The sequence below is a fragment of the Setaria viridis genome, chromosome 1 (genome assembly GCF_005286985.2).
Source record: "Setaria viridis chromosome 1, Setaria_viridis_v4.0, whole genome shotgun sequence".
Lineage (NCBI taxonomy): Eukaryota > Viridiplantae > Streptophyta > Magnoliopsida > Poales > Poaceae > Setaria > Setaria viridis.
This window is the reverse complement of record NC_048263.2, coordinates 11,696,647-11,768,495: the sequence shown is the minus strand read 5'-3', so window position 1 is coordinate 11,768,495 and position 71,849 is coordinate 11,696,647. Positions and strand designations below refer to the sequence as shown.

The 71,849-nt window shown below is 44.3% G+C and overlaps 4 protein-coding genes across 5 annotated transcripts; 2 read left to right on the top strand and 2 right to left on the bottom strand.

Annotated features, from left to right (window-relative positions):
• Positions 1 to 17,949: 17,949 nt before the first annotated feature.
• LOC117845719 (pectinesterase) lies at positions 17,950 to 20,738 on the top strand. Its single transcript, XM_034726787.2, has 2 exons — positions 17,950 to 19,272; positions 19,858 to 20,738. The coding sequence occupies exons 1-2, from the start codon at positions 18,288 to 18,290 to the stop codon at positions 20,607 to 20,609; spliced, it is 1,737 nt and encodes a 578-aa protein (XP_034582678.1). The 5' UTR covers positions 17,950 to 18,287; the 3' UTR covers positions 20,610 to 20,738.
• A 1,170-nt stretch (positions 20,739 to 21,908) lies between these two features.
• Positions 21,909 to 24,365, bottom strand: LOC140221598 (uncharacterized). Its single transcript, XM_072291348.1, has 3 exons — positions 23,557 to 24,365; positions 22,871 to 23,466; positions 21,909 to 22,738 (listed from the first exon to the last, which is right to left on the bottom strand). The coding sequence occupies exons 1-3, from the start codon at positions 24,363 to 24,365 to the stop codon at positions 21,909 to 21,911; spliced, it is 2,235 nt and encodes a 744-aa protein (XP_072147449.1).
• Positions 24,366 to 31,491: 7,126 nt separating this feature from the next.
• Positions 31,492 to 37,173, top strand: LOC117846811 (uncharacterized). Its single transcript, XM_034727904.2, has 3 exons — positions 31,492 to 31,982; positions 34,075 to 34,276; positions 36,746 to 37,173. Exons 1-3 carry the CDS (start codon positions 31,532 to 31,534, stop codon positions 36,906 to 36,908), a joined length of 816 nt encoding a protein of 271 aa, XP_034583795.1. The 5' UTR covers positions 31,492 to 31,531; the 3' UTR covers positions 36,909 to 37,173.
• Positions 37,174 to 38,083: 910 nt separating this feature from the next.
• LOC117846788 (protein MRG1) lies at positions 38,084 to 45,656 on the bottom strand. 2 transcript variants are annotated; one of them, XM_034727886.2, is made up of 11 exons: positions 45,369 to 45,656; positions 45,041 to 45,094; positions 44,868 to 44,881; positions 44,387 to 44,532; positions 43,774 to 43,812; positions 43,607 to 43,644; positions 42,714 to 42,818; positions 42,072 to 42,151; positions 39,894 to 40,063; positions 38,491 to 38,575; positions 38,084 to 38,408 (listed from the first exon to the last, which is right to left on the bottom strand). In XM_034727886.2, exons 1-11 carry the CDS (start codon positions 45,522 to 45,524, stop codon positions 38,327 to 38,329), a joined length of 969 nt encoding a protein of 322 aa, XP_034583777.1. In that variant the 5' UTR covers positions 45,525 to 45,656; the 3' UTR covers positions 38,084 to 38,326. The 2 variants fall into 2 exon arrangements, with proteins under 2 accessions (XP_034583777.1, XP_034583782.1); XM_034727891.2 differs by having other exon boundaries at positions 43,774 to 43,809; positions 45,369 to 45,655.
• Between the last annotated feature and the right edge of the window lie 26,193 nt (positions 45,657 to 71,849).

The window sequence follows — 71,849 nt, the reverse complement described above, 5'->3', positions numbered from 1 at the left end:
AAAGCAAATGAAGAATAACCCCTAGCGTAGACACCATGTCTACGCTATTGATTACTACTGCAGTCTAACTATGTTTGATGTCCCGTAGCAAACTACAGCACTCTGTATAAATTCAGAGTGATGAACCCACAAGTAAGAGAATTGATCTCACTTAGATATAAGTACTACTAGTGTATACTGTATCAAGGTCTAAGGGCATACATGAGAGCATATAAGCCTATACTATGATAGCAAGGATTTATGACTAGCATACGAGCATATAAGCCAAGCAAATCAACATAGCAAGGATATATGACTAATCATGCATAGAAAAACCAAGTATAACACTATAAGAAGGAACCATGAATACTAACTTACTTTACTCCGAAGGAAGCCAGCATCCATCAAGGTACAAGCTAGGAGGAGAGTACCGACACCCCGGCACTCCTCCCGAACACCCCTCACTCTATCCCTATTCTTCACCTTTGGTATATCTAGGCAGCGCTTCACCTTTGGAATGTAGCTCTAAGCTCTTCTTGTGTGGTGTGTCGACAAAGGGGGTAGGGGGTCCTATTTATAGTGTGGAGGTGCCTTGGGATAGTGGAGTTGCTCCTAGCATCCCAAGGGAATATTCCCCTCAAACTCCTCTCCTTGTGCCATCTAGCGTTGTCTGAGGCGGTAACTTCATGGCGAAGCGGTCATAACCGCCTTTGGGATGCCACGAGGAGCCAACATGTGGAAGATGGGCACGAGGGGCCACCAGATGGGCACGAGACCCCTGGTTGGCTCCCCTCGCACCACCTTTCATCCAGGACACTGCCAGGTGGGTCCCCAAGTTGGTACATGGTGATTGGTGGTAAGTTTAGGCGGTTTTCCCCCTAATGTGGGCCCATGAATCTGTGTGCTCACCCTTGATTGGCTAGAGTTGTGTTTCTTTGCCTCTTGGGTGAGTTTTCTCCTCCTTTCTAAGGATAAGTTACTTGCATACAAATATACACCAACACTTGTGGAAATGATTAGTAATAAAGCCATACGACTAGGTTTGGTGATTGATCTTGATAACTTTTATGCAAGATTTGACGGTCAAATGTTGTACTTAAGGACCATCAACAGCAGCATTTCACCCGGAGTATTTTAGAGTGTCGTAGTCTTCTTTAAGGAAGCAATGGTTAAAGCTAAGGATGTATCTGCTAATTATAATACCAGCTAAATTGAAGTGAGGGTGAACTATATGATAGGAGTTATACACAAAGGAGAGAATCTGAGATAAATATTAAAATATAGGAGTGAGGTCTATGTAGTTGGTAGGACAATGAGACAATATTGGGTTTCTATATACTTCCTATTACTTCAAGTATAATCTAGTGGAGAACTACCACAACTCCACCATGGCATAACTACACAGGGAGGCCATGGCGGCTAGGGTTTGACCTAAGCTATATTCTAGACATCTCTGAAGACTTGCGGTGGCCTTGAGCTCCATAGCTATGGTGTGTTTGTCCCTCTATTTTGTTGAGTTCTAGTGAATGGATTGTGCATGCCAATGGAGAATGGGGTTTGTATAGCCTGGGGTGCTATGGCACAAAAGGCACATCAAACAGGGCAAAGAAGTCCCATGTTGATCAACCCAGGTGGGTCAAATCTGATCAGCTTGGAGTCTTCCTGACCTCAGATGCCCAAATCTTCCATATGATCTTGTAGATGTTTTCGAGCCATGCAGTTTTGACACCAAATTTGCCCTAATTGGAGTTCGAACGAGGGAGAAATGGCATGTACAAGATCTGCTACTTCTGCAAGACTTCTGACCTTCCAATCTTAAGCTTCCTTTTTGCTTTACCATGAGACTAACTTGCCAAATCATCACATGCTTTGCCCCTAAGTCATTTAGAATGACGGCTCATCAAATATGGACATATATAGGGGGCCAGATTGGGCCAGGCCGATCAGCCTATGGGTAGTATCCATTGGCCTACCCTCTTTTGGAGCCCACTGGTGCTCATCTTCCTCTTGTATGCTCATTGCATTGTCCAAGGTCCACGCCCAAATCAAGCTTGTGCCGAAATCGCTATTTATGTTGTATTTCCTTCCATTTTGCAATACAGTAAAAATACAACACATATGCAAATATGAGATTATTTTAGGTTCCATCTGTCCGGTTAGTATAAGAATCTGTCTAATAATACCAATAAACAGCACTGAAAAAGGTGTCATTAATGAGCTCCAACAATGAACATGATCAATAATGATCATATTAATTGCATGTCATTATTGAAGATAAATAGGGGTAAAAATATCTCATTAACAAACACCAACACACACACACCAAGGAGGATCTCTCTACTTCACTTAGTTAGGCTAGTTTAGTTCGGGAGTTAGAGTCGAGTCAAGCTTAGCCTCGGATTCTGGAGTCATCTTCAGAAGTTCTAGTATAAACTCTTGTATCTTTTACTTTCCTCTTATAATACTTGAGTTATCAATAAAGAATTATCTTCTATCTATCTTGAGTCATTTATTCAGTACTATTTTGCTCTAGTACTAAATATCTAGTTTAGAGTATAGTGGTTAAAGTGCAAGCATGGGTGCTTTTACTATAATTTGTTTACCGGTTACTTGTTCTACCAATTCCCGATAGAGTGCTTGCTCTTTGAATTTGGGAGTGAATATAAGGATATTTCTAGAAGTGTTGTGCTTAGAGTTATAGCCTGGCTTAAATTAAACCTATCCCCACGGACTGCTTGTGGTAGCCGTAAGGTAGTGACATCCCTGTCCGACCTATGTAATCAACCATGTGAGAGTGACTAGTTCTTGTAAGCAACCATAAGAGCGGTGTATGTGACGGCTCCCTTCTCATCACTTTTCATAGCCGAAGTGTGCATCCCCCAATGTAAACAAAAATCACTAGGATAGATTATCTCTTGGTTTATACTTTCATTCTCTGTTACTCTACTCTAGAGGTGATTGAAGAACATAGAAGTACTTACAAGTTTATCTCAGACTCGTTGTCCTCCCGACTAGCTACGTCATAGTTATCTTTTATCATAGAGTTCTCGTTTGTCACGGTTATCACTCCTATCTATCATTACCCCCCACTGAGTTATAGTTCGTTAAGTTGTGGTACATTCAAAGGATTTATTTACTGATTGTCTACTCCACTAAGTGCTTCTTCGTGGAAATATAAATATGATACTCTAGAATACTCCCGAGTGAAATGCTATGATAGTGATTCATTGCACTTGTAGAATTAATCTTAAAGTAATCTTAGGAGCATAAGAAATACCAACAAGCATTTCTTGCATTGTTACTGGGGAAGCAATTGGCAATAGACGTTGTTAAATAACTCTTATCAAATTTATCATAACTTAGCGTACCACTACTCAATGGGCTTACCCATGCTTTGTCGTTTCCTTATGGCAAAGCATAGCTGTGCATGACTGGTTTTGACCTTTCGAGAAACTTTCATGACAATCTAGAGTCACTTGTGAGGAGAGTTCAACCCCATATCATACCTCCATAGAAGATTTTTCTCATCTATGGACCCTGTCGACCCAATGGACAGCACACCCTCAACCTCAGACCAAATGGTCGGCAAGACCATCCATGAGTTCTCTACTCCCTCTAGCTCAAACATTCCCATTGGACCAAACCCATCCATAGGAGACACAAACTTCGAGCTCAAGCCGACACTGATGAACATGGTGCAAGCAAGTCCCTTCTGCGGTAAGCCAAATGAGGATGCTAATGCTCATCTCCAAAATTTCATAGAGATTTGCAGCACATTCGGTGTAACTATTGATGTTGTTCACGTCCAACTTTTCCCATTCTCACTACTGGGGAATGCAAAGATGGGTTCTTCAGCGCAAAGTCATCACTTGCCTTTCACAAATCCTAGTTCCTCAAAACAAGCCTTTTGATCAAATCTTTCATCCTTATGTCACTTTGAGTCTCACAATTGCTTGCATCATGTAATAAATCTACTTTAAAAACAATTTCAACATTTTGATGTTCCTTTCCAATTATAGTAACTATTAAGTATTATCTCTTCAACACAAGCATTCAATGAAGTTAAGGCTATCACTTAGTCAATGTTCCACACATGTTATGTTTAATTTTCACTAATGCTTGTCTCTTAATCATGCCTTAAATGTCAACTAATCAAATATATGTTTTGCCACGCACAATGACCCATTGTTGATATTTGTTCCATCTCAAGCAATCTTTCAATAAAAGATCACTATCTATCTTCATATTGATGTTATGACAAGGAAATACCAGTCATGGGACCAAGCAATCTATCATTCTAATTCTCTTAGATTCAACGTTGCTCTGGATCACTTATCTCTTCACATCAATATAACTCTCCTCATCAATATCCATTCGTGTATCATATTTCTTCATTATAATATTCATTTCACTACCTTTCTCCATATCGATGTTATGACCAAAGAAGCTTCCATATCAACTTCTTCTTGAACAATTAAGCCCTTAGTCACCTTTCTTTTTAATAGTTTAACATTGGTCAATCCTTATGCACTTTTCACTTCTCCTTTCATTATGCAAGTCAGCACCCAATGCCACCATATAATTGCACGTGCATCTTTGTTTGTTTTGCTTTATTTCAATATTTTCTTGACATATCTTCACTTTTATATGTTTTATATCACATAGAGCGCACTCTAGGCAGATCCTAGCTGGTCCCCAATCCCATGGGGAAAACTGCCACCCTAAAAATTGTGCTTTTTTTACAAACTATTATATATGCTCTATAAATCGCACCTTGTTTTAGTCACGACTCTATTTACATATGAGAAAGGCTCATTTAAATTCATTGTTAAGCTACTTAACATATGTATAGAAGTGGTAGATCTTAATTGCAATTTCTCTAAATTAATTACCTAGCAAAATTGTTGCATCTATAATAAAAGATGTCCAATATATTGATCTACTATTCTACTATGTCTATAATGAACATACAGTTACTGAACGAGCAATACAACACAATCAAATGCCGATCAAAGGGAAAGCATTTTGTTCCCTATCGGGACAAGTGATGAACAATAGGAAGGTGGGGACTGGGGACCATGTCACGCTAAATTCGCTTTTAGGAGGGATCCATGTCACACTAAAGTCATTTTTAAGTGGGGACCACATCGCACTAAATTTATTTTCTATAACTTCATAGATGGTGTAACGTAATCTAATCAAGAAAGCAACTTTTCTCTCTAGTAGAAGACATACCACCAACTAACTAGCAATTTACATAGGATCCCTTATTTCTATATTTATTGTATGGATGCAGAGATGGATTCCCCTCCCATCTCCACAATAAATAGTTGCCTTGGCCTATGACAAGGGGGATTTCCCCTTCTTTGCTAGTGACAATTTATTCCTCGCACCCCATCTTGAAATTTGGCTGCCTTACAAATTCTTCAATAGAGCATCAAGTTCTAGCAATCAACTCTATTGTTAAGGAATCAAACTCTCGTCAGATCTTGGAATCTAGTGCTCATCCTCAGCTATCATACTTGAAATTCGGCCAATCTTGCTCGGGTACATCAACAAATTCATTTGGTAAGTGATAGTTTATTTGCTTTCTCTTCCATTAGTAATACGGTTTATTTGCGGCATAAGGATGACTAAAATTTGTGGCGAAGCCAGCGCCGCCATCGAGTCTAGCTTATGGTCACCGCTGTTGCCGACCGCTACCATTGATGGTGGTCCATTTCTCTTCCCCTTTTTGTCTCCGCCCATTCTTCTTCCCTCCCCCACCTCTCTCGGTCTCTATCTCCTCCCTCTATCTATCTCTATCTTCTCTATGTCTCTCTTAGATCCAGATCTAGTAAAGAGGTAGCGCCCTCTAATGCCAGCCAAAGTAACGACACAACAGTCGCTTATAGCCACAGCTAGATGGCGGAGGCTGTGAGACGCCACACAACAGGTGGGCGTTGGTGTGGCCGCACGCAGCGGCATGACGGGTTGCTGACAGAGACCGTGTTGGTGACTCTCAGCGGCACGATGATGGGCTACGAGATGGTAGTGTCATGCTTTTAGGCAATAGTAGTTATGCAACATGTAGCACGCCTAGTAGCAGGCAGTTGTGGCAATCAGGATGTGCCGCGTGTGGCGCCAATCAGATCTTGTTGCGGCAGCCTCAATTTTGCGTGGTGATGGTGGTCTATTCCAATAAGCCAAAGTCAAATGTATGCATTGGCTGCCAAATTTGATCGCTTGTTGGATCTATGTGGCAAGGGGGCTAACTTGGAACGATGGTGGATGGTCCCGCACACACTGTATAACGTGTTGTGGTGAAACCTGACACCAGTGTGGTGGTTAGATCTAGTGCAACGAGGTGGCCATCTGTGTGAGATGTCCACAGTGTTGTTTATGGTACAATAGTGGGCTGTGGTGTTGAGGAGGGCCAATGGTTGTGCTGGTGTAAAGGCTTGCAATAGTCCGATGGCACAAAGCGAGGCCGGTGGTGTGGTGGTGATGCTGAGACCAGCACTCAAGCTATCAATGCTGATGTCTGGTTGTGCTGAGGAAATGAGAAGTTGAGAGGTGGTGAACATGATGCAAAGGTTGTTTTGTGTTGTAACTGCACGGCGTGTTGTGGCTTGTCCAACCAATCGCAGTAGAAAGTAAATTTGTTGTTGTAGTTGATATTGTTGCTGCTTCATTTGCCTTACCCTTGCTGCTTCATTTGCCTTACCCCAGGGTCATTATACTACAAACTCTGTGACTCCTTAAGTCTGTTTATTGAAAGTAGCTACACTAGCAGCGGGGAGCCTGGGAGTGCAGGAGATGGCAGATTTAGGTAGCTAAATTAATATGTGGTTTCTCTTCAATGACAAAAACGTGTCATTTTTGTACATCTATATGGTCTGTTAACGTAGCTTTGCAAATTAATTTATATGTTTAGTATATTTATTACAAAGCTCTGTGATTGTAAAAGTATTTTCTTAAAGAAGTTTGCACATTCAAATTTCCATGACTGCAACTAGTAGCTTCTTGTACTGTTTTTCTACTTTCCTTTTCATTGTATTAATCTAATTTACTTCCTTTACTTTTTTATGAATTTAAGCTGCTGAAAACAGAATGCGGACTCGAATTGGTTGGGGAAGTAATTTCATGGCAAAGTTCAGCAGTGAAGGTTAGTGGGCTCCTACTGCCACCTTTGAATCTTTTCTATCTTATGGGATCATGTGTACGTATCTTCAATTTTTAGAATAACAGTTTGTCTCTATTTGTCAAGTCGGGTTTGAGAAGATCCTTAGTGGTTGCAAGGTACCAGGAGGTACTTGCTTCCAGTAAAATCCAGCCATTGATTGGAAAAGGGGCACAAATGAATATTGTACATTGGTTATGCATCTATCATCTATGTTTCTTAGTCAAGAAAATGCTGGAGACCTAACTTTCCTTTTATTTTTGCATAATGCCTCTGCTGGTTTTTGCAATGGTATCAACCAGCAACTCTCTCTATCGTTGTCAGTTTGCAATTGCCTAGGGAACCTATAGAATCAATTCCATGTTTGGTTTCAGGAAGCAATTAACTTAGAATGGGGTGGTCTATCATGGCGTCATCCTGTGAATTTTGGTGGGATTAGACCACTCATTATTATTACACTAGCCACATGCTTTTGAAGGATGAAGTGGTGATAAATTAACCCATTTCATTCCTCAAACCAATGAAATTGATGCATCACTAAGCCACTGCTCAAACTAGACACTTGGGCGGTTCGGCCACAAGAAACATCTCCTTGTTGTATAACCGGCTGTGGGCGTCCGTGCAAAATATGCATGGCAGAATAATCCACTTTTCTTGATCATCTGCAGTTAACATGAATCCCAATTTCTCAACAAACTTCTCTGCATGTTACTAACTAGGAGCTGGTTACTTTTTTCGCAGGAGCAATGAAAGGTTCTGAACCTGATGCAATACTGACACCTGCCACGGAAATATCTAGCAACAAGAAGCAAGAAGCGTGCGATATGGAAATTGCAGATGCTTATTCAATCAGCCAAGAAGACCCAACAGCAAAAATAGACATCACTAAGATCATGCACTCCATGAAGCGTGGTAAGCGTTCAACCCGTCAAAGGGTTAAGATTTCTGCACCATGGGCGCACCCGTTTGGGTTTCTAAACTCCAGCAGAGTCAGAGGAGCACATCGGAATAATCAGGGTGTTGGTTCAAAGAAGATGAAAAGAACTCGAAGGGGCACCAAATCACGGCGTGTGAATACTAGGGCAGCTAAGGGAAAGAAGAATGCTGGAGGTGAAGGGGATTCAAGCAACCATTTCATTCCTGCTGAGGCTGCAACTTCTGATAATTCAAGAGTAGAATCTGCTCCAGAACCACTCTGTGCTGACTCCATGGCATCCTGCGTCGAGTTTGCTGTCAAGCTCCTAAAGGACGAAATACCTCTACCAGCAGAAGCTTCAGAAGTTGAAGAGTTCTTTAAGCAAATGATTTGCCGTCAGAAAAGCAAAATTTCCGGGCCTTCTCAGTGTTCTCTTAGCAGGAAGATCTGAAAGAACAGATAACGTCTGCTCAGTTGGGGATACTATTAGGATTTGGTTGGGACATTTGGTAGCTGCAGAGATTGTTTGTCTTTTACAGTATAATTGGAACACCCTTGTAAAGATGAGTTAAGCGAGTCGTTTTGTAATATTCTGTGTACCTTCTGTTTGCCATTTGGGTTTAAGAACAATATGCTGTTTCTTTTCCAAAGGAAACTGTTTCTTGCTGTTCCTATTCTCTTGTTATACTGGAAGATGGATCGTAAGTGCAGGCAGCAGGATACTACAACACCAGCAACACCAGCAAGCTTTTTGCCTGCACAAAGGTGCATTTTCAACGGATTGAAATGTATTATGTGGTACTTCACAGATTATAGTCTAATTACGGCATACTTCGAAGATAGAGCATTTCAAAGAGTGTTGAACAGGAAAACTAAAAGGATTATATTTTATTTTATTTTATTTTATTTTATTGCGAAAAAAGGATTCTAGACTAGGCTCCGTTTGGATGTGTTCCAGAATACATCACGAGAGATCTTGAAAAACTCTTTTGAGAAGCTTCCATACACAGGCCTGCTATTTCAGTTGGCCGATGACTAGTGTTAGTGTAAAAAACATAGACTGCCACAACTTGAACAAATTTTAAATCTCTCACTACCACAAAAACTTACAGAAACATAGCTCCTCGTCAGATTAGATCAAGATCTTCCCATTTTTTTTCAAACCTTCCTACGTGCCAGATTTTAGTCCATGCCAAAAGGATCTTTTTTTCGCCACATTTTGCCCGAAGCACAAGAATTATACAATTTAGGGCTCTTTTGGCAATGCTCCAGATCCAATTTCTCCTGCGGCTCCGGCTAAAACCCTACCAAACAATCTGGTCAAAAATAACTCCACGCTTGGAGCACTAGAGGAGTCGAAGCCGTTTTATATAGAGAAGTCGGAGTAAAAAAAATGGCTCATCCTGCTCTAGGAGGAGCCGAAGCCTGCAATGCAAAAGGATCTTAGAAAGGCCTACAGTCACGTTCCAAGTGGTTGACGCTATTTTTTTTTCTTTCGTGGAAAAGTGACGGCACATGTCACGCCGTCACGGTACCGGTGCCGGACGGGGAAGAGGTGGCGGCCACGAACACGGTCACCAACGGGCAACGGCCAGGCGCCCACACCCAGGCTCCTGATTCCTCAAAGACTGTAACTGCAAGCGGCGGCGCTGAGCTCAGCTGGCGACAGACCCGGTGGACCACACCACGACTACTCTCGGTGGCTGTGCGGTTCGGTCAAAGCCAGGACGGTGCTAATCGCTAATGGGCCATTCTCGTGCGCGCGTCTTCACAAACCTAATGGCCTGACATGTGAAGCCCGGGGCGGCCTTTTAGCCCATATAGAATTGTACGCAGGGGATCAGCAGCTTACGCGGTTCGCGGAAAATTTTTAGTCCCATACGGAAATATTTAAATTGCATTAAACCTCCCTAAAACAACTGGCCTTATCCCCTTCATCGCCGAGCCTGGTGGCGCGGGCTTGTAACCCTAGGCATCAGGGGGTAAAAGAGTTGCCAGGTGTTGGCACATAAAGTCTATAGACGTGCTATGTAAAGGCATCCCGCGCGAGATGTACATCCTGTCAACTCTTTTCCTGTTTTGTTGATGTAACGGCGCTACCGAAATATTGAAAATTAACTAGTGCAACATCAGCGGTCATTATTTGCAACATCTTTTTTTATGCTATAGCGCGTGAACGATGAAAAATTTTCCTTACGACGCTCTGACGAAATGTTGAAAATTAATTAGTGCAACATCAACGGTCATTATTTACAACATGAAAAATGACGTGTAAAAATGACTACGTCGTTAGACTCTAGGATAGAAAATTCCCGCCGTAACATGAACACTATGTTTCATGCAATATCCAGTGTGAAACACATAAACAATAGTTGCAACATCGATACTTAGGGGGGTGTTTGGATACTAGATGCTAAACTTTAGCAGTGTCACGTCGGATGTTTGGATACTAATTAGGAGGACTAAACATGAGTTAATTACAAAACTAATTGCACAGATGGAGTCTAATTCGCGAGACGAATCTATTAAGCCCCTTAATTAGTCTCCATCTGTGCAATTAGTTTTGTAATTAGTCTATATTTAATACTCATAATTAATATCCAAACATCTGATGTGAAAGGTGCTAAACTTTAGCACCCAGAAGCCAAACAGCCCCTTAACTATTGCAACATATGTCTCAGACGTCTGTACTGTAGCATTACCGTATATATAATTGATCAGCTATTTTTTTTTGCTCGAAATGTTGAGCGGCAGGGTGTAAACCAGCGTAGACACAAAATATAAACCAGCAGCAATCCATAGACAGAAATTCTTCACATATATATATATACACTAGCTATCACGTACTCCCTCCATCCTAAATTACTATTCGTTTTAGCTTTTCTAGGTACATAACTTTTAATATATACTCATATCTAAATACATAGCAAAAGTAATATATCTAGAAAAACCAAAACGAATTGTAATTTGGGACGGAGGGGAGTATCAGCTTTGCACACAGCACTCAGTTTCAACACAACCCTCCTCATAAAACAATAATACTCCCTCTGTTACAACTTGCAAGTCATTTTGTTTTTCCGGATACATAATTTTTACCATGCATGATGTATATTTAGGTGCACAGGAAAGAAATATGTACCTATAAAAATCAAAACGACTAATGATTTAGAACGGGGGAGTAAATAAATAAATTCCACACAACCTCAACATCATAAAACGCAGGTACCAACAAACTTTATCTGAAATTAATAATGATAATCTACACTAGAATAAAAATTACGAGCATATATCAAGCTGACTCTGGGAAGGGAAATGCATTAGTACATTGTTGAAAGTAGCATGTGTAAGCTGCTGAAGTGTTGACGAAAGTTTCAAGCAGCCTTTATACTACTAAAGTCGCAAAACAGCCAAATGACACTGCTATCAATTATTGATCAATGTAGTTCAGGATCTCATCCTTTGTTTAGCTTGCCAATGAAGAACACTTCTTGCCATCAAGGTGTCAATCCTCCATTTGAATGTTGAAGTGCCCTTTACCTAGCAGCGTAAACAAATTTGGTAGAAATATTAGCTCACCAATCCATTACATAGGTTCAAGAGTAAAAGATTATATTTTAGAGAAGCAATTTTCGCTTGTCAATGTCAAACTTGTGACATTTTTCATAGTTTTAAATTTCTATCTTAATTTCTGAATTTGGCATTTCCATTCATACTATCAGTGATAGACCATAAGGTACATAGATAGCGTTTTTCACAATACACACTACATCTATATGTAGTCTGAGCATATGAAAACTCCAGCGCTATATTTAAGAAGATGGTAACGACTATGAGGTGGGAGCGCAAGAGAGCTACTGAACTTGGAAAAAGAAAACATTATGAGCAGATAAAGGCCCGCTAAAAGTCAAACTCTTAGGTTAAGGATGACATCTCAATCAAATACTGCACACATGACAAACCAAGAAAACATTGATGTGATTATTGTGTGCTTTTCATGAATCAGCACTGCCTTGTCTCAGACTGATACTAGATTACAGGACTTCGTAGATGACACCTTATTGTGAAAAACACAACACGCTCAAAATAGCTATATATATCCAAACTGTTATATCAAAGCATTTTCATAAATGATATTGCGCATTTCAAGTTTTCCACCTAAACTAATCAGTTAAGTTTCTAATCTTTTACCTCATAACCTAGCTGCTGTTGAAATAAATAGTAAAAAATCTTGATTACCTGTTGAAATAAATATGAACATGGAATTTCTCCTACTTTAGTTATAATTCAGGAAAGGCACTGAAAATATTGCTTAAAATAAATGTCCTAAAGTATAAATCATGTACCCTAACTAATCTGAGATCATACCAAGCATTTTGTTGAATGGTCAAGAACTAACATAAGTAATGGGCTAAGAACCAGGAAGTCATGACAATTCATAATACAACTAATAGATTATTATGATGGTATCTTAATAAAAATTACAGTTTTTAATTTACATATAAGATAAGCACAATGCAAAAAACTTTGCACACTTCACTACAGGACTACACAAGACCATCAAAAGACAAACCTCAGCAGGATCATTCCTTCAGCTCAGGGAAAATGGGAGGCCAGGTCATCAAATAGGGATGGATCGAAGCCACGCGTGCAACCTTTTCTATCTTGTTGTACACCTTTTGCAATGCACTACTCCTAACGTCCAGGTAGAGCACACATTCCGGATTGTCCCCCACTTCATGTATGTAAACATCATGATCCTGCTCATCCTCAGCAGTGTTATTTTGATGAGAACATCACTTGCTTGATACAACCACATTAGCAACTTTTAATTCAAAGGTGAAATAATTCTTTGTCATAATTGTATTAGATACATTTGATGAATTGATGCTGCACCATGATGTGCGTTCAGTGTCACTTTCAGAAATATATACGCGGATCAAAAAGAGTGTTATACACACAATGGAAGGCATGGAGGACCAGAGAAGTTGATTGGGGATCAAGTCCAAGTATTCCCAACTTCCTCCAATAGGCCACCACATCACTTTTGGCCCAATGAAAGAAAGTGATGAGGACATCAACACCAACAATACATCCACGCCGACACAAGTACCAATTTCTGGTCTCATTACTCGCGCTCATGCTCGTCAACTCAACCATCAGGTGAGTACACTCTTGAGTGCATGTCCATCATATTTTTTGGTTCGATAACAGGGTACACAGGCCGCGGAGGGACCGATGAGGACTCCGTCGAGGAGGAGATCCAGAGGACGAGCTCGGCATGGGTGGACTCCATTTTCAAATACGACCCTGACAAGCTAGGTCCTTCGCAGTTGGGTGATGCCCCCGTGCCTCCGACACAGGGTGCCACCTAGGACTTCGTGACACCACCAGTGGCCGCACCAGGATGTCCACCTCGTGAGGTTGCCCCACCGGAGCCCTTCACATACGACCAGTACAAGACCAGAGCAGCGTAGCGGGCAGCGAGGTGTGGTCGTGGTTGCGGTGAGCCTCGTTTCAAGCGAGGACGTATTTAGTGCATAGGACCTCCTTTATCTTTTGTAGGCCGGTGCAGGCTATCATGTGTACGATTCTGTAGACTGCGATGTGTGCTCATTCGCAGACTACTTTATGTAGGCCGGTGCAGGCTATGATCTTATCCACATTAAGTTGTCTGGTCAAGACCTCACTTCACCTAGGTCGGGCCTTGCCTCTCTCGAGTAGGCCGGTGCAGAGACTTTCATAGCTAGGCCGGTGCAGAGACTTACATAGCTAGGTCGGTGTAGGCTATGATGTCCGTGTATGTCCTTTTCCATTTGGCATTATGGACATGGTCCATGGACCATGTCAATAGCGTTCTATATATGAGACGTTCAGGCAACGTTCACACGCACTACTAACACTACCCAACCTGATTCCACCATTTGCAGTGAGGTTGCGTCTCCCTCTAAGAAATGTCGTCGTGGAGGGAGGAGCGAAATGGGGTTCCATCATGGAATGAGCGCCCCAAATGCCACTGCGGCTTCCGTGCGTGGTTGCAGGTATAGGAGGATGACACACCCAGGGGGAAGAAGGGGTGTGGGTACTTCAAGTGTCCCAACATTGACGATGATTTCAAGGTCAGTCCGTCCGTTCATACTCCCTCCGTATAGGAAAAGGAAGTCGTTTTGGATAGCGACACGGTCTCCAAAGCATTACTTTGACTCCTTATTTTTATAAAAATATTTATCAAAAAGTGATATATGTATATTTTTATGAAAGTATTTTTCAAGACAAATCTATTTATATGGCTTTCACATTTCCAAACTCAACAGCTTAAAAGTTATTCATGATTTATATTTCCAATGTTTGACCCAAACCTTGTCCAAAACGACTTTCTTTTCCTATACGGAGGGAGTACAGATTTTACATACATTTTCTATGTACCGGTACCTTGAACTAATAACGAATGAACATGCAGGCATGCACATTCATGGAATGGATCAATGCTAGGCCTATAGGAGGGGTGCCCATTTGGCTACTGTTGTTAGAGATGAAAGCCCAATACTATGGAAGGATGGAAGCGGCTCGAGACGTGGCACGTGCTGCTTGGCTCGAGGAAGAACGACACATCCGCCAACAACAGATCCATTTGAAGGGCAAGGAGGATGAACTATAGAGGAGGCGCGACCAGTTAGGTGCTCGAGAGGCAACACTGAAACGGCAGGAGGAAGAATTCGAAGCTCGTCAGACGCAACTCCTCCAGAAAGAAGAGCGACAGAAGAAGATGAAGAAGCAGGAGGCAGAATATTCCTCCAAAAATGCGAGGAAGGGGAAACTTCCCCGGTTCACCCAGTAGAACTTTACTTGTTCTCCACTGATTTACATTACCTAAGGCATTTTATCCTAAGGAAGGTGCTCTTTAGGTTTCTTACCAACTTTGCTTCTTATCTGCCAATTACTTTACTGTGATATAAGGTGGGAATCAAATGATCTCTCGGATTTCATCTTTTCATTGCTTCCATGCACTTGATCCTATTGCTAAATCATAATTACCAACTCACAACTTACTAGCTAAGAAGAAGAAGTAAATACAACAATAGAAATTTCTCAGACTTTAATATTTATAAGAGTCTTAGGAAAGTCACTAAAAAATTGTTGAAGTACAGAACTAAATGCTCTAAAGTAATCATGTACCTACACTAATATGAATCATACCAAACATTTTGATGAATGATAAAGAACTAATAACATAAGTAATGGACTAAGCACCAGTGAAGCCATGACAATTCATAGTTCATACCACAACTAATAGATTATGATGGTGTCCTAATAAAAATTAGAGTTTCCAACTAGATATAAGATTAGCACAACATGAAAAAATTGCACCCTTCACTACAGGAGCAACAAGATCATCAAAGGACAAACCTCAGCAGGATCATTCCTCTAGTGCAGGGAAGATGGGAGGCCAGGCCATCAAAAAGGGATGGGTCGAAGACACACATGCATTCCTTTCTGTCATGTTGCACACCTTTTGCAGTGCACTATGCCTAACATCCAAGTAGAGGACACATCCATACATCTGCATGAACACAAACTCGGCATTGTCCCCAACCGCATGTATGAAAACATCATCATCATCATCATCATCATCATCATCATCATCATCATCCTCAGTGGTGCTATTTGATATATTCATCTTAGTGCACAAATCACGCAAACAAATACTATTGACCAGCAACCAGTCCACCATGCTGCCATCACAACCCTTGTGGAGCCAAACCTGAAGCTGGAGCTCACTCACATGGACAAGACAAATCCCTGAATCATTGGTCCGTGACAACATAATATCTCCATCAAACTCAACTGTGTCTGGGTACTTGATTGTGGAGAAGGTTGAGGATGTCAAATCTAACACAAGAATGTTGTGCACAGTGATCCCCATATAGATCTTGTCATCGACGAGGAAAAAACTCAACGCAGCCAACGTCGATGAATACAATCCAGAAATCTGTGTTGTAGCTGAAGTTTGCATGCTCCAGGCATCATCTTGCAACTTATATACACGGGCTGTAGCTTTCTCCTCCACCTCACTATAATCAAATTCAAACTAGAAGTATGACAGCCCATTGCCACATTCTTTAGAGAGGACTCACGGAAAATGTATTGTTTCTCGTCATCCATCATTGGGAGCCGCGGGAAGGTAACCAAACCTCTCGCTGGATGGAGCGGGCTGTGCTCTCCGTATGTGAAGTCGCCATCGCGGAACAAGTTGACGACAACTCTGCCGTTCCGGCAATCCATGACGCGCGTGGATCGGCTGACGTAGGAGCCCAAGCTGAAACTCTCGCGGCGGACGACGGCGGCGAGCTCTGGGGGCTGAGGCAGCAGTGGGATGAAGTCAACGCTAAACCTCTGATTGGTCTTAAAGGTGGTGAGGTAGAACCCGAGGAGGTGGGGCGGGTGGATGTCGCGGAAGCGGCGGAGGAAGGTGGGGTCGGAGGCGGCCCAGAGCCAGCGCCGGCAGACGGCGGCGGCGCGGACGAGGTCGGTAGTGAACCCGAGGCGGATGAAGATCTCGTCGAGGAGGTCGCAGTCGCCGAACACCAATAAGATCATGGTCGTGGACGCAGCCACGAGGGTGGATTTTTCAATCTCCCTCTTCACCTCCATCGCCGAGCGACCACGCAGCCACCGGTCGGAGCAGACGGGCGGGCAATCGACGGTGGCGATGGGATCGGGAGGAGCAGCAGCGCCGATTGCGATGGATTTGGGGGAAGAAATCGAAAGCCGTTGCGGCGGATTTGCGATCAGGTGGTTATGGGACTATTGGGCCTTGGGCCTTGGAGATCAATTTGGAGAGGAAAACAGGGGGATTCCGTTGTCCAAGCACTTTAAAAAAAACTCCTGGTTTTAATTAATAATAAGTAATAAAATGCCTTTTGGATGATCTCTTGCTACTTTTGTGATTAGATTAAATCTTGAAGAGATTTATGGTTACAGCTTTCGAAAATTATAAAAAACAGTAAATTAGCCATGTTGGCATGATTTTTCTCATGGGCCTATAATAAGGTTTCTATTCCTCCTAAGCAATTACTGCAAGGTCGTGTACGGCACTATTGACTCTTGTGCCCATCAAGCAGCAAGGATTGAGTTGGCGATGCACACGCTGGGCCCGATCTGCCTCCTGTTCAAACGTCGAGCGCTGGCGCACCGCGCACCCTGAACGGCATGTGTTGACCGTGCTATTCGCCTAGATAGGTGTGCACACGGATTTGTGCCCTGCACTGCACTGCACTGCACTGGCACCATCTTGGCCTCTCTCGCGCTCTCCGAAGAAGGCGAAGATCAATAGCGCGGCACAGCTCAGCTACTGAGGAGGTGTTTGGATACCTACTTCTAAACTTCAAGTACATGTCACATCGAATGTTTGGATACTAATTAGGAGTATTAAATATAGTCTAATTACAAAACTAATTGCACAGATGGAGTCTAATTCGCGAGACGAATCTATTAAGCCTAATTAGTCCATGATTTGACAATGTGGTGCTACAGTGAACATTTGCTAATGATGGATTAATTAGCCTTAATAGATTCGTCTCGCGAATTAGACTCCATCTGTGCAACTAGTTTTGTAATTAGCTCATATTTAGTCCTCCTAATTAGCATCCGAATATCCGATATGACCCTGCTAAAATTTAGCACCTCGTATCCAAACACACAAGATTTGAAGATGCTGTGCAATGCAGCAGCAGCTGCTGATTTCACTGCCTAGCTCCCACAGCACCGAGGCAACACGTGGGCGTTGGGCAAGCAGAGCTGAGCCTGAGCAGGAACCATCGGTCACTCGGGGCCCATACGACTACTTGCAGCGAAACAGCTAACGCCACCGGGGTCCATGTCCTTGGAAGCGCCCGGGAATCTACACACAGGAAGGTTCCGACGTGCTGGAACTGGAACCCATGACCATGAGCGAGCTGCGCGCGGCCGACGATCTGCCGATCCGCCGAGCCCCCCCGACTCGTGAATGCCAGCAGCAGAGCGCGCGCCCGGCGCGGTTTCCGCGAGAGGCAAGCTCCAGCTCGGCCCAAGCCCATCCTTCACTCGCGCCATCCACCCTGCCGCCGCCTAGCATCCTCCTATAAACGGACGCCTCCCTGTAACCGAAGAGAAAAGCTGACTTCACACTCCTCCACTGCCCCGACTGCCCGCGCATTGACCACTACCTCCCGCTCTCTGCTCCGATCAGGAGCCATGGACCACCGCCGCGCCGGCTCGCCCCTCCTCCTCCTCGCTCTCCTGCTCCCCTCCTGCTTCCTCGTCGCGCTCCTCCTCGCCGGCTGCGGCAGCGTCGCGCACGCGGCCCCGCGCCCGGTGTTCGCATTCCCGGCCGCCGCGAAGGTACAGGCGTCGTCGCGCTCGCACCCGCGCCACGAGCGCCTGCGCGTCGCGCTCGACGCCGCCGCCGCGCGCGTGGGCCAGGCGCTCGCGGCGATGGTCGCCGCCGCCGCCGTGGACCCGGCATCCTCTGACGACGCCCCCGCCTCCACGAGGACGCCGCTCGCGGCCGCGGCGCGCGAGGACTGCGCGGAGCTGCTGGAGGAGGCCCTCGCGCTCCTGGCCGGCGCGGGGGCCGCCGCGCGCGACGACGCGCTCACGTGGCTCTCCGCCGCGCTCACCAACCACGACACCTGCGCCGACGGCCTCGCGGAGGCCGGCGCCGTCGCCCCGGGCTGCGGCGCGCCCCACCACGCGCACGCGCACCTCGCCGCCGCCCGCGCCGCGGTCCGCGACAGCCTCGCCATGTACGACGCGTCAACCGCGGTTGACACCGCCGCGACAAGGACCGCCAGGCCCGGGACAACCGAGGACGGCTGCCACTGCAACAACGAGACGAGACGGGAGGGCGTGTGCGGGTTCCCCCGGTGGCTGCCGGCGAGGGACCGGCGGCTCCTTCTGACTCCCGCGGCGTCGCTGGCGGCCAGCGCCGATATCGTGGTGGCCAAGGACGGCACGGGAACGCACGCCACCATCACGGACGCCGTGAAGGCGGCGCCTGAGTGCAGCGAGCGCCGGACGGTGATACTCGTCAAGGCGGGGCGGTACGAGGAGAACGTCAAGGTGGGGATGAGGAAGACCAACCTGGTGTTCGTCGGCGACGGCAAGGGCGTCACCGTGGTGGCCGGAACCCGCAGCGTCGCCGACAGAAACTACACCACGTTCCGGACGGCCACCTTTGGTAAGTCGTCAGTGACACTGACGCCACGCTTACGGTCACCATTTCGTCGGTCATAATTAATCTTTCGCAAAAGCAGTGATTCCAAACTTAAACTTTTACTATCGTCTTCACTTTCATAAACAGAATTTTTTGAAAATGCAGCATGCCAAAAACTTTCTTTAGTAAGAATCAATGGTTACAGTTGCTCTGTCACAATAACGTTTATACATATGTAGAATCCCATGTGCCTCGTATATAGCACCTGCCACACCTGCCAGTAATTCCATGAACTTAGAAAGGTTGGTGAGTTTTCTCATCTGGATGAATGGCAAAATATAAGTGTCAGTAATATTCCTACTCTTTTGTACATGGGGACATGGTATAGCAGGCTTGGGGCAGTGGGGGACTTTAACTGTTGCGCTACGCGTTACCGATGGCCCGGCTGAGGTGGGGTGGCCGGCACTTGGCTGCCGCGCAGGCCGCAGCGCATGTCACGTCGCGCTCGCTCTGCAAACTCTGCCACTCGTTTCACGTCTTTTACGTTTGTCTTGGTACAAGAACCGCGCCTGCCATGACATAACCTTCTCGCCACCTTGTTCGTTGCAGCGGCGTCGGGGTTCGGGTTCATGATGCGCGACATGACGGTGGAGAACGCGTCGGGCCCGGCGCGGCACCAGGCGGTGGCGCTGCGGGTGAGCGCCGACCGCGCTGTCGTCCACCGCTGCGCCGTCGCCGGGTACCAGGACACGCTGTACGCGCACTCGAACCGCCAGTTCTACCGCGACTGCGACGTCTACGGCACCGTCGACGCCGTCTTCGGCAACGCCGCCGCCGTGCTCCAGCGCTGCACCCTCTGGGCGCGGGCGCCGCTGTCGAGCCAAAAGAACACCGTCACCGCGCAGAACCGGAACGAGTCGTGCCAGCGCACCGGCATCGTCCTCCACGCCTGCCGCCTCCTGCCCGCACCGGACCTCCTCGCGGCGCCATCGCCATCGCCGGCGCTCTCGCCATCACCGGCGCCGGCGCAGGAGCAGGAGCAGCGCGCGGCGACGTACCTGGGCCGGCCGTGGAGGCCGTACTCGAGGGTGGTAGTGATGATGTCGTACATCGGCGCGCACGTGGCGCCGCGGGGGTGGCTGGAGTGGAACGCCAGCGCCTACGCGCTGGACACGCTCTACTACGGCGAGTACATGAACTACGGGCCCGGCGCCGGGGTGGCCGGCCGCGTGCGGTGGCCCGGGCACCGCGTCATCAACGACACCGAGGAGGCGGAGAGGTTCACGGTGGCGCGGTTCATCGCCGGCGCGTCGTGGCTGCCGGCCACCGGTGTCTCGTTCGTCCCCGGGCTCTCGCTGTAGACGAACACTGAACAGCTAGCTGCGTCTTGAATGTCTAACGAGCGGGTGTGGAATGATTGGGGAGTGCACTTAGGGGCTGTAGTACAAAATTAAAGGAGTTGTGAAATAATTTAAGCCATTTTGCCGTGAGACTTGAGATGTTTGCTGTTGCTAGCAACATATTTGCAGCACTAACACTTCCTCCGGCACAACCTGCTCGAGTTCTTGCAACCGCCTCATCTCCTGGAACTGCAGCGTATAGTATAGCCCAAACGGTCCATGCAGTCAAGTTGAGTATCGGAATAACTTTCACAAAACACAAATAACTTTACAGTGTAAACTAAATGAACATGTAATTATTGTAGTTTATGAAAAATTCAGACAAATCCAGCGTATTCTTAATAGGCTGTGCTTCCATCGCCACTACGGATGGATATAGATGTATGGAATGAATTATCCGTATTCGTATCCGCCTAAAATGTCAATATAGATATCCGTGTTCATATTCAATTTTAATATGAATGTCAAATGGATATATCCGAATTCAATTTCAATATTGTTCTCTATCCGATTAAAGATTCGTATTCGATAAAAATGTGAAATATCCGATACTATCTGTATGCGCGAAGAGTAAAGTACCCCATGAAATCATCTAAAACTCATTTCTATGACTAATTACTAATGATAAATGATGTTAATTTTAATATTACTAATAAAATAATTGTGTACACCATTTCAAGTATTAAAAAGTTATCTATTTGACAAATGACTAATTATGTTAGTCTAATATTACTAGTGATATATAGTGAATAATGATAATGTTTAATTAATTCTAATGTGGCAAATCATATTAATTTTAAATACATTACCATATTTTATTTAATGAATAAATTATATTTATATGTATTAATATACTTATGTTCTTATTAAATAATTTATATATTTATGGAATTATTTATTTAAGTGATATTAATTTGATATATATTTATTGAAATATTTCGTAATAAATATATTATTTTCAATAAGTTGTGTGTTATCCTCCTAATTTACTCCTTACTCATAGCATGATTTTTTTATCTACCATAAAACCAGTGGCGGAGCTAGGATTTTTGCGAAGGGTATGCTGAACGAAAATTTATATATGCAAACCGGTAAAATTCATTTAGCAACTCGGTACAACATCATAAAAATTGCCTCACAATTCAGTACACAACTACTAAATAGCATCATAAGTCTTAAATGAAGATAGAAATAGTTCAAATAGCACACTAATAGTTCAGAATATGCATGATATAAACTTAACCAAATAAGATTACATCATTACTTTTGGGGCCTACGCTTTCTAATAGACATAAAAGTCTTGATTACATCATCTTCATCTACTTCATCCAAAATGTCTTTTTCAATGAACGTAACAAGGCAATCATCTAAGAGATTATCAGTCATTTTGTTTCTCCGCTTGGTTTTGACAAAATCCATTCCAGAAAATGCCCTCTCAACACTTGCCGTCGCCACCGGTAGAATCAATACCAATTTGATAAGCAAATAAACCAAATCATAAACTTTGTGCCTATTTGTTTCCACTAGCTTAACTGAGAGGTCAACAAGGTTTTCCAGACCACTGAATCTATCATCTTGTCTCATGACATCAATATAGGTATCAAGTTGCAATCCAAGCTTTAGCAATTCGGAGCCAAATATGTCCTTAGGATAGAATTCAGCAAGTCGGCATACCTTCTGTGCATCAAATGATGCAAATGAATTGGATGGGTTGAGGGCAGACATACAAGAAAGTAACTCCATATTAACCTCATCAAACCGATTATCAAGCTCTTGACTGATTTTATCAATAACCCCGATGTATACCTCTCTTCTGAAGTGATCATCATTTATTTGGTCTTGGACAAACCTTCTTGATCTTCCATAAGGCACATAATTAGCCTCCATATCAGGAACTCCGACACCATGTTTATTGCAAAACAAAGTGACCTTTTGAAGGAATTGATCCCATCCATTAGACCTCAAGTGTTGCATTCTGTTTTTTTGCCACATTAATAAGTTGGATTGCATGAATAATATCTTGATCCCTCCTTTGCAAACACTCAGATAATTCATTTGTATATCCAAGAATAACAAGCAGTAAGTGTGCACTGAACACAAAATCAAAAGACTCAAATGCTCCAACCATAAAATGAATTTTTGTCCAATCACTCTTATGTGTTGTATCCTGTCCAAGAGCGATGAGTACATCACGGATTAGGGATACATAGCAACGATATTGCATATAGTTTTGTAATGAGAGCCCCATCGAGTCTCACCAGGCCTAGCCAACCCCGTCTCTTGATTCAATCCTGTCCCAATATTGAGTTCCCCACATTCAAGTGCTTTCGTGATACTCTCAAGTCTAGCATTTCGAAGCATCCCATGACGCTTACATGAAACTCCAACAATATTTAGCAAGAGAGACACTTGGTCCAAGAACCATACACAATCAGTATTGTCCTTAGCAACGGCAACAAGTACTAGTTGGAGTTGATGTGCAAAATAATGGACATAATAAGCAGAAGGTGACTCTTGCATGATCAATGTTTTTAGCCCTTTAATATCTCCTTTCATATTGCTAGCCCCATCATAGCCTTGACCACGGATGCTAGTTACAGTCAAACCATGACTAACAAGTACAGCTTCAATTGCTTCCTTAAGTGATAACGAGGTAGTATCATCTACATGAACTACTCCAATAAAGTGCTCACATGGTCTTCCCAATTTATTAACAAAACGTAAGCAAAGGGCTAGTTGTTCTTTATGTGATACATCACTAGATTCATCAGCTAAGATAGCAAAGTGATCTTCACCAATCTCTTCAATTATTTTCTTTCTAGTCTCTATGGCGAAACATGAAATAATTTGTTTCTGGATCATTGGGCTAGTTAATGAGCAATTACCTGGAGCATTGTTCAACACAAACTTGTTCACTTCTTCACTATTTGTTGCAAGAAATTTCAACAATTCTATAAAGTTGCCTTTGTTGCTAGACTCTTCACTTTCATCATGTCCACGGAAAGCCAACCCTTGATGCAAAAGAAACTTGATACATCTTAGCGAATAAGTCAATCTGATCTTGTAATGCTTTATTTCTTCATCACTCCACTTCTCAATTTTATTATCAATTGCTGCATTAGGATTCATATAGCCAATGTACTTCTCTTGAGCTTCCTTGTGTGCCTTAGATTTATGATGCTTCAAAAGTGAAGTATCTCCTACATTCCAATTTCTCCATCCATCTACAATAAATGCATCTATTCCTTTACCCTTGTATTTTTTGTTTTTGAACAAATAGCACACAAAGAAAAACACGGAATCCTTCTTGATGCTATATTCAACCCAATCATATTTGGCAAACCATATACATGTGAAATTACGATCTCTATCTCCAATTTTCCTTTTTGGAAACTCATGAGCATAAGGACGGAATGGCCCTCTAAGAATGTATGCTTTCCTGACTGCATCCTGATCATTAGTATGATAATTTGAAATGGGCAACCTTTTACCTGGATCATGTGGAAGGCGATCAACATCGTAACCTGAAGGATTTGGTTCTACAGCAGCAGCAATCACATCTTCAGTTGCTTCTGTTACGGAAGGATCAACAATTTCTTCAATGATCGTAATCTCCTCTTCCACTTGATTTTGCTCTTCCACAACAGGAGTTGAACAAGCACGTTTCTTTGTAGCTTGTTTCTGAAACATAGAAGCAATGTCTCCATCTCTCTTCATAGTTCACAAATCCTACAAAGCACAAAGGACATACTGTATAAGTATAATCAACTAATTCATCCTTATTTCCTAATTCTCAGTTCTCACTGCCTACAAAAGTACACCTACACAGCTTACAACAACATCAATTGAACTAATTTGAGGATAAATTGAACAACAACTAACAGTTAGGGTTAGAGATTTAGGGGAAAATTTCTTCAGTGGCAGTACCTTTGCTTCAGCAGGGAGATGGAGGGGATGCCGGGCGATGCGACGCACGAGAGGGACTGAGGGAGGGCCGGACTCCGGAGGGGATAGCCAGAGCCGGACAGGGCGCCGGCGCGGGGCCGCAGGTGCGCGGAGGGTGCTGGGTCGCTAGTGGCGGGCGCCCTGGCCTGGCAGCCGGGGAGGCCGGCCGGGCAGCCGGCGGCCGGTGACGGCGGGGGCTGCGCCTGGGCGCCTGGGTGGCTGGCCGGCTGGGCCCTGCACCGCTGCGCAGCGTGCGCACGCCGCTCGCCCGCTCGGTCGGCGTCCGCAACGCGTCACGCGCAGTGCTGGCTTCTGTCTCGCGATGGGAATGGGATACGGCAATGGGTTTTTTTTTTAACAGATGGATAGCTTTGTTGGGCTGGGCTGCTTGGGGTATGCCGTGCCATACCCGGACAGCCCATTAGCTCCGCCCGTGCATAAAACCATCGATAAAACAAATTGATACTCGATATGATTCGTATTTGTATCCGAATTTGAATTAAAACATATTCCATCTGAATCCATCTCTAATCGCCACCTGTGAAGTGTGAACCTCGGATATGCATGCGGCGGTGCCATGGCCTTGTGTCAGCAGTGCTGACGACGACGATTCCAGAGAACAAGCCGCTGGTCAGAAGATTCAGAAGCTGCAGTTGGGCCGCATCGAGGCAACCAAAACGTCGGCCCAACTGCAGGATCGTCCGCCGTTAGCGAATGGGTTTGAGCGGCCCAGGAGTGATTGATTATTCCGATTCATCATCCTATGTCCTGCTACTTGTCCAAATACGTACGCTGCACATTGTTAAATACTTAAATCACTTCTTAAAAAATCAAATCACAAAAAATCATCAATTTTTTGCACTCTTGTTGTGAGTGCGGTGCCTTAACTAACTTCTAATTATGTTTCTCATCGTTACCCTTGTCACTGAACTCTTGGTTTCTTTAGTAAGCTGCTACTGAGAGAAAAGGATTGCTACAGCCTACAGACAGGTGGGCAAAACACTAGCACTATGGATGTTAGTCTAGTCGGTAGTGCTGATATCTCAGATTGTGTTTTTAATAATGTTTTTACTTTAGCAGAAGCAATGGTACAGCATTGTCTCTGATTTTTTTACTGTGATCTAAGGCTTCGAATGTAGCATCTAACACGGTGGATTAAGTCAATACTGAAGTCACGTTACAGCCAAATGATATACTGCTTGATGGCTTTTAGTAATTCCTACAACTGGAAGCCACTGCTCTGCACTTTCTGTCATCATCTTATCTTGCTGAAGAATACTAAAGTTTCCCCGGTGTCATCCTCTGTTGAAGAACATAATGCCCAATTGAAACAAATGTGAATGTTCTTTGTATTGGTACTGCTGCTGGTCTACAAAGTAAGGAGTTGCAAAGATATCCAAGAAGTTGTACGGAAGGATGGAAGAAGGTTCATCACACGACGCCAACAAGGTGTAGGATTAAGATGCCAGCCCCAGTAATCAGGAAGAATGAGGTCGAGTACAAACAATGGCTAAACTAATCTAACTGCAAAATTTGTCCATCTTCCGTAAGGCCGACGGAGCAACTGCTCCAGCGGCCGCAAGGTGGTTTCGGCCCTCGCGTCCCCTGGAAACAAATTTTCTTTATGACCTAACGGGATTATAAATCGCATCATAGAATAAACGGAAACATAATGCAAAACGGGGATAAACAAACGCACAAGCTGGACTTAAAGCATCGCTAGCATAAACCAAACCGTCATTCTAACAAGGGAAGTGAGTGCATTCTAGTGCATCGTTCGCGGCTGTAAAAACTGTGGCAGTCTAACAAAAGTCTCAACAAGTGAAATACAGCATCCGACACATGCTGAATCACTCAACTCTGAGTATTCAACTCACATATTGCAGTTCTGTTTGAAATTGCTAGAAGTATTTAGTAATCCAAACTACTGGAAGCCATGAACAAACACTTTTTGAGTCCTCCATAGCTTGTATTGCTGAAGAATGTCCCCATGTCGCCCTCCATCTAAAGCGCCGTGCGCCTAGCGGTGCACACAAAAATAGTCGAAAAATTAGACTACTTTATATACAGATTTATAGCATTTCTCTATTTTATTTAGCTTCAAGAGAAAAATAATACTACAATATTTTAGATCAAGTAGAACATTATCAATAAATTTTTTTGCTGTGGTATTTTGCCGAGCTTTCATTAGCTTCTATCCATTCCTCCCTTTCAATTTCAATCTTAATTTCCAAATGTAGCATTTTTCACACATGCAGCATCCTATCGCCACCATAACCATTAGATATTTGCAATACACCTAAACAAACTATAACTTTGTTAGGTAAATATGGAGGCTGCACATATGAAAACTTGCTCAAGTGGCATATTTTATCATGCCAGCAAGATGGTGACTACCTGCTAGGAGCCAACTAGTCAGCTAAGTCCCTGAAGTGAAGACAATATGGGAAACAGTAAGAATTTCCAGCCATGGTTCAGGATCACAGCTGAAAGAAGGGAAAAACTGCAATCTACAACAAACTAAGAGAAGGTTGATTTGGGTTTGGTCTTACAATATTTACCTGCTGCTAACAGCAGAAGCAATGTTCTAAATAATAACATTATCTGCAAAGTACTTCGAGTAAAACTCTTCAGTTAATATAAAAAAACGGATTTTAGTATTTATAACTCATCTTATGACAAGCAATGAAACTGTTCGTTGTTCCTACTTCCACTTAACCACATACCCTTTAGTTTTGCTTTACAGCATAGAACCAAGTTTCTTTTCGATAAAGTAATACAGTTGCTTCGACCATATGCATATATATATATATATATGATAGATCTATTTATTCACATAGTGCCTGCAGCTTAATTATGAAGTCGACGATACAAAGCTTGTACAGAACAAAATGACCTAAGGAATAAATTAAAGTTGCTCCAGTGGCATATTTTAACTAAGATAAATATGGAGGCTGCACATATGAAAAGTTGCTCTAGTGGCATATTTTATCATACCAAGAAGAAGGTGACTACACGCTAGGAGCAAACTAAGAGAAGGTTGATTTGACATTTCTTACAATATTTACCTGCTGCTAACAGCAAAAGTAATGTTATCTGCCAACTGTTTTACTGTAACAACATGGCCATTCACTGATCTGACCAATCAAATGAAGTAATAGTTCCTCCAATAGATGTATTCATTCACATAGTGCCTGTGCTTAGTTATGATGTCGACAATATGAAGCTCATATGCAACAAAATGGACTGAGGAGTAAATCTTGTGCCTAAACAACAATTGTACCACACCTGGTGATAAATGGTGAACAACAAACATATGTCGTGGGGCAACACTAGTGCAGCCATGCTAATTCTTCCTTTAATATTAGATTATATCGTGTGCCAATAAGAACTACAATTTTCAACTAGATAATAGCATAAGCAAATAGTTAAATATCACTGACCAGATATGAGATTAACACATTGACCAGATATGAGATTAATGCGTTGCATAATGTAAAATACTTAACCAAAAAGTACAGTACTAAACAGGTCAACCAAATACAAACCTCACAGGATCATTCCTTCAGTACAGGGAAGATGGGAGGCCAAGACATCATATAGGGACGGATCCAACATCCATCTGAATCGTAGTATTCATTCTTCTCATACACATTACGGAGTGCCCTGCTCCTAACATCCAAGTAGAGTATACACTGACCCATATCCAAGAACGCAAACTCAGCATTGTCCCCCACCGCCTTTATGCAAACAGCAGTAGTATGCCCATCCTCATGCAATTCGTCACCCCCAGATTAGCACACATATCACGCAGAAAAATGGTATCAACCAGCGACCGATCTCCCATGCTGCCATTGGTTCCCCTGAGGAGCCAGATGGAACGCTGGAGCTCCTTTAGATGAACAAGATAAACCCCAGAATCATTGGCCCGTGACAGCACCGTATTTCCTTTGTTTAAAACCCCATCTAGGAGGTCGATTGTGGGGTAACTTGATGATGTCAAATCCAACACGAGAATGCTGGTCCTGGTGGCTGCCACATAGAACTTGTCTTCAACAATCAGATTGTTTGGTGACCGTGGTGCGAAGCAATTAAGCTGTGTTCTTGCTGAAAAAAGCATGTGCCAGACGTTGTCTTGCAACTAATATACGTACACAGATCCCCTGTTGTTCATTATGAACTCCATTGTGAACCAGAAGTACGACAGCCCATACCCAGATTCTTAGATCACTGGTCATGGCCAGTGAGCCCTCATGAGAAATCATTGGTAGGTCCGGGACAGTGACCAGACCCCTGGCAGTGGAGCGGAGTGTGCACTCCGCGGGTGAACTTGTACTCTGCAGGGTGATATAAACTGATGAAGACTCTGCCATTCCGGCAGTCCACGGTGCGCAGTGTTGGGCCTTCGTAGCCGTTCAAGTTGAAGCACCCGCGGCGGCTACGCCATAAAACATTTGTACCGGCAGCTAAAATGCATCTGTACTGGCGAAGTATTTGACATCCGCTAGTGTGCCTAAGCCAGCACAGATGAGAATTTACGCTGGCGGGAGCTGACCGCCAGCACACATCGAATTTATGTTGGCGCCCTTTACATAACCACCAACACAGTTGATTTTTTGATTTAAAAAAAAAGCATGCACGGCAGCCTATGGCCATCCGTAGGGCCCACAAAAAAAAAAGCTGCGACTGCCCCTACCGCTTGCAGGCCGCCGGAGCCCCAGCTCCAATGGGCGCGCCGCGCGGTCGCCGCTCCTATCGTCCGCCGCCGCCGTGCCCAGTCAGCCGTTGGGGCCTATCGCCACTGCGCCCGGGGCCTGTCGCCGCCGCGCCGGATCGCCCGTAGGCCACTCCTGCCGCGCCCGGTCAGCCGCCGCCCTCCGCTCCCGCACTCACTACTGGAGATAAGAGGGAGAGAGACAAATGTGAGGGCGGAAGAGCAGGGAAAGAGATAAAATGAGCGGGAGCTGGAAGATTTTTGGAGAGGTGGCTCTGCTCGAACGTGCCACATGTTGGCTCCCGCTTAGTGCTGGCGGGCGATGTGTCTGTGCTGATGGATGTGACATTATCGTCCGCCAGGACAAATCTATCTATATATATATAAATTTTTATATAATTAAATTAGTTTAAAAGTTATTGAATTTTCTACAACAGAATATATATATATATATATAGTATTATACATGTAAAATTATATTAGGATATATATGATATTTGTTTTTTAAGTTAGTTGACAAGCTTAAAGTGTGACTTAAGTTCTATGAAACATTGTTAGTGAAGTATACATTTGTGAATAACGTAGAGTCTAATTTTTGTAGACTCACAAAATGACTCCCTGCCAATTTATATAATTTTCGGACCATATTTTCATATTATTAGAATTTTTTTCACCTAAAGTTGTAATAGAAGTGATAAATACATTAACAAACTTGTGAAATTTCACATGTACTTTCATGATTAGAGCTAAAATGGAACATATTTCCTTATTGTCATTTTTATGCAATTTTTTAATCTTATTTGTAAAAACATTAGTTCAAATATCAATTAATTTCAATAAACGTGGTTATAATCGTTTAAATCATTAGAAAATTGCAAATCACTTCTAGAAATTTTGAAACTCCTACACAATTGCATATATTTAGTCTAATACATGTTAAAAATATATTGGGATATGTACGATTAAGTTTTTGGCTAGTTAGAAACTTTTAGCCCTCCTCATCAATATAAATTGAAATGCATTTTGCTGACGGGTGACATAAGCACCCGCCAACACAAATGCATTTGTGCTGACGAGTGGGCTGGCCACTGCACCTTTTGTGTTGGCGGGTGGCATTCAGGCCCGCCAACACTCAAAAATCAAGGTGCCAGCACAAATCGTTTCTGCGCGTAGTGATGGAGGTGAGCTTTGGAGGCTGAGGCAGCATTGGAACGACGTCGGCCAACCGCCTCTGGTGGTGGGACAAGCTGGTAAGGTAGAATCCGAGGAAGCGGGGTGGGTTGAGATCGATGAAGCGGCGGAGGAAGGTGGGGTCGGAGGCGTGATGGAGCCAGCACTTGGAGACGACGACGGCACGAATGAGGTAGGTGGAGGATCTCGCGCTGGAGGTTGTCATCGCTGAGCACCACCTCGATCGCGGCTGCGGATGCCGCCGCCGGCAGCAGCGGCGGCGGGCGGGAGGGCCCCGTCCTCTCCACTGCAGCATTCGTTGCGGACACGCGGCGCGGGTCAGAGAGTGGGATCAGGGCGGTGAGTCTTGGAAAGGAGAGCTGCAATTGAGGAAGAGGAACTAGGGTTTAGGTGGATGACGGTGGATCTTGAACCAAATTGGGTGAGAAACGGGAACGTCCCCTCGATCCTAGCTTCCATGGCGGCGAGGTGAGGAAGGATTGAAGAGGGGGAACTTTTGGCTAAATGAACATGTTCAAGGAGCAACTTTTTGGGCTGACATTCTTGCTGATGTGGCGTACCAATTCTCATTCTCTCATGCATATTACCCAGTTGCCATTACATAATTTTCGGTTCACAAAATAACCTCAACATGTTAACCTGGAATGAGCAAACTTAATCTGGAAGTGATGATTTGGACCTACACACTAGAACAGAAATATATGCAACCAACGCGCTAGCTAGAACTGAAGCACCGATTGCGAAATGCCAAAATCCAACATGCATCTGCCTCCTTCGCCGTTCTCGCTAGCTGGCCACTTGCCATGGCAGCTCAGCATTAATGTGCGTTTTGCGTAAATGGGCCGTTTGCACGAAGCGTAAATGGGCCGTGTCACGAAAGCCCGACCCAGCCCAACTCCCAGTGCTTGGTTCGATTGTGATAAGCATCGGACGGCTGAGATTCGCTCTGCCGTGACGGTACGACGAAGATAAGTGACTGACACTGGTCAGCCTGGCCAAGCGAAAAGAGAGAGAGAAAAAAAAGAACAGCGAAATGCCACTCCTGCTCCTACCGCCAACGGTGTGCGCCACCGGAGCAGCGGCAGCGCCGGCGTCGTCGGCCGCGTTCTCGCGGCCTCCGCCGTCTTCAAGGCTCCGCTGCTCCCATCTCCCCTTCGCGTTCCCGCGCCTGAGGAAATACGGGCGCCGCCACCGCGAGCCCGTGGCTGCCCCCACCTCCGATGACAACGACGAGGAGGAGACGGAGGCGGAGGACGGAGACTACGACGACGACGACGAGGAGGAGATAGAGATGGCGGTAGACGAGGAGGAGTTCCTGGCGACGCGGCCCAAGCCGATGGGGTTTGGCGAGGGGAAGACATACTCCACCGACATTGAGGAGCAGCTTCTCCGGGAGATGGGCCTCGGCGGGGCGCGGAGCAGAGGCGATGCGACCTCGGCTAAGCGCCGGGAGGGGAACGGTTCCGCCAAAGAAACAAACTCAGGTTAGTTCCCTGCTCTCCTATCGCTGTATATTGCTTTCTCCTTCCTTATCATTACGAGAGCAGGCAGTCAGATAATGCAGTAGTTGGAAAGGCTCAGTTTCTCCACATCTTCAGAGGTCACAAGAATATGAAGTTGCTTCATTTGAAATGCTAGCACGATGCAGAAGAAGATCCGCTGTGAGCAAATGAATTACGAAAATAGAAATGTAGCCTTGCAGCATCCTGCAATGTGCGAAATTAGATGACATCGTCAGGAAAAAGCTCTAATGCCCTTAATCACTATCACTGTACCTTATGGAAGGTAACACCTTGATACAAATAGCCCTTCAACTAGTTTATGCCCCAAATGATGTTTCGGATTACAATTAAAAAGAAAAAAAAACATTCACGCAGACATGCTCGGTTGAGGAATCTGTTTTCTTCAGTGCAAAAGTAATAGTGCGATGAGCTAAACAAATACTATTGAATTCAATGATGTTAGAGCCAATGCTAAAAATATTTTTTCCCCAATTTTTCAAAGGCTTTTACGGATGTGTTCAAGCTACATCAAGGATGGCCCATGGCTTGCACACTAGTTTTAAAATGGACAATTCTTAATTTGCCATTTCAAATCTCTCCAATTCAAGAAATACCATCACAAAGGACCTAATCCGAAATATGCAATCCATGGTGCAAACAAGCTGCGACAGAAGCTTGTAAAGTCCCTTTTACTCCTTTCTTCTTCCTTCATTCGTTTGCCTTTTTTTCTCCCGTCATCTTCAATTTCTGACTTGAATTGATTTTGTGGCACTTGACCTTTTGGTTTCTTTTGGTTGCCTTTTATGGATTTAGTCAAACAAGAGGTTTCATTTGATTCCAAGACATCGGATCCAGTTGGTTGGGTTCCTTTAGTTGCCTCAATGTCAGATTGCTTGTACAGTTTGGAAGCATGGGGCAAGGAGATGAAGCACCTACGTGCTGGCCGAGAAGTATGCCGGCAGTGCGGCAGCCATGGTGAGCTTGTCCATGAACTGCTAGCTCTTGCTCCTCGACGACTTGGAAACCCACGGCACCATGTCGCGTCACCGCCAGGGTGAGAGACACAACAGCAGAGAGGGAGCTCACCATGTCTCGTTCACCGTGCTTCTTATGGGAGTAGAGTGAGATGGGCGGTATTGTATTGCTCTGTTCTTTTGAGGAGGATAGATATAACTACACAAGAATAGAGGCAGAGCTAGAAGCCTAGAATGACCGGATGTACAAGATGAGGGTAATATTGATATATTTCGGATTAGTTCTTTTGCGATGGCGTTTTTCTGATTAGAGACATTTGCAGTGGCGAATAAAATATTATTCCTTTAAAATGAAGAACACATGTTCTCTTTTTCAGGCTCAACAGCATACATGGATGCACGTTGCCAGTCCACTTGACCAGGAAATGCATCTAATCTGTTGTATACTCTATAGACAGAAAAATTGTGTGGACAATAAATGTGCTATGAACAATAGGACTAACTTCTCATCAAAAGCTGGCAGTACTGGTAGACTGGAAATAAATGAAATCATATACATTTAATAATCATTTTCAAGTAACAAAGGTACCGTTAAAGTAATTAAATTGAATATGAGGTAGACAAAGCAATGGCCGTACACTTTGCATGAAAGTGCTTAAACAGTAGCTGAGAAATGTTCAGATTCTACAAACAGTAAGCTGATAATTAGAATTTCGTCACTCCTCCCAACACTAATTAAAACCATCACACAAACATGATCTTTGTAAGTCTTTCTTTCTACCCCAAATCCAGTCCCTAATGTAATGACAGAAATGTATCAAGAAATTGCTGTGTGAAGTTTAATTAAGCCACAGTGAATATTGATCCATGTAAATTGTCTTCTTGTTTCAGCTGAAGAATATATAGAGATAAAATGTTTTTTTTGCTATTATTGTTATTCATGCATAGCCTTCATGCTGTCGGTAGCTGAACTACCTCAGCATTACCTATGGAGATTGTTTGAAATTTACATCACGTCATTTAGCTACTGCAGTAGCTTGAAGGAGCTATTATTGATCATAAACTTTGTTTTTTTATTCATTTTCCATGCTTCATCGCAGATCTTAATGACAAAGGTGTTCAAGTTCGTGTTTGGAACCTCCCAAAAAAGAAAAACATACACAAGGACCTGAAGCAAGCCTTTAAAGGGTTTCCTGGTCTTTTATCTATAGATCCAGCAGTTTCCGCAAATAAGAAAACCCGTGATCCTATCTGTAAGGGTTTTGCATATCTTAAGCTGGAGTCTGCAGATGCTGCAACCAGGTAATTTACTCTTATTAAATTATTTTGGTTTGTTTGCAGCATTCTCTGTTCTTTCCCATTTATTGTCACTATTCCCTACTTTATTGCTTTGTTTCTAAAGGCCTGTTTGCTTCAGCTTATAAGCCGGCTGAAAAGCTGAAACGGCTGATTTATTGTGAGAGGAAAACACTGTTTGATGGCTGATAAGCCAGCTGAATAAGCTGAAGCGAACAGGCCGCATCCATGAAATAATACTGTTAGCTTGTTTTTGGATCTTGTAAATATAGTGTTTAGTCTGACACATGTCATGTGGGGTTCTTGTCACATCAGTGCATAGAGTTTCTTGAATTACACATCTCAAATTACATCCTTCATTGCTTCTCCTCAACATTTCCTTACATCTGTGCCATCCTTGGCTTCTCGAAATCACTCCACTGAGTCAAACTGCTTGCTTTAGCATGCATGAGAACCTTACGGATTCGACTAGGTACTGTGCATCTATTATATTGTTTTTTATTTTCATTTTTGAAAGGAAAAAGTCTACATAACCCCCCAACGTATTAAGGGTTGGTCACATCACCCCCTCAACTATAAAACCAGATGTTTAACCACCTGAACTGCGCAAAACCATTTAAATGACCCCCCGAGGTGGTTTTGCGTAGTGGTTTTGCCACCTTGTCATGCTGAGGTGGACCAAGATGCTGACACGTGGGCTCCACTTGTAAGTTGGCACGTCAGGATCCTCTATCTTCTAATCTTCTTCTCTCCCTCTCTCCCATGGTTGCTCACCTGCTCCAGCACTCCCCTCAACCTGCCCGTCGTCCTTGAGGAGCTGGAGCTACCCGCCGACGAGGTCATCCTTGAGCAACGGGTTCGGGTGTAGGCACCATGGGTTGCTGCTGGCTTTGGTGCCGAATGTCAGGACACCCTTGCTAGGTCCGTGGAAGCCACCCGTGATGTTGCCCTGCTCCAGGCCAAGGTTCTCGCACGATAGATCTGGCAGCCGCTCCGACAACGCCTTCAGGTTGCCATCGTCATGCTCATGCCCTGTGGCCTGCGGGTCACAGCTGTCCTTTGTGTGCCTTGCTGAACCTTTGCTCGCGCACCCACTTCATCAGCTCATTCACCTTGTCCATCGGCTCTGTCGAAATCGGGGGAAGGTGAGCAAAATCAATGACGGGTCGAGCGAAATCGACATTGGGTCAAGGAAAATCGACGGTAGTGTGGGCAAGCTCGAGGCAACAGATCCGCCGCTGGACACCACGCAGAGCAGATTGAGGCCGATGACCAGTGCATGGTCGAAGTGCACAGCAACCTCGGGTCTCCAGGGAGGCGTGTGTGCGGGTGTTGGTGGAGGCGGAGAACTGCAGAATGGGGGACCTGCACTTGTCGCTCATGGCGGAGAAGAATGGAGTGGCCAACCGCCGGTGTGCGTCGTCGGAGGATAAGAACAAAAGGGGCCAGCTGTGATTTTTCTCAGAGTTGGTGAGTCATGTGGGCTGTACTGAAATAAAAAGAGTAGAATTTATGAGGATCGGTTATTGTATCGCTTACAAGCAGCGTCCACGTATCAGCTAGTCTATGTCATTATTTCAGTCCACCTCAATGTGCTAACATGGCAAAACCACTATGCAAAACCACCTCAGGGGGTTATTTAAGTGGTTTTGCGCAGTTCGGGGGGGGGGGGGTTAAACATCCGGTTTTGTAGTTGAGGGGGTGATGTGATCGACCCTTAGTACGTTGGGGGGTTACGTAGACTTTTTCCTTTTTGAAATCTTCTAGTCATCCTGCTCTTCCGTTCATCCACATGTCTGCAGACACTAATTTGCATGTGAAATGCCAATCTGACTGAAAAATGCTCGTGTTATCTTATTACATCAACCCACCATTTATAAGTACTTTGATCTATCAACTTATTCTGAAGCAATTATTGGAAGTACAATGATCTGAAGCCAAAGGCCATTGGAAAGAATACCTAACTCTTCAGAAATAGTGCATTGCTTAACCGATCAAGTGGGCATAGTAGCTTAGTTTTTCCAGAATAGCCTGTACATGTCCCTATTACACCGTCTTATTCCAAACTATTTTTCTATGTCTATGTAATACTTGAGAGCATTGATGCCTTCGTTTTTCCTCTTCCTAACTCTTCTCATATGTTCCTTTTCTCTTCAGCTATTTTGGAACACGCCTTAAAAACTCCCTATCCAATGAATTTAAAGGTTATCAGCTTCTTATTTCGGAGATATCTCTCATATTAGACTCGGCAGATCTGTTCCACAAAATCTTTTTTCCCCATTTGTTGCAGTTAACTTTTCACAGTTTACATTAATGCTTTATTCATTATGTTACAATGTGCCTTACTCTTAGATTTTGTATTACTGCACACGGATAAGTTTCTGAGAATGTATTTATAACTTGCTGTCCAATTATCTGAACACTTTTGTACCTTTTATTTTTAACCACTAAAGGCATTTACTACTTCCTCTGCAGATTCGTTGAGATATACTCTCGTAAACCTGTGCCATTTGGCAAGGTTGAGAAGCCAATCAGTTGTTGTATTGTCGATGGGAACAGCTCTGTTGAGCCTTCAAATAAAGCGTCCAATGCGACTCAACCAAGATCGAAGCTCCAAAATTTGGTGGCTGCAAGTTGAGAACACATTGATCTGTCATCCAGTAGTCATGCATATACTTCTAAAGGTCACAAGTTTGCTGAAGCTTTGGTACACAGATTAGATAGTCCCCTGTATTTGGTTAGAATTCCTTAGAAATGCATCATCGAGCAATTTTGGTGGTGTTACCCACGCTGAAACTAATTTTCATGTGAAATGCCAATCTGACTGAAAAATGTTCGTGTTATCTTATCACATCAACTCACCATTTATAAGTATTTTGATCAATCGACTTATTCAGAAGCAATTACTGGATATCTGCAAGTTTATGCATTTTCTGCGAGAACAATACATCATCACTTCTAACGGGAATGTCAAGAAATGTGAGGACAATCCTGAAACATACTGCCACTTTAACATGCGGTGACCATAAACAGCCTGTCAGCCCCCGCATCTTGAGACCACATATAGAAGGCAGCTGCTCAGATTAACACTGAATACCACCTTAAGAGCATTTAGACACTTTCTTAGTAATAACAGTAACAGCCAACAGGTCAACTAGGAACAGAAGATCCAGAGAGGGAAAAAAACCGTACAAGTAAACACGCTTGGCTTGTAATACGTGCAAAATATCTGCTGTACAGTGTACACACAAGCATCATCAAGACGGCTAAGTACTTCAAGCATTATATTGACAGCGGTGAGCAGTTCATTGATGCTCCAGCCTCTTCGTAGCATTAGTCTGATCTTTCTTTCGTAACATTGCAGTCCCTTATACTCCTGCCGTTGCACAATGTTTATCCATAGCACACAATGCGCACCAACCAATTACTTTTTTGTTTTTGACAGACACTAAAACCAAGCACTAGTTTTGAGAAAAAAAACAATATAAAATCACCCATGCCTTACGGAACTTATTTCGAGACCACGGACAAACATAGTAGAACCGGGCTAGCATAAATGGTGAATTTGTCAATGGAGGAACTTCCATAATAAGAAAAAAGGTTACGAACTCCTGAAATAAAGTTGAAGAATGCCAAAAATCACTACTAAATTACAACTACTTCACTTAAGAACAGGATGCATCAATGTTAAAAAAAATTCCCCCATCGCAAACACGTTTAAGGTGGCAAATGACCATAATAATACAACCCTATCTCTGTATAACATTGTTGGGAGGGAGGATTTCCGTCAGTCTCCATTGGCCACCTTCAAAATGACAATACAACTCAGCCATCTTAGCTCAAACAACATTTCAAGAAATTACAACATGCATATGGCAGTTCAAGTACCAGATTCCACACATCTACAGAAGCTATCCTACAACTTTGAATGCACACTAGTTGACGATGTTCATATGGCAGAGTCCTAAATGATGCCCATAACAAACAACAATGGCAGACTAAAACCTACGCAACAAGTCCAGCACAAGATGTTACATAATAAAACATTCAGATCCATCATTTGGATTTTGATCCATCAGCACTTTTACGATCATCATACACAGAGGCAAAGAAGGTGCTCTGATTCTTCTGAAGAAACCTGACAGCAAACCCATCAAATGGTTTAGTCAAGTAAACCAGTTTGGAAACATACAAGCATAATACTAAGCAAGATAGCATACTTGAGAATGTCCAGCAATTTCTGCTGTAGCTTGTTCAGCGCATCTTCTTCCATATTGACAAAAGCAAGCAACTCCGGCAATTTCACTGCAAAGTGGTGCAAGCAAACACTTTAAATACTTACTTATTAAGTAGACAAGGGCATGGACAGACACAACATGCTTGGGCGAAAACTAACTATTAAACAAAGCAATATCAATTATACTTAGCCATATGTTAGTAATATGGTGCGCAAATAAAAAAACAAATTCATCACTTTTATAGTTTTGGGGAAGTCTTCTCACACTGAAGCCTTGCTAGTTGATTACCATATCAACAAATAACATTCATATAAACCACCCCATCTGTATCCCAAAAAAAAAAAGACTGCTTATCATTCATCTAGAGGAAGGGGATGTGGTCTATGCACAGTTGCACACCCACCCAAACATCATCATGTGCCCCCTATCAAGTCCCACAGCATTCAAAGTTCAAACACCAAAGACCAGAAATGGTGATGCCGTGATGGTCTACCACCCTGTAAAATTTCAAGTACTTAATTTCCATAGTAACGAAGTAATTTTTAGTACTTAATTTCAGTAGTAACGAATTAGTTTTTTTAGGGAAAGACTTACCTTTTCAAATTGTTATTTGTTTTTGTTTCTTTGCAGAAGCATTTTATTATTTTGTCTCTTCCAGCACAGATTGGAATTTCAAACAAGGAATTTGGAGGATGGCAAACCACTTACGCCTCTTTTTCTCCAAACTTCTTTTGAGTGTTCTCTCAAAAAGTTTCCATACTTAGGCTCTCCAGCATTTTTAGGAGGCCCACCGACAACTGTTACCCTTTGAAATTTATCAAGAAAGAATTAACCAAGTTTTTAAACCAACTGTATCTATCTCCCTCTCCCAAATCCCTTCACCTTCAGCTGTTGACATCACAAACAGCCATCAGCACAGTGCACCGTGTAATGATCTAAGGACAACTATACCTATGACCTATCTACCATGAAGATGATGCATTGCCTTAAGTACGAAATTCAAAGAGCCTGGTGTGCAAGAGCTGCAGCAAACAATAACAAGGAATACCATGGCCAAAGTACCAGTGAGCAGGAAATAAGGCATGGGAATTACAACGTTGCAGTATCAGCAGCCATGATAAAATCGGTTGCAAAATTTTCATTTTTGTCACTAAGACAGGTTCTCACCATCCCAATTCAGATTCCTATTTTACCACTAAAAGATACAACAAAAATGAGATGAATAAATGCCTTAGTGGTAAAACAAACAATTAATAGTATAATAGTATAACAATGAACATAATTGTCTATGACTTCTGCAAGAGTATATCCAACTGAAACAGAAGGAAATGATCAAAGAATAAACCAAAAACATAAAGTCTCATGCAATTGGCAGTTGGACATACCAAAAAGACGCAATAGATGCTCAGCTCCATATACAGTTGAGGGTGAGACGTCACCTTTAACTTCTTCAGTATACTGATCTCGCTCTTTCTTATACAAAAGCATTGCGGGCAATGCTTTATCAAAGTAGCAGCGTAATCCTTTCAAAACCTCAGCATAGGAGTCATTTATCCTTCAACACAAAAGATAGAAAAGCTATAACTATAGAAGGGAAAACCAATGCTTGGTACTGACAAACGACCAAAATGAAATTGTTTTAAAAAAAACTAGATCCCGGGGGAAAGACTGCCCCACGACGTTGCTTTAAGAAGAAGCCTAAACCACTTCTGGATCTAGAAAAAGCCCGAAAGGCACCCAAGCGGCATTCTCCGCGCCGGCAGCTGAAGGTAGTTTGCACAGCAAGGGACCTTTGTTTTAATCCAGCCCCTTTTAATTCACTCCCATGGGGAGTCGAACCCAGGCCTGCTGGGTGCTAGCGCTACTCAGGTGCTCTATCTGCTAGGCCAGAAGCCCTTTCACAACCAAACCAAAAATAACTTAAAAAACTAGATGAATGATAAATTACTTTGGACCAGGATAAAATGTAATTATAAAAACTGTAGCATAATAATAGAGTTTGAATAGCCGCAGTTTACCAATATGAATAATCGAGCTGTTATTTCATTAGCTGAAGCTGTCAGAAAATATCAGCACACTGATGTAATTGAGAGGATTGTAATGTTAAAATTTTCAATATGAATAAGCGAATACCATAAAACACTAAATACTATATTTCTTTTGGCTGAATGATAATTAAAATGTGCTTCCTTCTATGGCCTTGAGAAAATTTTGCTTCCTTATCTGACACCAACTTTAACTTTCATGCCTTTCATAGCACTGCCATCTATCCGTTAGCATATTCCGTCAACTTATTCCTTGTCCCATGTCAGATTTTAGATGTGAGGGCCAAAATAACCTCCCTCTCCCCAGGTTAGCGCAACATTCGACCATGAGGACGCGGTGGAGCCGTCACTGACTGGTGACCGCGGCACGGGTGGCTACGACAACATGCCTCATCTCGTCATGCGCGGGAGCAGCGTAGCGCGCGAGAACGGCGGCATGGGAACCCGAAATCCCCGGAGCTACCTCTACCGCCGTAGGAGGATACGGCGAGGAATGGGAGCCGTATCTATCAGCCCGCTCACGCCCAATAATTGGACTCCAAGCACTGGATAATGGGAGCCGTATCTATCAGCCTGCTCGCGCCCAATAATTGGACTCCAAGCACTGGATAATGGGAGCCGTATCTATCAGCCCGCTCGCGCCCAATAATTGGACTCCAAGCACTGGACTTGATGGATAAGTGATTTTTTTTTTCTTTTGTTTTGCATAACGATATTTTGGACTTGATGAATTCTGTGTATGTATGAACACGGATTGTGAGATACGTGTATATTTGTCTTTGGACCTGATGTTTGAAAAGTTACTAGTTAAAAAAATTTACTTGATTTGTGGACAGTATATGCACTTCTGCTATATATATTCAGGAATATCACCTCTATTTCTTATGTGTGATTAGTTAAAAAATAATTTATTACGTGTATGTATCGACAATTGCATAGCTCAAAAAAAGAAAGAAAGGAATAGTTACATATATGTGTTAGTGCAAAAATATTTAAATCATGCATTGAACCTTTTTTGTAATTTTTTCGTTGCACAAATATGTATGCATACTGTATATGGCACACGAGGGCAAGTCGTCTTTTCAAGTTGCACTTAACTGTCAAATGGACGACAGTGTCATGAAAAGCATAAAAGTTAGAGATGGCGTCAAATAAGGAAGCAAAATTTTCTCAGGGGCATAGAAGGAACCACAATTTAATCCAGTGTCAAACAGGGAATTCTCTCTATAGTCAATGATGAGACGAAGACAATGGACATCCAACATAACTATAAACTTATTGCAAAACTAATCACAAAAGTTGTCCAAATGGTAAAGGAATTTGCAGGGTTAGAAGCCAGCTTTATACCAACATCCTGATGGGAACAACCCTTGCTGCTAGGCACAATGAAGTTACATTCTATAATGGTACCAGAAAAGAGAGATCATGGTTCAGGTAATGCTATTGCACAAGCCCATGAGAGACAAGAAACAAAAGTATGCATAAGAAATAAGAATCATGTCTGCATAGTATACTCACTTGTTATCCTTCTTTGCCCGGTGCTCCAAATATCTCTTTAGAATATCATCAACAGTAGGTGACCGTGGTAGTTTTACAAGCTGCAGGCCAAGCAAATCTCATGGTAGTTCAGGATGAATAGCAATGCAAAGCAAATATGGTTATACATTTCAAAGAAAGAAAAGCCTGTCATCAGGCGTTCAGATCCATTTATCACTAAGTTAACTTGCTATTTCAGCTGATAATCATATTTCCCCCATTTATCAGTGGGTCTGGAAAAACAAATGCAAGCTCGAACATTTACAGTATTTTTTTTTTTGGGATCCTACCGCATGGACAAATCAGCTCTTGAGGTCTGATGTGTGTTTATTGAAATGTGCAAGTAATGGAGGACTGGTGGCATTTCTTATTTGACTGCTAGTTCAGCAAGTGTTTTGTAATATTAATTAGAGTACATCATTTTGGTGCTACAGATATGTTATTATTTTCTAATATTCAAGCTGGAGCACAAAGGCTTTTTTTTTTCAATGAGCTTGTCACTTTGGGCTGCTGGATTTCCAAGCCAACTAACACAAAGTACCAGACTACATAGTTTAGGAAACATTAAACTGTACATTCAGAGACAGTAATGAAAGGCGACACAGACAGAGAAGTATTAAATACCTTACCCAACTGGGTGACATTCTCCCAATCATCCACAAGTTGCTTCTTCAGTGTCAAAGGAAACTGTGACACTAGGAGACTCTCTGATGATCTTCTTTCCTTTTCCTGAATCATCAGATATAATAATTCCTATGTTACAAGACTAGTGGTGATTTGTCACAATCTGTCAACTTGCCAGAGAAAGACATCTTAAACAAAGAATTTTAATAGTTTGTGTTATTATGGGTGGGTGCGGGAAACAAATTCATTGTGGTGGTAAAATGAATATAAGATCGCCCCATTTGAATGAACAAGTATCCAACATTCTGAGTGCTTTTATTTTCAGGGATTAATTCGTGTCAGAATTCTTGAAGTCTGAAAATTGAATTTCAGAGTTTGGATCAGCTTAAAAAGCACATCTCCATGAGTTGCCCAATATTTTCTGATGTGGAAGTAGATATAAAATGATGAGATCATCCTTACAAAAAGAAAAAAAATATCATTAACTTGTCGCAAAGAAAAGGACATAGCCAGTTCAAAAATGTAAGTTACAATCAAGGGAAAAAAATTCCCAGCCAATACACATAATTTCCAAAAACTTTTGTGCTTGCAAATACAGGTTATGGGCCCTCCACGCCAAGAAAATGAACTAGAGCATGGAAGACACAACATTTCATTTGGCAAATTGCAATAAATGAAAAAGTAACAGATGCAACTGAACGGCACCAAAGAATAGAAACAAAGTAACAAGTGTATTAGTAATTAGCAAGAGCCTGAAAGGGAAAAATCACTTGCTCAACAATACTCTGTGAAAATGCATAGTTTAGTATCATATTGGACCAATAAAAAGAAAAAAAAGGAATTTCATGGAAAATAGTACATTGTGACATGGAAGATTAAGGAATTATAGTCACCTCAGTCCCAGGCTGACTCTTGCGTTTCTTCCCCTTTACTGAAATTTCAAAATGATAAAGATAAATTAGACAAATATAATACATCACGCAAATGTCAAAGCCGAAAAAGAGTAATGTTTAACTAACAGAAGGTAATAAACGGCACAGACAATACTAAAAGCACTCACCGAGACTCTTAGTGTCGTCTTTATCAGCTTTTGCATCTGCTGAGCAATGATCATAGTCAAGTAAGACATCAAGTAAAGACGATAAAACATGAACAGGAAGATTGTAGGTCTCTTATAAGAATTTATTAAACTTCATAATTGTTTAATATCAAAGGTCATTCACATCCTATCACAAAATTATTCCGGCAATGGATGGTAATTAAAAATTATCTTCACAAAATAACTCCCCAGCATGCAATTTCAGCCTGATCTGTCAATGTTGAATGATCAAAATGTTCAGCTATAGCTACAACATCCCAATGCCTCGCCATTCTTGATTCTACTCTAAACTAGGCACCAAAGAAGAGATGAATTCTTCATAGTAACATGACACTCCCACAGATAGCAAGCAACTGACGCTAATAATTTGGCAGAACTATTAACACAACAAGAAATCCAACTGGACTGCAATCCACACTTGTCCATATACTAGAGAAAGATTTGTTTGAATAGATAATGTAAGCATCAGTTCAGCATACAATGTATCATGGATAGGACTAGAACCTATCAACCTGGCCATCAATCACAGGCTACCAGTTCGTAGAGAAACATAGGGAGACGAGAGCAAGCTAACCATTGGCGCCTTTCAGTTTATGCTGTGTCGACCGTCCAGACTTCATGGATTTGTCAACAACCTGGTTCTTTTCAAGCTCTTGTTGTTTGCGGACATTTTCCTCCGTCAATTTCAATAAGCGGTCATTTGCAACCCATTCATCCCAGCTATATACACATTGGAAATTGAATATGTTAAGAAGAATGTGTGCTTGGTGAATTAGAACAGCAGGGAGGGCAACTAGTTAAGTGTGATGACAACAAAAACAAGCATTTGACATGAACTCATTACTCACGAATAAGAAACACTATCAAAATATGGTCGTTAACCTCAAAAGGCAATGCAGTGGTTCGTTTAAACAGCAGCCAGCACTAAAAATGGGTTGTATTGCTACTAAGACCTCTAAGAAACATCAGAAAAGATATGTGCATGATTTTTTTCGGGTGGGGGGTGGGGGTGGCTTATCTAACATCCATCCACTCGTGGAGTATGAAACACTTACTTCTTATTCCATCCCTACAAGAGAAGACAGAGAATTAGAGAGAAGTAGAAAATCTGCCAGGTATATGCAAGTTCATATGTGGGTAATAAATATCCTGGCGGCTAGGATAGGAAGAAATCATGCGGAAACAATGCATTTAAGCATGCTTACACAATGTAGTGACTTAGACTTACCAGATAATGGACGAAGTAGCGCCATTCATCTTCCAGATTTTCGATTCTTTGAACCTTGTGAAATTGGAAGGGGGAAAATTCCGTTAGCAGTGAATTGAAGAAGCCCAGAAAAAATCTGTGAGTGATAAATTCTAAACCCTAAGAGCAAGCTCAATGTACGCAGGCGGAAGAGAATCGTGGACCGACGGGGCCGGATGATACTGTAACCCTAACGGGGGAGAAAGGAAACCCAACACGGCACAGTGCAGGCTTCACTAGTGAGTGTATCTCGGATCCAGGCCGTCATCATTATGGCCGGAAGGGAAGGGAATGGAAAGCGACGGCGAACCTTGGCCTCGTAGAGGAGGGGGCCGTGGTAGGCGAGGACCCTGTCGCCCTCCTTGAAGGACGGCTCCGACGAGTCCTTGCCTTTGCCCTTGTCCTCCTTCTTCTCCTCCTTGTCGCTGCCCCCGCCGCTCGCGTTGGTGTTGGAGGAGCTCCCCATGGATTCGATTCGCCTCTCACCGGAGCGGAGGGGAGGGGAGCGGAGTGGGAGCGGCGGAGGAGGGGACAGGGGTCAGCCGGACAGGGGAGAGACGGGGGGGAGGAAGAGAAAACCGACGGTAACAGTTTCGGGCCAATGGGCCGCCTTTCTTTGATTTGGACACTGGATGGGCCCAAATGCAACTGCCTGCTGCCGCGATTGAGTGAAATTTAATTTAATTAGCGAAACATGCAAAAACACTTACTGGAGAAAATGAAAATTTTAATATTAAAATGAAAAATAAAATTCAATTTTTCATTTTAGTTAATATTAACTGTAAAATTTAATTTAACGGGGGAGGAGGAGATGAATTTTTTCTGAAGAATAATTAATGTTTTTTTCTCTTCACAGTACGCGTAGACCTGTCTTGACTAACTTGTGAATTGTTTGCAACTCAAAAAAAAAAATTCTCCAGGGCTTTCCATACCAAAAAAAATATTGTACCAAAAAAATAAAAACAGTTAAAAATAGTACTCCTTTCGTTCTAAAAATATGATTTTTAATTTTGTACTGAGTCAAACGTATCTCATTTAACCAAGTTTATAGAGATTTCCAATATCTACAACATCAAATTAGCTTAATTTAAATTCAACATGAAATATGTTAATATATTTTTCTATAAACTTGGTTAAAGTTAGATAAGTTTAATATAGGACAAACAAAAAAAACATCTTACTTTTTGAAACAGAGGATTACTAGTTTTGTCATAGTAACAAAGATCATCACAGTTTATTCATCGATGATATTAGTGCCATTAGTTTTTGCCATAGGTTGGTGTCATTTTGGAGGCAATGTACCAATGTACATTTGTATCCCAGTACTGAATCAATGGTATAATTCTTCACTCAAAATAACAGCATTGTAGTCAGTTCATAGGTTGGTCGTGTCATCAAACTGCAGTGAGAATCAAACTGCATTGATAAAGCTATAAAGATTTTAACATCAGAATTATTTGCATCTTTAGAATTACTGCAATACAATGTCTCGTCATTTGCCTTCTCTACGGCCCCATGCTTGTATATATGGAAACTTGAAAAATTTTCAGATCATTGCAAGCTACATCTTGCTTGCTAGACTGAGATATATTGTCTCTTCAGGTGACGAGGATCCAAATTTAAACAAGGAACTACAAACATTCTAAGAGAGGCTGCCAAGATGATATGGTTACCCACAAAAATATTTTGCAAGTTCTCCATTTCCATTACCTCATAACAGAAACACAAGTGCACAAATAAAATATGCCATATCCAGTGAAGAAACTACAAGGCGTGAAGACAGGTCATATACTAAGATAAATTGTATAAGATCATTCATCTTGATTATTGTCCTCCAATGTGAATGGAAGATCGGAAGACAAATGATCATGAAGGGGGAATATTTTTTTGTTGCCTAGTATATGACAAGACTTCATCTTAGAAAGTGAGTCTAGTTCAATTGGTCCGAGGCAAGGCAGGGGATGTTGTTTTGCACTCCAACTATCCAAGTCCAAACTCTCCTATTTTCCTTAATGAAAATCCACGTAGTTCCTCCTAGATGGGTCTCTCTTTTTTTCACAAGGCTTCATCTCATCATTGTATACTTTTCCTAATAATTGAGAAGCCATATTAAGGAGAGCCATATTAAGATTCACCCCTAACATCACATACTCAAGATCACTATTGTTTTATTGCTCCATTGTTTAATACTCTAAGGTTGCGTTTGGGAACTGGGAAATGAGAATTGGGATGGGGAAATGAAGGAAGAAGGATAACATATCCCTTGTTCGAATTTATGGAATGGGAAAAGAATAGGTATGGGATAGGGATAAGATGAGTTTATTTCCCACTGATGCATACCCAGCAGGAGGGGTGAGTTTTGGCTGGGAAACGAGGAGGGGGTGAATCTGACTTACTGTTTATCTTCTCGGAGCGGATCGTCGGGCACGGGTCGCCTCCTTGCCGATCTCCATCGACGGCTGCTACTGCTGGTCGTGTCCTTGCCGCATTGCCGCAGTCGCTTGGGAATGGCGGCATCTGTCATGCGAACGGGTGAAACGCTGCCGGCACCGGCCCTAGTGGGAACAAGAGGAGCATCTTGCGACTCCCCGGAAGTTCCTAACTCGCCTAGCTGCACAGGTCACCGGAGCTGCTGCACGAATCGCAAGCCGTTGCCATGCAAAGGCTGGAGCTGCCGCTAGAATCACAAGCCGCCATGCTCACATGTGTAGGGGTTCAGAGCTACCGCTTGCCTCGCATAATCTGGCCACTCGAGGGGATCTGAGCCCGATTGGGTGGGACAACCATTTTTGTTCATTTCATCCGAGATTTTGACTTGAGCAAGCAATTGATATAGCGGAGTGGAGTTGGGTGCCAGGAGTTGGATGGAGGGGATGCTGGATGGAAGACATTCTTATTTTTATTTGCTTGCTTCATGGGTCCCACTACTAACCTTATCCCAAACCAAAGAGAAAACAAACAAAGGAAAGGGATAAAATCTGATTTCCCTTTCCCCTTCCCACCTCTTCTTATCCTATCTGATTTCCGTTTTCCTAGTGGTTTGTGTAGTGTTCTTTTTGCAGGTTTTGCTTGTCACTGGTTGGCACTTAGTAGATAGTTATTGTACATTGTACAAAGATTATTAGAACACAAGGGCACCATGACAATGAGCAGGTTCAGGTCATCATCTATTGTTGTTGAGCCCTCAGCAGAAGTCGTCGTTGTGAGTGTTAAAATTGTGGGATCACTAGGTGCAAGAACTAGCGGGTAAACAACTTGTTCTTAGGTGAAAAACAGATCCTTAGATCTAAACAGAAACAACCGAGAGGGGGGGAGAGAGAGTGAGCAAGGGCACTACCGTCGGGCTTGGTCGACGAGCTCGCCATGGTGGTGTGATGGTGTTGACGATGACGATGGCAGCGGCAAGGTGGTGGCGGTACTTCCCGCCGCTTCAGCGCTAGGGTTTAGATTGGGTTCTAGGTGTGTCGGTGGGTTTGGTGGGCACGTCCAACTTTGGCGTGCGTGCCCCCAGCCCCCACCTCTCTTTTTATAGCGCTGCGCGACGGGGGCCCGCAACCATGAGTTGGTTGTGCGCCCCTGATCAGGGTGCTAGATTAGGGACTCCGACTACCAAGCCGGACAAGATCAAACTAACATTCTCCCCCTTGATTTCATCTCATACTTAAACTTAGTCTTAAACTTGGAATGCTTAACTTAGCACCCATTTCATCATAGATCAGTGTATAGAGCATGCCTCGTCATAATAGTCGGTTATGTACTATTAGATTCAACAGCTACAACACACCTTTCTATTTTGAAACAGATTCTTGTTCTGGGCCCTTAGTATCCAAGGATCATAGGCTTTCCCGTAAACCCATGCCGGCAAAGTGTTCTCTGAACACATTGGGCGGTAAGCCCTTCGTGAGCGGATCCACGAGCATTTATTTTATTCTTATATGCTCTAGACTAATGGTATGATTCTGGATTTTCTCTTTCACAACATTAAAACTTGATGTCAATGTGTTTGCCAACACCACTTGACTTATTGTTGTGAGCATAAAATACTGCTGGCTCATTGTCACAGTAAATCCTGAGTGGCCTTTGAATGCTGTCTACCACTCTCAACCCGGGTACAAATTTCTTTAGCCATTTTGCCTGCCCGTGGCCTCATAACATGCTACAAACTCGGCATGCATCGTGGACGATGCTATGATAGTTTGATTGGAGCTTTTCCACGATATGGCTTCACCTGAGAGAGTGAATACATAGCCTGATGTGGACTTTCTATTGTCTACATCTCCCGCAAAATCTGAATCTGAGTACCCTTCTATTTCAAGGGAATCGGTTCTTCTATACGTTAACATGAGGCCTTTCATGCCTTGTGTATAACGCAATACCTTCTTTACCATTCTCCAGTGATCTATTCCTTGATTATCCTGATATCTGCCAAGTATCTCAGTTACAAAAGCTAAGTCAGGGCGTGTACATACTTGAGCATACATTAAGCTTCCAACAGCTAAAGCATATGGGACCACTTTCATTTGATCGATCGCATATTGGTTCCTGGGACTCTAAAATTTTCCAAATCTATCGCCCTTGACAATAGGAGCAGGCGTAGGTTTACTCGCATGCATACTATACTTCTTTAGAATCTTTTCTAAGTATGCCTTTTGAGATAATCCTAAAATCCCCTTTCTTCTATCTTGGTGAATTTCAATTCCTAAAATGAACGAAGCTTCACCAAGATCTTTCATATCAAAGTTCGAGGACAAGAACTTCTTTGTCGCTAATAGCAGACTAACATCAGTACTAGAAAGTAAGATGTCATCTATACACAGGATGAGGAAAATGAATTTCCCACTCTTGAACTTTGCATAAACGCAATTGTCCTCCTTATTCTCATTAGACCCAAACTTTCTTATTGTCTCATCAAACTTCAAGTACAACTATTTGGAGGCTTGTTTTAATCCGTAAATGGATTTCGTCAGGCAGCATCCCATACATTCTTTTTCTTACACGACAAAACCTTTGGATTATGCCATGTAAACATTTTCATCCAAATCTCCGTTGACAAATGTCGTTTTTACATCCATCTGATATAATTCTAAGTCATAGTGCACCACTAAAGTCATTATGATTCTAAAAGAATCCTTACATGAGACTAGGGAAAATGTGTCATTATAATCTATTCCTTCTCTTTGCGTGAAGCCTTTTGCTACAAGTCATGCTTTATATCTTTCTACATTCCCTTTGAAGTCACGTTTAGTTTTGTAGACCCATTTATAGCCTACTATCTTGGCTCCTTTAGGAATTTCTTCTAAATCCCAGACTTTATTGCTACTCATAGATCTCATTTCATCTTCCATGGTTTCAAGCTATTTCGATGAGTGAGCGCTTCTCTTGGATTCTTCAAATGAGGTAGGATCTTCCTCCATTTGAACTTCTTCACTGACATAAACTTCATAGTCATCAGGAATAACTGGCTTTCTAACTCTTTGAGACCTTCTGGGGGCCTCAACATTTGGCACATCTTCCATGTGGGGCTATTGCAGCTCTTCCCCATGTGTAACAACAGGTTCTATAGTATCCTAAAGGACAGATTCCTCATCTTCATTTGTTGCTGCCACGGGAGAACTAACAATAGGTGCTATTACCATAGTGTCCTGCACTGTCAGTGCAGCAGCAGCAGGTATTGAGAAAAAAGGTTCCCGAATCATCGGAGTGGGTATGTATACCTGCTTCTCCTCAAGGCTAATTTCTCAGGGTACTGTGCTCCCCCTGATCATCTCATCCTCCAAAAAGACAGCGTGTCTCGTTTCTACAAACTTAGTATGTCCGTTAGGACAGTAGAAATGATAACATTTTGACGTATCTGGATAGCCAATGAAATGGCAACTGACTGTCTTAGGATCTAGTTTTCCAATATTTGGGTTAAATACTTTAGCCTCAGCCGGACAGCCCCACACACGCAAATAATTTAGTGAGGGCTCTCGTCCAGTCCATAACTCATACGGTGTTTTAGACACCGACTTACTGGGAACTCGATTAAGAATATGAATGTCGGTTTTTAATACCTCCATCCATAAATTAATCGGTAAAGTGGAGTAACTTATCATACTTCTCACCATATCCATTAAGGTACAGTTGCGTCTTTCAGCTACTACAATCTGCAGAAGCTCGCCTAGTGTGGAGTACTGAGCAACTATGCCATTTTCCTGTAAGAACCTTGCAAAAGGTCTAGGAACTTGGCCATATGGGGTATGTCGACCGTAGTACTCCCCCCCACGGTCGGATCTTACTATCTTAATCTTTAAATTATGCTAATTTTCTACTTCAGCCTTAAATATCTTGAATTTATCCAACGCTTCTGAACATTCCTTAATGGGATAAATATAGCTATAATGTGAATAATCATCTGTGAATGGTATAAATGAATCATAAGCATGCATAGATGTCATAGGAAACGGACTACAGATGTTTGTGTGAATTATCTCTAAAATTCATGCGCTTCATTTGACATCTTTCTTAATTTTCTTAACAAACTTTCCCTTAATGCAATCGATGCATTTCTCTAAATCTGAAAATTCTAAGGGTGGAAGAATTGATTCCTTAATTAAACATTCAATTCTTCCCCTCAAAATATAGACTAAACGATAGTGCCATAATTTCGAAGATACGTCATCAATTCTTTTCTGCTTATTTCTTACATTCATAGACGAGGGGGCATTCACATCTCAGCATTTGCAACATTCACATTCTCACAAAGCGATAGCAAATAAAGCTCGTCTTGTCTGAAGGCAAGATAAAGTTAGGCACATAAATTTTACTACCACATCAGAATTGGAGTTAATTTAAGTTTTGAAATATGTACCAAAGGTTTTATTTTATTTCAAGTTTTAGAGAATAGAACTTTAGAATATCAGAAATCATGAAGAACAAATTGTGAAGCTATGAATACTATGAGTACCAGAATTCAAATTTAGGTTTCACATACCAAATTACATATCCAAATAGGCAATAGCATATCCATTGTTTAATGTATAGCTGCTTATCTGTAGAACAAAAAAATACCATGCTATTGTATTTTATTTTGGGTTTTGAAATCAAATTAGAATTCCCAAGAATCAGAATTAAGAAATTTCGAGAATCACAGTTATGCCTTCATCCACAATATAACCATTGATCAGCCAAATAAGCTATAATCTTGGCTTTCCAACCTAGACAAATATGGCCAAATGCAGAACCAGTCGTGTCTGAGATTCATGCATGTTTCGTAACATTCCACGTAACCACATTGCAGGGTTGGATAGTGCTGTTTTGCGTGGAGCACATCTCACTCGTCGATTTAGGCTCTTGGACACAGTATTTGTGCACAGCACACCGTTGTTATTAAAAAAACATTTCTCTGACCTAGGAAGAGAGAGCGCCTGTTAAAAAAATAACCAAAGTGATCTTAGAGTGGGTCCCACCTATCAACCCCTCACTGTTTTTTCCATCTCATCCTCTGCTCGTTGCACAAAGAAGTGAAGCTCCGCTGAAAAAAAAGCCAAGCTACGCCTGTGCGCTGTTGGCCTCTGCTCGACGTGCACCTGCCCGTGGCCTCGCACAGAAGAGGTGAGGGGCTGTTGAGTGGGACCCGCACAAGGGTACTTTGGTCAGTTCTTTGTTGATTCTTTGTTTGACGAAGAAATTTCTCATGACTATTGGAAAGCAATTTGTATCAAGCTCCTATTTAACTTTTTTTCCTTAACGATGACAAAAGAAATGACTTGACCTTTGCTCAAATAGATTCTCAGATTTCTGCGTGTACCATACGGATGGTTAAGAAATATCAATTGAATTTCTAAAATACAGATAAGAAAAGATCATTTTATCACAAGCCAAAGCTTTCCAGAGCCGTCTGCATTGAGTAGTAACAGGCAAGCTTCATGCTCGTCTAGACAACCGATGAACGTTCCTCTTCCACCAGCCAAAATTCTCCAGCAGTGCTTATGCCCCAGATCAACGCCAATAGTTACAGCTGCATCTTTGTCAGCCCCACCACAGATAGCAAATTACAGTCAACTGACTGGCAAGAACAATGAAAAAGAAACCAATTGTCACCACCTTAGTACAACAGCTCATGTTATGTCAGCAAACACATTAATGAGAATAATGGTAATGCATGATGGTAAATCATCCAAGCAAGTTGTACCAAATGTGAAACATAATCTGAAGTATATGTCGTGTTTGCCTATGAATCACACAAAAAGTACATACATAACTAGAAATACGTTTTCTTTCACTCCCTATGAAAAAGGTATATTGTCTTTCGGTCATACCAATATTTCTTTAGAGCCCATTCAAATATTTGTGTAAGAAATTTCCGTAGCAAGGCTTGGGGTATGGTATATTACCTAGTATAGATTGGGTCTGTTTGCGTATTAATCACAGAAAAAAGTACATACATAACAAGAGAAACGAATCACTATACATAACAAGGCTCGTCCTTACCCTCCCCGGCTGGAGGCCGGCCCACAGCTTCCCGGTGCTGCTGCGAGACATGGCGTGGACCATCTCGATGGCGCAGGCCACGGCGGCGCCGCGTGTCCTCGTCGCCGTCCACCAGCTCACCGGCGAGCCGCGAGTAGCGCGCATGCACACTCCTGGAGCCGCTTCGGATGATGGAGCGGCAGCGCGCAGTCTAGTGTGTCTCATTCGATTCGCGGCCGCGGCTTAACGCCATTTACTGCTTGAAGGGGTCAAAGCCGAAGCCCTCGTCAGCCTGCAACGCGCTGCTGCTTGAAGTTTGATTTCAAACCGTCTGACGATTGGGGTTAATACGTACGTGGATTGGTTTAGCTTGGTTCCTGTAGACGGCAAACTGGGTTGGGGTGGTTGGCAGCAAATGTAATCAATGTCGCGGTGTGGTGTGGTTTTGGTTCAGTTACCAGAGACCATTAGCAGCCTTAATTGTACGCAATGCAATCCTTGCAGGATCATTCCATTCCTAACTGATTTCCTTACTAGCCGGGAATAAGGGGACCGGATCATCGTAAAGCAAACAAGTTTGGTCAATTGTCCATCCTCTTATACAATGCTATACGCTTTCTCCACGACTACTAGATCTCCTCCTTATATGGACGTAGTGAACACCATCAGCCACCTGTGTGAACACCGACTTAGCACCGAGTCCAAGTTCATGAACTTTGACAGCACCGGCAGTAGCAACTAGCAAGTCCATCTTAGAAACCAGAGTTATACCCTCGAATCAGCAGAAATGACAACCATTTTGCCACTGTCCAGATTGTGGGGCCAGATGTGAATATGAAGATCTTGTACATGCATTAATCTCACGACCATTTCACTGAACACCTTCACCGACAGCTTAGCTGCATATACCAAAACAGCCCTTTAACATCAATACTTCAAACAAGGTGTTGTCCAAACTTCACATAAGCAATATACTTGCAGCAGTAGCCCACTAACACATCAATCCCTATCATCGAATCATCAACGTATCAAAGAACTCATGCATGCCTCATATGACAACCATACATACACCATTCCCCCATGAGCAAATGGCACCAATAGCAAGCAAGATAGTGGGCAATCAACACATATGTCAAGAGAAATACCAAATCAAGAGTATACACAAAGATTTACATATTTACGTGGAAACCCTTGCGAGCAAAAACCACGGGCGGCGAGCAATCAATCCACTATGAAGATGAAGGATACAAGAGGTGGGAGCCAACAAGGTTGAGGAGGCTCCAAATCCTCACAAATTTCACTCTTCTATCGGTGGATTTGGTAGATCAAAACCTCACCCTCTCCTCTCAAACTCTAGCTACAACAGAGAAGAGCAGCTCGGGCTCCTTTAGGGGCTGATTTTGAAGATTTTCAGAAAGCCCTCTAAAGTTACAAAATGTTGCAAACAATTCCTATTTCAGCTAACCATATGCCTAAGCACTCTTTTACACCATCTATTAGCCAAGATGATGCACAAATGGTGGAATTAGGAGCTGCATATTCTCACACATATGAAACGTGGAAGTGGAATGGCCTGCCACCGACAGCTTGTAGTTTCCAGTTCCATTGTACTCCAGCACATCTGGTAGTGCAATGGTTGGCATGTATGATTGAACAGAGGATGCTTAGCAGCGCAATGCGGTGATAACAAAGTACACCAAGCAGATCTAACCGTCCACCAGAAGAATGTGAATAGGGTGATGGACCCCAGCGGCCGAGGGACCTCAATTGGAGGTGAGGTGAGGTTGTGCCAAGCACCACCTCGTACCTTGTGTATCTCCATCATCATCTCTGAACCCGCCCGCCAGTAAGCACAGGCGCCTACGCACCGTCAGGCATCTACCTGTCGAGCTACATACCGCGTCTCTACACCTGCAGTCGGGACTGAGAAGTCTGACAACGAGGTGACCATTCCGGCAACTCAAGATGGACTTCACTGATGTGCCCGATGCGCAGGCATCGTTGAGGGCCGAGCTGGCGCGCCGGACGGCAACGGCGAACTACGGCGGTGTGTCAGGCATCGGCACGAACTTGGAGAGGCTGAGGCGTGCGTGCTCGACGTAGAAACTATGGAGGAGCGGCGGGTGGAGGTTGAGGAAGCAGCGGAGGAAGGCCAGCTTGGAGTCAGAGTCGGAGCGTCAGAGGCGTCCATGGTGGCGAGCGGGCTCGGCCTCGGCGGGCGCCCCTACTGCCCTACCTGCCGTAGCCGCAGGCGGCCTGCCGGGAGATCGAGCACCACCTCCTCTCCCTGGCTGCGGTGAATGCGCTGGCGGTCAGCTGGGCGCAATGGCGTTGCGCTTTTGCCTGATGGCCTCCGTTGATCACCTGCACAATCCAACACCGGAACGTGGCGACGGCAATCCGATCGGAGGCTTCGGAGCAGTGGCCGTTGCGTTTTTTCCGGGCGCGAAGCTGCTGGCAGTCGGAGACAAACGGCCAACTTAATCTCGGTTTCCGGCATTGCTTCAGCAACGGGCTCGGAATTCGGAAACCGAATTGAAGACGAGTGCAACCTGATCGCATGGCAAGGCATGGGCAACATAAATCCCACAGAAACCCATTCCCTTCCCATCGTGATCAAGGTGCAGCCACTACTACTCTCGCCAGATTCCTCTCCCCTCCAAGAAACAGACAGAAACCACCACCGCACCATGTCGACGAAGGCAGCCCAGATCCTCGGGCATCCGCCCGGCGTCAACTTCCGCCCCGACGACGACGAGCTCGTCGAGTTCTTCCTCCTGCCGCGCCTCCGCGGCGAGGCGTCGTGGTTCCCCGGCGTCGTCGTCATCGACGACGACAGCGCCGCCAACACCCTGCCGTGGAACCTCCTGAAGCGCCACGGCCTGGTCGACGACGGCAACGCCTACTTCTTCGTGCACACCAACAACGAAGTTGCTCGCCAGGATCGATACTGCCCCGGCGACGGGACGTGGGTATCGCAGAGGCAAGAGTCCGGCAGCTCGTGCATCTGCGGCGAGACGATCAAGTGGAGGAGGACCAACCTGAACTTGCAGATGGGCCGCGGCAAGAAGGGCAGCATGGGGTGGGTGATGCACGAGTACACGCTCACCGAGCCGCCGTGCCCGTTCCTCAAGATCTGCCACGTTACCTTCACCGGCCACGGCAAGTGGCGCAAGCGAGTTCCAGACGACGAGTCCGACTGCCAGGCCACCGGTGAACCAGCATCTAAGCGACCTCGCGTCGCCGTCACCGCCGCTGCCGTCGACACCAGTGTTCCAGCGATCTTCCAGCAAGAACACTCGCTGCCTTTTCCGATTGACCAAGGCATCTCAGCGATGACTCACCAGCAACAGATGGTCATGATGCCCATGCCGGACGACAAGAACGACTGCCAACCAGCCAACAGCAGTTCAGCGACTTGTGCATATGGATCGACGATGACGACGGCCGATCAAGACTCCGGCGCGGCGCATGCCTACGCAGGCGAAGAATCGGCGCAAGATACTGATGAAGAAACCTTGGAGTGGTTTAGACTTGACGGCAAAGACTTGCTGGCCGATGCAGAACCAACGGCAGAGCAACACTATGGATTAGACCAGCAGGACCAGCTGTTTTGGAGGTCCATAGGGGTTGACACCGAGAACATAGTTTTCTAAGCCGTTTTGTTCAGTCATCTGGTCCAAGATATGATGTACAGCTCTAATCTAAATTCTAACTCTGTAATTATTTCCATGGTTCCAACACTGAACCAAAGTGCTAATGTTGTAAAGTATGTACTTTCTTTCCATGCTGCGATGACAAAAGTACCTGTGTGTGAACCAAGATGCTGTTCTTGTGATTGTTTATCAGCAATTTTTTTTTGTTTATTCTTGTACTTGTGAACAATATGCATGCTTGATATGAAAATTGTATTCATTTCATCGATACTTTCGTGTGTACCAGCTGATGGCATTTTTCTGTTGAACTTTTGTTTGATGGAAAAAATTTCCCATGAGTGTTGGAAGCAATTTTTGTTCAACTTTATATCTAAACATTGTATCGATTATTTCGACACCAAAATGGCTCCAAATTAAAAAATCAGTTTAAAAGTTGTAAATCTGGTGGAGATCTATAATTTTCGTATAATATTGTCTCCATCCAAGTTCATATGAAAAAGTTACGATTTTTTTAAGGTATGTAGCGTGAGGACGGGACATTATGCAAATTAAATTGCCGATAAGGTGGGTGCAAGAGACGTTCCATCAATTCAAGCCGCTATGGCTATTTAAAATGGCTATAAAAGGTATAATTTTGCATTTTGGGGATATATATTTTTGCAAAACACTAAAATAAAACATATAAAAATGAATTTTTTTTCGGAAAACTGGATAATCGAATGGACTTGAAGAGTGTCGTTTGGTCAAAATCTTAGCCCAAGTCCAACTTCAGCATGGCCCAACTATCCCAGGACGTGGCCCTCTTCAAGCCTAGCGGTGCAGTGGTAGCCCACAGGCGGACCAGGTCTGTTGCGACATTCTCCTCGCCTCGAAACTTTTATTGATCTCTCTTAACTCATTGTGTTTTTCATTTTATCTACAGCTTTTCCTGCAATGGCAATTTATAAGTGTACTCTGATGTTTCAGGTTATAGCATCTATAAGCTAAATAATGCATAGATAGATGTAAAGCTTGAAGCATAGACATGCTCGATAAATAATGCATTTTGTACAGCATAACTAGTAAATGCCAATAAGCACATCAGAGGACATAAATACTATTAATCTGATAACTGTATTAACTACTAATCAACAAATATTACAATCTTGTGTCTGAAATAATGGACCACATACATGGAATGAACCACATGAATAAACTAAACGAAAAGAAAACGACAGCTAAGAATAATCCTTCCGTCACCGGCTCCGCGGGCATCACACTGCCGCTTCCGTCCCCGTCGCCGCCTCCTCTTCGTCATCCTCTGTCTCCATCCGCGCTGCCATTCGTCATCGTCCGCGAGCCGTGTCCTCTCCTCGGTCCGGCGCCTCATCCAACCTCCTCCGTCCGGCACCCCGTCCTCCCCTCCTCCGTCCGGCGCCCGTCCTCCCTCATTCTTCGTCTGCGCGCCGTCCTCCATCCACGCCTCAAGCCCCGATCCGCCTTGCGCGCATTGCCGCCGCGGCCACCCTCGCGCATCATCGACCCCGCACTGTGCCCACGCGCGTAAAACCCCGGCACCCGGCGCTCTAGTTAATAAATTTGGCAGTGATGATGCAAGGCAGTGATGCAAGCTTTTTTTTTTACTTTTTTCTGGTTATATAATTAATAGAAAATTATGGATTAGTAAAATTGTATAGGAAGTTAGAATAAATTTTGGCAGTGATGCAGGTAGTGATGCAAGCCTTTTTTATTTACTTTTTTCTAGTTATAAATTCAATAGAAAATTTTGGATTGGTAAAATTTTATAGGAAGGTAGAATAAATTTGGCAGTGATGCAAGCCTTTTTTTTTATTTATTTCTAGTTATACAATTAATAGAAAATTTTGGATTGGTAGAATTGTACAGGAAGTTAGAAAAAATTTGGCAACGATGCAAGGCAGTGATGCAAGCCTTTTCTATTTATTTTTTGTAGTTATAAATTAATAGAAATTTTTGGATTGGTAAAATTGTATAAGAAGTTAGAATAAATTTGGCAGTGATGCAAGCCTTGTTTATGTATTTTTTTCTAGTTATAAAATTTGGTAGAAATTCTTAGAAATTGTACTAATTAGTACAAATTTTATAGAAATTCCAACAAATTAGTAGAAATCTGTATAAATAAATTACGCTTAAATTTTTATAGAATTCAGTATAAATTTGTATGGTTTCACGTTGTTCTTCTATGAGTTCATGTATGTACATTAACTTGTAATATATACATTAAAGACATTTCATGTAATTAAGTTTCATTCAAGTTTTTTTGTGTATTTTTAGGAAGTTTTCGTGTAAGTTTAATTTCGTGTACGGTTTCATGTGTACGTTTCTATGATTTCATTTATATACCTTAACGTACATGTAATTATGATTTCATAGGTGTTTGGAGTAGTTGAGATGACGGACGACGAGAATGCAAGATTTATGCTGGAGGACATTATTGCTGGTAGAGACCATAACGTAACGTACACCAAAGAAGAGAGTAACCAGGCGGACACATACCTCAATCGTTGAGTGGCCCTTTCCCAATCAGAAGCACAGCCCGATCCATAGGACCAGCAACAGTTCGCTGTTGATTTCATCAGGCAACGTACGTCATGTGAGCTGCATGTACCGGTCGGCAACCTGATTGTTAAGGTATACTCTTATACATAATTAATATTTATATAATAATCTTCTCAATCCATCGATCCACCACGCCTCAGGATTGGAGTTTAATAACATCTTTATTTCTACTATATGTATAGGTAGCATACGCGAGTGCCTTACCAAGCTGGGCAACGCAGGCGAGCTATGGCATGGAGATTGCACCTGGCTATGCTAGTGTCTCGGTAGAGCAACTCGTTGATCGCCAATATGAAGGCTATGAGCTCAATTTCCCGGGAGGCGTTGGGGAAAGGACACTAGGAAATGCGATTCAAGGAGGTATCATTCTATGGCGCAAATGCTACATCATCATCCCGAACATGGAGGCAGCACCCCTCCCGGAAGAACTCGAGCCGCAACCATCTCCTCTAATGGCAAGACCGACTTCTCCACCACGATCAATTACAGGATCATCACCACCATGACCGTCGTCGATGCATGCTCGATCAAATTCTCCATCTCCACATCCAGCTGGTAACAATGACGACAACAACACTCCTCGCCGCTCACCGACGACGCCGGGACTAAGAGCAGTCCCGAGTAAGGTACCTGCAGCCCCGAGAAAGGAACCTGCTGGAGACCCGATTATGAAGTCATGACCAACGGCTCCCAAGCCAGCACATAAAAAGAGAAAAACAAATAAGGAGCCTGTAGTGACTCCTGAGGAACGCTGGTTCGAAATCCAAGTAGAATGCAAGGAGTTGTTCAGGAAAAGAGCTGAACAAAAAAAAGCATGGGAGATGGAGCCACAACCAACAATTGATCCAACTAAATCACAATTTATTCAGAAGATGTCACATTCGAACAACGAGGCGATGTATATAGGGAAAAAAAGAAAAGGAAAGTCATCTTCAAGTGTTGTTGATCGCCGCCTTCGTCATGTACAAGAAGGAGACGCTACAAGGATAGCAGCAATGCTCAAGTCCCAACAAGATCAAGTATTGGAATTTATGAAAGAATTTGGAGTGGGACTGGATCAATGTATAGAGCTAGGTGGTCACGAGCCAGCAGCTTCACAGCCATTTCAACCGAGATGGACGTTTGAGCTAGGAAAGTCTTTGGTAAGGCCTGAGTTGGTAGGCAGCCTATCACCAATTATGTACGAATTCCATGAATGGTACATGAAGATGTCCGCCGACCAGACTTCCATGTTCACCCTTAAGGTAAAACCGATAGATTTTTACGGCGAAGGCGAGAAATGCCTCTGGCTGGAATTCAAAGATATATACGAAGTGTACCATCAAGATGCCCTAGCCGTCTCTCTCATCAGTGCCTGGGCTCTGTAAGTATCCATTTATCTATATGTAAATTTTTAACCATATCATTATTTTTTATGCAAGCATCGCGCTACTAACTTTGTCTTCCTTTTTGTGTAGGGTGCTAATTAAGAAGTGCCGACAAGAAGGATACTTGCATGTTGGCTTCATGGATTCATCCGTAGTTAACCAAAGCCAACTACTATATTTTACAGATAAAGTGTTGGTGGAATGTTTCAATATGTTGGACCTTTCAGGTGGCAAGAGCTACATACTACTTCCATACAACTTCAAGTAAGTATTTGTAAGTACGTACACCATCTATCTTAGTATCCTTTTTCCTTATCTGATTAATGAATATTTACGTACACAGTTACCACTGGATCCTAATAGTAATTGAGCTTGATAGAAGCCGAGTTACCGTCCTCGATTCCTTGAGGAAACCACTAACGGAGTACCAAGAGATTCAAGACATTCTACACTTGTAATTAATAATTCTAGACCTTTATCTCAATACAAAAGTGTATTTCCTAAATTTTTGCCTAACACTATATCATTCATCATTTAAATCCGTAGGGCATGGAAACAATTCATCAAAATACAACGCCAAGGTGCATTCCAAGAAAAACTAACATGGGACACAGACTTCCCGATACGTATGAAGTTTGCATATTTTGTACATTCTATATGACGAATATTTTATAACTTGTTTTTTCCCACTAACGTGCTTAAGATAGGAACAAGGGAATAATCTATGTTGGTACTATGTCTGTGAGAACATGCAAAGTTTTCTGTCACACAAAGGCTAGGTTGATGCCGCAGGAAAAACAGGAAGTACGTAATATAAAATAATACTATTGTTGGTGCTAGAAATCAGCCGATTGAGCCTCTAGCGTCGGACACACGACCCGGGAGAATCTGCTTAACTCCTGTCTGGGTGGTCGCCCTGGTGCGGTTCGCGCGGCGTGCCAGCCAATCTGACCTGGTGATTGGCAAGGAAAGAAATGTGTCAGATCCCAGAGGCCGCGATCGGCTAAGGTTCCGATCTCGAGAAAGCTTATCAGCGAATCGGCCGATTTGCTATAATAAAGAAATCGGCTATAATACAGCCGATTACCAGGCAACGTTGATAAAGAAAACTGCTAGAGTAATCTAAACAACGCTACAGTAGCAACATTAGGAATAGATCTGAATCGGCTATGTGGAAAGCGGTAAATTAAGTAACAAAATACAAGAAAGCCGAAAATTCTAATTCCAAGCTGGGTAACTGGTGATAAAACTAGAACAATAGGCAAAACCTAGAACTCTAGTGAATATTGATAACTAGTGAATAAATCTAAACGAAACGACAGTGATACGCTCGAAGTTAAAGCTTAGATATTACTCGATAAGCGGAACTTACAGAATCGGCAGGAGATCAAGTTGATGCAGCCCCGCCAACCCGTACGAACTCGTGAAAAGAAGAAAAGTATTGGCGAAGTCACCTACTCGAAAGTAAAGTACGAGGAAATAGTAGGTTGTTGTATTGATTTGATGATCATTACAGATCGATGAAGGCGGCTATTTATAGCCTGTTACAACCAATCTCTTAACCGACTAGGACTCTATCTCTAATTTTAATGAAAACAAATATTTACAAGTATGATTCGTATCGAAGTTGATCGTCGCGCTCCATGGGCCGATCTCCTCTTTATCTTCATAGTTCATTTTAGGCCCATATTGGCCCAGTTGCTCCAGCCTCCCAATCGGCCGATTTCCACCAACTCCATCCGCCGAAACACTGCAGCACCAATCGGCCGATCCTCAACTGTAGCACCAATCGGCCGATTCCCAATCGTGACCTCCGCGCTTCGCCGCATCACCTGATTCCTTCCCTTCTTAACACCGATTTCATACGTGTCAAAATCTGGCGTCAACACATGCCCCCCAGTTTCGGAGTAAAACATAATCTTTACTTCGAAATTCCTTTCAACTTCCCTTTCGAAACAAACGCATTGAAAATATCCTTCCGTTTCGCGGTCTTCAGCCTGATGATTGCAATCTTTTCGAAATGGGCGCCCACGACAACCACTCCTCCAAAAAAATCAAAACGCCGGCGTGGTAAAAATTCCGCTTTTACCCCTTCTCAGACCGCCTTTAAATATGCAGCTCGAAGCTCAAGAGGACCCCGAGGAGGATGAGGGAGCGTCCAGTATGGACATTGAAGAAGACGGCGCCCCTTCTCCTACTCATAGTGTCCATTTGTAGATAAAGAGTTACAAGGGACTCATTCTTTTGTTGTACTCCTCGGCAGCCTAAATTTTGGAAAGGATTGTAATAGGTTAGCCTTGAGTCGAGTACTCCCTGTGTTGGAACACCGCTGTAAATGAAGTCAATTCCTGAGTCTGGCCTTTAACTCTTGTAAAGTGTTGGAATGTTAGACTAAGTGAGTTGAGCCGCGACCACACACGCCATTTTCTGTGAGTCTGTTCAAGTTGGCCGATCCCGGTTCGCGAGATCGGATGCGCCGACCTTTCGAGGTAGTCTCCGCCTCGCCCGACCCCTTTTTAGTGTAGATCGTTGCCGACCCTTTTTCTCGGGAGGATCGCCTAGCCCGACCCCGTGGCTTAAGTTTGGATTCTAGGAGTCTGGGTAGGGTATGATTCGCCCGAAGTTGAGTACAAGGCTAAGATAAACGCTAACTAACATGAGGATGAGAAGAGTGTATCTCCCCTATGAGGAAGTGTGTTGCATTATCAGCAATAGTTGCATTGGAGAATTTAACTTATACGTTCCATTGTTGGAATACTTCTAAGATTATGAAATTAATGGAACGTTAACTCTTGCAGATGGCGCATCGCACCAGATCTGGTTCTGTGCCCGGCAGCAGCGAGCAGCGACAGGATCTCCCCCCACCCCCGCCCTCATCTCCATTAGAGGCAATCCTAGCAACTCAAACCGAGCTGCTAAGGCATCTTGTACAAGGACAACAGCAGCAGCCCCATGGTGGAAGGGCTCAGCAGCAGCCGCATGTTGCTCGCTATGAGGACTTTTTAGGGACGCAACACCCTTTGTTTCAGAAGACCCAAGAACTGCTCGACGCCGACGCCTGGGTTCGTACGATCGAATCCAAGTTCGAGCTTCTCACCGCCCCGTGCCCCGACAATAACAAGGCTCGATTTGCAGCTCAACAGCTGCGTGGCTCCGCACGGCTCTGGTGGGACCACCACCATGCCATGGTGCCGGCTGGCCATGTGGTCAGCTCGAACGAGTTCAAGACCGCGTTTAAAGCGCATCACATCCCGGAAGGTCTCCTAGAGCGCAAGCTCAACGAGTTCCTGGCTCTTACCCAGGGAACCCGAGATGTCCTGCACTACGCCCAAGCTTTCAACGATCTGTGCCGTTATGCCGGCTATCATGCGGACACAGACGAGAAGAAGCGAGACAGATTCCGCCGAGGACTGAGCCGGAGCTCAGAGAAAGGCTGAACCCCATCAAGGTGGACACCTACAACGAGTTGGTCAATCTGGCCATCTCCCAAGAGGATTGCATGCAGGCTCTCAAAGCCGATCAGAAGAGGAAGGCCTCCGTGGAATTTCCGAGCCAGCCAACCCGAAGGTTCAGGATAGTTCCTCCACAAGCCCCCGGCCGACCCTAGCAGTCGGGAAGGTGGATTGCCCGACCCCCACCAGCAGCAGCGCCCCGTTTCTCCAGCTTCCAACCACAGGCGCCCCGGCCGACCCCACCAGCACCACCCCGCCCTGCAACTAGTAGCCGCTGCTTCACCTGCGGTAATGAAGGGCATTTTGCTAAGGACTGCCCCAGGAACAAGAATCAGCAGCAAGGCCAGAACCCCGTGGCGAACAGAGGAAGAAGGCCCAAGGTGCAAGTTCGACAAGGCCGGCTCAACTACACCAGCTTGACCGAACTCCCCGAAGGTGTGCCAGTAATGACGGGTACTTTCCTTGTCTTAAATCAAGCTGTTGTTGTGTTGTTTGATTCGGGAGCCTCTCATAGCTTTATCGGGAGTAAGGCTAGAGAAAGATGTGAGCTGGATGTCGGTCACACTAAGGAATCCTATGTGATCGCCACTCCGGGAGGGAAGGTAGCCTCGGATCAGATCGTTACTCTTGTACCTCTTCAGCTAGGCCCGACTCTTTTCAACGAAAACCTTATCATCCTTGACCTGGAAGGAATAGATATCATCCTCGGGATGGATTGGATGACCAGACACCAAGTGGTTCTAGATACAGCCGCCCGAACTCTCCACATCAACTCACCCTTCCATGGCAGTTCTACCCTATCCTTGAAACATCTTAAGTCCGCACTCCCTTGTGCGTACCCTCTATCGGGAGCCCGACTAGAAAGCCTCCCTGTTGTCTGTGAGTACCCTGACGTGTTCCCCGAAGACTTGCCTGGCATGCCACCTGATAGAGAGGTGGAGTTTTCCATAGAATTGATCCCCGGCACCGCACCGATATCCAAGAGATCCTATCGGATGCCACCTGCTGAGTTGGCCGAGTTGAAGACCCAGTTGCATGATCTGTTGGAAAAAGGCTTCATCCGACCCAGCACATCACCTTGGGGTTGCCCCGCCCTGTTTGTGAAGAAGAAGGATGGCAGTCTCCGCATGTGTGTGGACTACCGACCCCTCAATGCTGTGACCGTCAAGAACAAGTACCCCCTGCCACGCATTGATGTCTTGTTTGATCAGTTGGCTGGAGCAAAAGTGTTCTCCAAGATCGATCTTCGTTCGGGTTATCACCAAATCAAGATCCGACCCTGCGACATACCCAAGACAGCCTTCTCCACAAGATATGGACTATACGAGTACCTGGTCATGTCTTTTGGACTCACCAATGCACCCGCCTATTTCATGTACCTCATGAACTCGGTGTTCATGCCCGAGTTGGACAAGTTTGTTGTGGTGTTCATTGATGATATCCTTGTGTACTCAAAGAGCGAAGAAGAACATGCCGATCATCTTCATGTAGTTCTCCAACGGCTGAGAGATCACCAACTCTATGCCAAGTTCTCCAAGTGTGAGTTTTGGTTAGATAGTGTCAAGTTTTTGGGACACACTATCTCCAAGGATGGTATAGCCGTCAACCCCAGTAAGGTACAGGAAGTTATGGAATGGAAGCCTCCTGCCTCAGTGCACCAGATCAGAAGTTTCCTTGGACTGGCAGGCTACTATCGGCGCTTCATACCGGATTTCTCTAAGATAGCTAAGCCGATGACAGAGTTGTTAAAGAAAGAGGTCAGGTTCGCGTGGAGCGACAAGTGCGAAGAAGCCTTCAAGACCCTGAAGCACCTGCTGACCACAGCCCCAGTTTTGGCTCAGCCCGACCCTTCTAGGCCGTTTGATGTGTACTGTGATGCCTCTGGCACTGGACTTGGGTGTGTTCTTATGCAAGACAACCGAGTCATTGCCTATGCCTCACGAGCATTACGACCTCATGAGCTGAACTACCCGACCCATGACCTTGAGCTAGCAGCAGTGATACATGCCTTAAAGATATGGAGACACTATCTGATGGGCACCCACTGCAACATCTACACCGACCACAAGAGCCTCAAGTACATATTCACTCAAGCCGACCTCAACATGCGCCAAAGAAGATGGTTAGAGTTGATAAAAGACTATGACTTGGAAGTTCACTATCATCCCGGCAAGGCCAATGTGGTGGCCGATGCTCTTAGTCACAAGAACTGTTGCAATTGCTTGTCGGCAACAACTTTCACCGAGACTCTGTGTCATGAGATGGGGAAACTTAGTTTGGAAATTGTTCCCCATGGAACCCTCGGCCACATCACCCTTGACTCAGTTTTGAAAGACCAAATACGGTCAGCACAAGTGGAGGATGAGGAAATAAAGCGGATCATCAGGAAGATCTTATTGAAGGATGAAGGGTATAAGCATTTTCGACAGGATAAGGTTGGGAAGGTGTATTATGGAAACCGACTGGTTGTACCCGCTGACCCCAACATTAAGAAGCAGATCTTAGATGAAGCTCATCTCTCCAAGTTATCGATCCATCCTGGCAGCACTAAGATGTACCATGATCTTCGCCAAACCTTTTGGTGGAGTGGAATGAAGTCGGAAATTGCCCGTTATGTTTCAGAATGTGATACCTGTCAACGTGTCAAGGCCAGCCATCTAAAGGTAGCGGGTACCCTGCAGCCCCTACCTATTCCCTCTTGGAAATGGGAAGACATTAGCATGGACTTCATAGTTGGACTACCCCTTACATCACAGCGATATGACTCCATCTGGGTTATAGTGGACCGCCTGACCAAGACCGCCCACTTCCTTCCTGTCCGCACCACCCACACAGTCAAGCAGTATGCGGAGTTGTACCTCGACCGCATAGTTTCCCTACACGGTGTACCCAAGACCATCATCTCTGATCGAGGAGTTCAGTTTGTGGCACGCTTTTAGGAACAGCTACAAGCATCCAGAGGCACCAAGCTCATCCGTAGCTCAACATATCATCCTCAAACCGATGGTCAAACCGAAAGAGTCAACCAGATCCTTGAAGACATGTTGAGAGCTTGTGTCATCCATTATGACAAGAATTGGGACAAGTGCTTGCCCTTGGCAGAGTTCTCCTACAACAACAGCTACCAGGCCAGTTTGAAGATGACACCGTTTGAAGCCTTGTATGGCCAGAGATGTCGGACACCATTGAACTGGTCCCAAGCAGGAGAAATACAGATCTATGGCCCTGACTTAGTGGCAGAAGCCGAAGAGCAAGTAAGGGTAATTCAAGCAAATCTCAAGGCTGCCCAATCTCGACAAAAGAGTTATTCCGACAGGCGAAGAAGGCCCCTACAGTTTGATATTGGTGACCATGTGTATCTTCGAGTCTCCCCGACCAAAGGAGTGCAACGGTTTGGAGTGAAAGGCAAGTTGGCTCCCCGCTACATTGGCCCTTATGAGATTGTGGAGATCTGTGGACCCGTTGCTTACCGGATCCAACTCCCAGAACAGCTAGCGGCCATACACGATGTTTTCCATGTGTCTCAACTGAAGAGATGTGTCCAAGTTCCAACCGAGATCTTAGAGCCAGAGCAGCTTCAGGTAGAGCCCGACCTAACCTACACAGAGTACCCAGACCGAGTTCTTGACCAGAAAGAGAGGCATACCCGGTGCCAAATGGTCAAAATGTACAAGATCCTCTGGAGAAACCACACGGAGGATGAAGCAACATGGGAAACAGATGAGTATCTGAACAAGCACTTCCCAGGTTTTTTGTATCGTCAAGGAGGTAAGAACGGCACACCCCCTTTGATACCTGAATCTCGGGACGAGATTCTTTTTAAGAGGGGTAGGCTGTGACGACCGGCCCCAAATCTTCCAAGTTAATCTTAATCCGAGCCCCTGATCACCTGTCTTAGCTTTCCAAGCCTAAGTGTTCAACCTCCCGACCGGTCCCGACCCCTGAGACCCGACCCCTCCCCGCTTGTCTCCAGTTCCGACCCCGCAAACCCCAGCTCACCGTCGGATCCTTCTAAGTCCTTCCCAAAACGTCCGTTCTATCTGACCGGTGGACCCACGAGATCTTTTTCCCCCAGATCTTCCGCGACAGGCGCACTCGAGTTGCATGCCCGCTTCAGAGTTTCCCCGCCGCGTGGCTCAACTTCTCCGACGCCCGCCTCCGCCAAACCTCAACCACTGGCATACCCGCTCCTGCGCCGCCCTGACACCAGAGCCCAATGACCGCTGGCGTCATCCCCGAAGTTCTGCACCACCGCCCTCGTCGCTCAATCGCCGCCCAGGCAGAGCACTCCATTGCTTCTTCCCCGGCCTTCGCGCCACTCCCTTCTCACTCCCGTGCCGCTTCCCTTCTCCCTTCCCAGCCGCTATAAAAGGGAATGCGCAAGCCCCGCTGGAGTTCCCTCCGCCATTGCTGCCTTTCCGCCATTTCTCTTGCTCCCTGCTCGAGCTCCCAGCGCCACACACTAAGTTCCTGAGGAACCCTCCTCTCCGCTCCACTCCGTTTTCCCCAAGCCATCCAGCTGCTTGCTCCTCCGTGTTGCGTAAGAGCTCACTTGTGATCCACAAGAAGCACCGCCGTCGGAGTACTGCCGGACCCAGCCGTTGTTCAAAGCCTTAGCCCCTCCACCCAAGTCTGCTTCTTCCCGACCCCAAGCTTTCCCTGTAGGAAGAAGGTAAGCTGCCGACCCCTGGTCCGCCTCGTCCGACCCCTGTCCGCTTCACCCGACCCCTCTTATCCGCCCGACCCCGGTTCCGTCTCACCCGACCCTGTCTGTTCCGCCGACCCTTCTCCGCCTCGCCCGAGGGCTCGGCTGTAACCTTTTTCTTCAAACCAAGGATGTATGTGTAAAACTTGGGAACCCTTCAGCGTTGAGTCTGAGGATCTCTAGCATACCAAACCCTCTAGTTTAAGGGTCAGATCATAAGTGCCTTTCCTCCGACCCTTACCTCTTGATCTCCACCAGCTTCCTTGAACCTTCCCACCCTCCTGCTTTTTGTTGCGAGTTTCTGGGCTCAGACTTGCAAGTGTTGCTGTTGAAATAACCGTCTATGCTAACTAATGCATTGCATTCGTGTAGAGCTGCGCCTCGCCGATGGCTTGTACGAGCTGCACCCGGCGCCAGAAGATGACGGTGTAGCTGAGCTCCTGCCCTCTGAAGCTGAAGCCGCCCCAGAAGTCGAGCAGTTCTCTTCCTCCTTGCTCGAAGGCAAGCCCTGGTTGCATGAAAACCCTGTGTTGTTTTACCAGACTTGCGCATGCCTTCTGTAACATGCTTGTGCATTTACGTATAGGAGTTGTTTGAAACCCTAGATGCATGACTTAGTTGTTCCCATGATCTGAACACTAGCTGTTGGACCGAGTAGCTGCTGCTTAAATAGGAAGCGGTAAAAGTCGAGTGATTCCCTGTCACTCGCGAGTTGTAGGAGTTGGTTGTCTACCTTCTGTTACAACTGTAAGGACGATGGACGGGGCAGGGTTTTGGGTAACTTTTTGGTGGTCGGTTGATCGCCTCGTCTATCTATGAAAACTTGACTAAGGCCCGACAGTGGTGGTGTTCGTGATCAAGTGTTTGAAAGTACTAACCTCATACTTAGTATAGGATGAGGAAGCCTAGTACCGGATTGAACCTAGACGTGAGCGGTCGCCCCATTGTTCTTGGAACGGAGTTTCCCCTGTTGGATGTCGCACGTGGTGGTATGCGTGGTCACAGAACGGCAGAGGCCGGGTCTGTGGAACCTTGCACCAAAGGAAATGGGCCCGACACGGGTTAGGGGATTGATGGGGAAGGCCGACACAGGAAGCGACCTCCAGGTGCGCGGATGTCATGAGGTTAGGTTCACCATGCATGGTTAAAGAACTCGAATCGATTCGTCTGCCTCTCACAGTTTGAGACTGCTTGATCGCTATGTCACCCTAAGTAAATGAGGAATCTGATGATGACATGGTTTTGTTGATATATATACATACCTTGGTTGATTCTATGATTGTTTAGCATAGTTGCAAACTTAGACCGGATAATGAACTTAGAACCGGAGCTAAAACTTGAAAATAGGGTTTTACTTAGTGCTTTTGGCAAACAAACCCCTCAGCCAAAGAGCCTTGCATGTCTAGTTCTGTGGAGTGGCTTTACTCCCTGTCAGTTAAGTCTTGTTGAGCTTAGTAGCTCAGCCTTGTTGTGGCTCCTGTTTTTCAGGTGAAGTTGCTGCTCCCGACCCTTCTCCCACTGGCACTTGGCCGCCCCAGCTCCCTCCGGGTTGGACGGTCGAGTGGGATCCCTCCTCGGACGGCGAGGAGAGGGATCAGTGATGTCCCGGCTGGCCTCACCAGGGACGTCCGACCCCGACGTTGCTTCCGCTAGTGGTTTTACCTTCTGTTGTCTTCTTGAAAACCTTGTAAAACTCTGATGTTTATTTCATAACCAAACTAAATGGTTAAGTTGTTAACTCGGTGGACTTGTTATATTCTCTGGAACCGCTCACCTTCATGTGGGTCTGCTAAAATGGTCCTGTTCAAGTGGTTAAATCGGAAGAAATCCGACGACACTTCGTGTTTACTCGGCTTAGGCATGAGCGTCGCGTATCATGCGGCTAAATCATGTTTAACCAAGTAGATCCGAAGTGGATCCGCCACAATTTACCTTAGATCCGTTCTTACTTCTGCCCCCTTTTTCCTTTTTTAGGCGGTTAGGCATCAGATTATCATTCGCCTCACCGAAACTCCCGACCTTATCTGTCTTGGTCCCATGGGAAACCCAGATCCAACCGACCTAATCAATCTGGAAACCCATAGGATCCCTTTCAAGCAATCAACCATGGACCTAGATCACTGGTCAGGTACCTTCAGATCATGGCCGAATGAATCCCCCGGCTGGAGGGAATGGTACCAACGGATAGCCGCCTCCAAGAGAGTCCAATGGGACGAGCACAAAATTAGCCAGTGCATTGATCTATCTTTATCCCAAATGGAAAGGAATGAGCCCTTAGTGATAGTAGCCTCCTATTTTTGGTCCGATGCCCTCAACGCATTCCTCTTCAGACATGGGCCTATGACCCCCACCCTGGCCGATGTGGTCATGTTGACCGGCCTTGACATCTCTTCCCCTGATACCCCTTTCCGTTACCTAGCCAAAACATCTCATCGGCTGGATACGAAAGGAATCGGCGGATGGAAAGGGTTCATCAGGTGCAACAGAAGGGTCGGGACAGTCCAAGAAAGAGAGGATGCGGCCTTCCTGATGATGTGGCTAGAAAAACACCTTTTTTGCGGGAGAGCAGCCGGTCCATCTACT

Bases quoted from the DNA above. Each gene is read 5' to 3' on its own strand.
- LOC117845719 (XM_034726787.2), top strand. From the start codon at position 18,288: ATGGACCACCGCCGCGCCGGCTCGCCCCTCCTCCTCCTCGCTCTCCTG. The intron at 19,273-19,857 runs GTAAGTCGTCAG...TGTTCGTTGCAG, and splicing joins GTTCCGGACGGCCACCTTTG to CGGCGTCGGGGTTCGGGTTC.
- LOC140221598 (XM_072291348.1), bottom strand. From the start codon at position 24,365: ATGAAGAGAGATGGAGACATTGCTTCTATGTTTCAGAAACAAGCTACA. The intron at 23,467-23,556 runs GTTTGTGTTGAA...CATAGAGACTAG, and splicing joins AATAGTGAAGAAGTGAACAA to AAAGAAAATAATTGAAGAGA. The intron at 22,739-22,870 runs GCAATATCGTTG...TTTTGTGTTCAG, and splicing joins CTCTCATTACAAAACTATAT to TGCACACTTACTGCTTGTTA.
- LOC117846811 (XM_034727904.2), top strand. From the start codon at position 31,532: ATGCCACTCCTGCTCCTACCGCCAACGGTGTGCGCCACCGGAGCAGCG. The intron at 31,983-34,074 runs GTTAGTTCCCTG...GCTTCATCGCAG, and splicing joins CGCCAAAGAAACAAACTCAG to ATCTTAATGACAAAGGTGTT. The intron at 34,277-36,745 runs GTAATTTACTCT...CTTCCTCTGCAG, and splicing joins TCTGCAGATGCTGCAACCAG to ATTCGTTGAGATATACTCTC.
- LOC117846788 (XM_034727886.2), bottom strand. From the start codon at position 45,524: ATGGGGAGCTCCTCCAACACCAACGCGAGCGGCGGGGGCAGCGACAAG. The intron at 42,152-42,713 runs GTATTTAATACT...CTTGGCCTGCAG, and splicing joins ATGTCACCCAGTTGGGTAAG to CTTGTAAAACTACCACGGTC. The intron at 38,576-39,893 runs GTATGTCCAACT...ACCACTTTGCAG, and splicing joins GCATCTATTGCGTCTTTTTG to TGAAATTGCCGGAGTTGCTT.